Source organism: Dendrobates tinctorius, unplaced genomic scaffold (genome assembly GCF_039654945.1).
Source record: "Dendrobates tinctorius isolate UK_male_01 unplaced genomic scaffold, ASM3965494v1 ptg000016l, whole genome shotgun sequence".
Classification (NCBI taxonomy): Eukaryota; Metazoa; Chordata; class Amphibia; order Anura; family Dendrobatidae; genus Dendrobates; species Dendrobates tinctorius.
The window spans coordinates 71,355,682-71,427,770 of record NW_027361684.1 but is presented as its reverse complement, the minus strand read 5'-3'; the positions used below and the strand labels follow the sequence as shown (position 1 = coordinate 71,427,770).

General features: G+C 43.9%; 1 protein-coding gene across 1 annotated transcript; it reads right to left on the bottom strand.

The window, feature by feature from the left end:
* Positions 1-51,566: 51,566 nt before the first annotated feature.
* LOC141080615 (uncharacterized) lies at positions 51,567-57,270 on the bottom strand. Its single transcript, XM_073565960.1, has 3 exons — positions 54,909-57,270; positions 54,212-54,320; positions 51,567-53,497 (listed from the first exon to the last, which is right to left on the bottom strand). Exons 1-3 carry the CDS (start codon positions 56,488-56,490, stop codon positions 52,042-52,044), a joined length of 3,147 nt encoding a protein of 1,048 aa, XP_073422061.1. The 5' UTR covers positions 56,491-57,270; the 3' UTR covers positions 51,567-52,041.
* Between the last annotated feature and the right edge of the window lie 14,819 nt (positions 57,271-72,089).

Sequence of the window (72,089 nt, the reverse complement as noted above, 5' to 3'; positions counted from 1 at the left end):
TCCACTGCAACCCCAGCTGTGGTTGGTTTGAGATTGAATTGCTGAAAGAGTCTCCAGTTTCTTTACTTTGCGTTCCACCGGGTCCCTTCTTTATCATGGCCCCAATTCAAACAAACAGGAAAAAAGAAATTCCACTGTTCCTAACTGAAGTCTTTGGGCATAGTTGCCTGCTTTGAACACTCATTTTTTCAAAGGAAACACTTTAGGACCCTATGGCAACAGCATTGGTGAGGCATCTCAAGATAAAGCGGCTTGGACTGCCGGTAGCAAGCCTCACGGCGAACCACCAGCTGCATCAAGAATCAAACTACGAGCTTTTATCTGTGACTGCTCTATTGTACTGAAGATAAAAGTTTAGCGCTGTGGGTAAAACTAATATGCTGCTTCTGTAGGGCTTGTCTGCCTCATGCTCTGTTTGTTAAATTTTTAACTGGACTGTCGATAATGATATAGAAGGCTTAATGTTTTCTCTCACTTATAGATTTTGTTTTTGTTTTACCCATCCTTATAATTTCATATTCAAGGATTTTATACTTTTTATCTCATGTAAAATGTTTTTAAGGTTCAGCAAAAACATGTGGGCTATTTAAGGGCCTTATTTCTTAATTCAGGCTTCCTGGTGATCCGTCCTTTCTGACTTTGGGTCTGAACAAAAACAGCTACAACAATATCAAGCTTCGTTGTGGACAGTCAGCTTGATCCAAGGTCAAACAGTTTTTCATTGTTGCCATTTGTAACATATGGAGTATGTGCCCCATTGTCTGGGTGTGAAATTTTTAATCAGCTTTGTCAGAAAAATGTTGAAACATGCTCTGTGTGCGAAATTTCTTATCAGCCTTTGTGCGGAAAATGTGGAAATATGATCTGTGGGTGAAATTTTTAATTTGATTTCTCAGGGAAATGTGGAAAAGATGTTCTATGGGTGACATTTTTTATAAAATTTTGTAGGGGTACTCTGCTCCATGTTCTGTGGCTGACATTGATAACTGGACTGATAGTAGCAAGCCTAAGTCTCTTCGAGGGAATTGTTAAAATGTTTATGTTTTTCATTTGTTTCCAATTGTACCATAATTGCTATCGTGACAAAACCCCTTTAAGTCATTTCCATATCCACATTTGTTTGAAGGGCTACTGTCTTGCTCTTACCCCTATTCACCTTCATTTTCATAGAATCATACAATGGTAGAATTTGAAGGGACCTCCTGAGTCATCTGGTCCAGGCCCCTGTCCAATGCAGGATTCACTAAATCATCCCAGACAGATGTCTGTCTAGCCTGTGTTTGAAGACTTCCTTTGAAGGAGAACTCACACCTCTCGTGGCAGACTGTTCCACTCATTGATCACCATAATTGTCAAAAAGTTTTTTCTATTACATAATCTGTCTCCTCCCATTCTGTTTCCTCCCATTGTTTCTAGTCTTTCCTTGTGCAAATGAGAATAAAAGATGATCCTTCTGTAATGTGACAGCCCTTGAAATATTTGTAGACAGCTATTAAGTCTCCTCTCAGTCTTCTTTTTTGCAAGCTAAACATTCCCAAATCCTGTAACTGTTCCTTATAGGACATAGTTTGCAGACCAGGCACCATTCTGGTCGTTCTGAACTTGCTCCAGTTTGTTGATGTCTTTTTTAAAATGTGGTGTCCAAAACTGGACACAGAATTCCAGATGAGGTCTGACCAAGGAGGAGTAGAGGGCAATAATGACTTCACGTGATCTAGACTGTATGTTTCTGTTAATACATCCCAGAATTGTATTTGCCTTTTTGTTCAGTCTGTGATCTATTAGTATACCCAAGTCTTTTTCACATTTGCTGTTGCTTAGCCCTATTCCTCCCATTCTGTATATGCTTTTTTCACTTTTATTGCCCAGATGTAGTACTTTGCATTTTTCCCCGTTAAAAAACATTCTGTTAGTTGCTGCCCACTGCTCTAGTTTATTTATATCGTTTTGAATCCTCTCTCTCTCTTCTCTAGTATTAGCTATCCCTCCTAGCTTTTGTAGCCCCCTAGCCTTGATTAAGACCATTTTACAGCCATTTTAAAGCCCTGAAGTTCGAGTCCCCAATGACATCTATTGGGTTTGGGTCCTGGTCCAAACTGAAACTCTTACAATATGTACAGTGAACACATTAGCATCCACTGGTTCGCTCATCACTAAATAATTATGTGTTTCCGCTACCATAATTATTACATTTTTTTCTAGTACCAAATAACTATTTAGATATACAGGAGTATGAGCTAATGGCTCATGCACACAACCATATTACTGCTCTGGGACCACTTCTAAATGTTCAGTTTGTCTGATTTTTCTCTTTATAGGTATATTTTTGAGTAAAATGTAAATTGTTCTTTTAGTCTACAAACTTCTGACAACATGTCTCCGAATTTTCAAGCAATAAAGTTTGTTTCTTTTTCTGAAAAGGAGAAATGTTAAAATAAAAAAACAGTGCTTTCAGACATCAAATAATGCAAAGAAAACAATTTTATAATCATTTAGAAACAACAATACTAATGTTTTAACTCAAGAAGGGTTTAGAAATCAATATTTTGTGGAATAACCATGATTTTTAATCACAGCTTTCATGCATCTTGGCATACTTGCAACCAAGCTTTCACACTGCTTCTGTCACAAAAATTTAAACACTTCTTCTTTGATGTTTTGTGACTATCCATCATCCTCTTGTTACCTTCCAGAGGTTTTCAATGGGGTTCAGGTCAGGAGAATGGGCTGCCCATGACAGGGTTGTTAAGCAAAATAGGGCGCACTAACTGTGCCAATCATAAACAATTATATGAGGAAAGGTGCCGCAACAGTGGAATAAACTGTAGAAAAAGGAAGAAAAGGCACCACTGCAAGGAGCGCACACTAAACTCAATAAAATAGAATGTTTATTGATGCAAAAAAGATATTATAAACATACTAAAACATGATAGGCAACCCACAATGATACAATACAATGGTTGAACATGTATGACATATACAACTAATATGATAATCCATATACCGTCCAACCCATGAAAAAATATCTCAGCAACCACCCTAAGGCAAGGCTCATGGGGACCACCAGGCCCTAATATGATGGAGTAACTACCAATAATACACTCCACATAATCATAGGTATTCTCTATTCAAGGCAAATGGGCCACAATAGGCCTCAGACCAGGAAGGCCAGAATCCACCACCCAGTATTCCAAATGCCACACCAAGCACAATTAGCGGTAAAGCTGTAATGAAATAACAAGAAGTGGGTGCCCAACCCAGGACCATACCCCACGCGTATCGCCACAACCCATGCGGCTTTGTCAGGGGAAATGAGATGGTTAAGGTCCAGATTGCTTAAGTACCCTACTGAGGCCAGGTGAATGTGCTTATGCACCGTGACGGAGCCCCCTCCATCCGGAAGATGCTTCTCAGAGACCGGCGTCCCGGTCTCATGAAAAAACATGGCTGCCGCGCATGCGCTGTGAAATCCACATGTGACTGATGATGAATCAGAACTCCACTGCGCCTGCGTCCAGTGGGATGCATGAAGTTCTCCCATGGAACGCAGGATAGACATGCATGCAGTTAGTGTGCTGCAAGTTGGTCAATACACCGCGCTTTGAAAACATGTGCCCGTAGATAGAACTAGGGAACAAGAAACCGCGCAGAGCTCTCAGGCGCGCAATACACAAGGACAAACATAGGACAATACAACATATAGTGATACATAAGGATGGGGCACACAAAATAGATTAAGAGAGATAGAATGGATCATGGTATGCAGGAGTAGTCATGACAAGACCCACAAATGAAAAAATAATATATATATTTAATATTTAAATGGAAAAACAAAAAAATATGTAATCAAAAAACACAAGCAAAAAGAGGGGGGAAAAAGGGAATGAAAGATTTAAAATTCCATCCGGATCCAAAAATGTATAAACAATTCCAATGTAGGGAGTAGGGGCAAAAGGGGAAACCCATATGTATAGAGTGGACCACACTCCATTCCATAGAAATGGAATATTGTTGTATATGTCCCAGTTGACAATTATAACACGATTATTATAATATTCAATGGTTCTCAGATGACATAATATCCCAAAAAAGGGAGAAGAGAGATTAATTCAATAAAATTGGGAAAATAGTCAACTAGAATTAATGCGCCAACCAGAAATAGTAGAACTCCATCTTTGCTATGACCACTATAAGTGGCCCATCCACAATCGGCAAATCAATCCAATACCTCACATAATGGTCCCCATGAGCCCAATAACATGGACACTATTATCAAATCACACTGTGTCGGAGAATAAAAATATATAAATACTGAATGATCCGTAAATAAGGCTCAATCCTATATCACCAGCCTAGTGAGGAAACCAATCACATCTACTAGGGGAACCCCTAGTGATCAAAACATTGACCCAATAGAGGAATCCCCCAACGACGATACAAGGTTCTATATATCCATATATAATAAGGCATGATGAATCCAATGAATAATCCCAAGTTTAATACAATAACTAATTACATATATAGATAAGGCCCCACACAATATATCTTTGATACGACTTCAACACGATGACAAGTGACCGTCTTCCCACTAATGGACATATCCAAGAAGGGCACAGTCTAGAGGGAAAGGAAAGGGGGACATCATCAGTAATCAACCTAGGAACCCTGTGAACAGAAGCTCTTCATTTAAGCCATTTGGGCTCAATGAATCCAAGTTGAAAATCCACCTGGATTCCACTTGTAGTAATAATTTCCTAGTCAGAGCCTTGCCTTTAGCTTGATCGGTATATGCCAGATTGATCATCGAGAAATGTTTCTGTATCCTACGGCTTAACTCCTGAGAAGTTTGACCGATGTATACCTGATGACATGGACAAATTAAGGCATAGACCACACAATTAGTTTTACAATTAATGTACGACATCAACTTATGTCTGGTTCCATCTCTTGGGTTCACAAAATAGTCCCTAGTGGAATGCATGTGGGGACATATGGTACAATTACCACATGCAAATGAACCCCTGAGTATTATGCCCCTATCTAACCCAATTGTTGGTCTCATATAGTGACTTTTAGTTAAAATATCTCTAAGATTCGGAGCCCTTCTGTAGTGAAACCTCCACCAGGGGGAGCTGGTGAGGGAAGAGAGGTTACACACTAAGAGCAGCAACCCTGAGCAACAGCACAGGTGCCACAGGTAACGAGAGAGAATAGTCAGACGAACTGAATCAGAAACTAGCAGGAGCAGACGTACCAGAAGGAGCAGCAATACACGTAGTCAAAATACCAAAGCCGAGAGTCAGAAAGCCAGAACATGAGCACGGGGTCCAAAACGTGAGACGAAATACGTGGTCGGGGTACAAGCCAGGGAGTCAGATGCCAGAGAGGGAACGTAACAGCAGAGACGAATACCAAGAGACGGGGTCAGAAATCAGTCCGGGTCATACACGTGAATATCAGTCAAAGGCAGGAGGATCACCAGGGTACAAGGGTCAGCGACTCTAAACTGCAAGCTTGAGCTATCACTAACACTGGTCAGCAGGCTGTGAGGTATTGAAATAGCCCAGCTAGCTCCAGAAGGAGGCTGAGGAGATTAACCCCCACATGACCAGTCCGGAGTGAAGACAGCAGAAGCTAAACTCCGGACTGGACCATGACAGTACCCCCCTCTCAATGGGGGGCCACTGGACCCCCAGGCTTCCCTGGATGACGAGCGTGAAAGGCCCGGACCAACCGATCCGCATGGACCGAACGTGCCGGCACCCATGACCGATCCTCAGGACCGTATCCTTTCCAATGGACCAAGTACTGAAGTGAACGACGGAGCATACGAGAATCCACCACCTGTTAAACCTTGTACTCGGTCTGCCCATCTACCATAACAGGCGGCGGGTGCGAGGGAGACTCGTCAGAGGAAGGCACCGACGGCTTCAGAAGCGCTTTATGGAACACATTAGGAATCCGTAATGACGGAGGCAACCGCAGGCGAAAGACCACAGGATTAATCACCTCTAAAATCTCATACGGACCAATAAACTTGGGACCCAACTTAGCAGAGGGAATTCTCAGCCTTATGTTTTTGGTGGATAACCATGCCTTATCCCCCACCTGATAAGTCAGCCCCACCGAGCGTCGTTTATCCGCAAAAAACTTATATTTGCCCTGAGCCTCCCCAATGTTTCTCTGAACTTCCCTCCAAACCTCCTCCAACCGCAAAAAGGCTGAATCAGCCCCTGGACACTCCGAATCTAGTCTGGAGAATTCACCAAAATGAGGGTGAAACCCATAGTTGCAGAAGAAAGGAGAAGTACCAGTAGACTGACACGATTATTGAAGGCGAATTCCGCCATAGGTATCACAGAGCACCAATCATCCTGTCTGGATGTGACAAGACACCGCAGGATCTGCTCTAAAGACTGATTGGTCCTTTCAGTCTGACCATTGGTCTCTGGATGGTAGGCCGATGAAAAGGTCAGACTGATGCCCAGCCTTTTACAAAAAGCTCTCCAGAATTTTGACACGAATTGCACCCCTCTATCAGACACCACACTGACAGGCACACCATGCAACCGAATCACATGCTCAATGAACAGCTTAGATAGAGTCTCAGCATTAGGAAGGCCCGTTAAGGGTACAAAATGTGCTTGTTTACTGAACCTATCCACAACTACCCAGATCACGGTTTTGCCATTAGAGGGTGGGAGATCGGTGATAAAATCCATGGACAGGTGAGTCCACGGTCTATCCGGAATTGGCAGTGGCACCAATTCCCCGGCCGGCCGGTTGTGGGAGGCTTTAGCGCAGGCACAAGTTTCACAGGAGGACACAAAACCAGTGACGTCAGAAGTCAACTAGGGCCACCAGAACAGCCTAGTGATGGCTTTACGAGTGGCCGAGATTCCTGGATGCCCACTCAGAGCTGAGTCGTGGAACTCCCGAAGCACCCTTAACCGATACTGGACAGGCACAAAGAGCTTATTTTCAGGTATGGACGGGGGAGCAAGAGATTGGGCCTCACGAATCTCCTGCTCCAATCTCTGGGACACCAAAGCCACCACCACCCCGCGCTGAAGAATGGAGGAAGGAGGCTCCGGAGGCGATACCGGATCTAGGCTGCGAGACAAGGCATCCGCCTTCACATTCTTGGAACCTGGTCTGAAAGTGATGGAAAACTGAAATCGGGAAAAAAAAAGTGACCACCTTGCCTGTCTCGGAGTCAGACGTTTGGCGGATTCGATGTAAGACAGGTTCTTGTGATCTGTAATGACAGTGATATGATGGACAGCCCCCTCCAAAAAATGCCTCCATTCTTCAAAAGACAATTTAATGGCCAACAACTCTCGGTTACCCACATCATAATTCCTTTCAGCAGAGGAAAATTTTTTAGAAAAGAAGGCACAGGGTCTTAAGTTAGTTAATGTGTTGGGCCCCTGGGACAACACAGCCCCCACTCCCACCTCAGAGGCATCCACTTCTACGATGAATGGTTTAGACAAGTCAGGTTGCACCAGTACCAGAGCAGTCATGAAACATTCTTTTAACAAAGAAAACGCCGCCACAGCTGGAGCTGACCAGTTTTTAAGATCCGCTCCCTTTTGGGTGAGATCAGTGAGGGGTTTGACCACTTGAGAGAACCCCTTGATGAATTTTCTGTAATAATTGGTGAAACCCAGAAATCGCTGAAGACCCTTGAGATCTCTGGGTTGCACCCAATCCACAATGGCCTGTACCTTCCTAGGGTCCATACGAAACCCCTCAGCGGACAGGATGACCCCTAGAAAGGACAATTCTTGAGTAAAAAATGAACACTTCTCCAATTTGGCAAAGAGTGAGTTCTCCCTGAGCCTCTGGAGAACCACATGAAGATAACCCATATGACTTTGTCTATCAGAAGAATATATAAGTATATCGTCAAGATAAACAACTACAAAATGTCCAATAAAATCAGAAAAAACATGGTTAATGAAATTCTGGAATACCGCTGGTGCGGTAGTCAAACCGAAGGGCATAACCAAATTTTCAAACAGACCCTCAGAGGTGAGAAACGCAGTTTTCCATTCATCTCCCTCCCGCATACGGATGAGATTGTATGCTCCCCTGAGGTCCAACTTAGAGAACCACCTGGCCCCCGACAATTGATAGTACAAATCAGGTATCAGTGGGAGAGGGTAAGCGTTTCTTATGGTTATTTTATTCAGTTCTCGAAAATCGAGGCATGGGCGTAAACCACCATCCTTCTTTTTTACAAAAAAGAACCCCGCTGCCACGGGAGAGACAGAATGCCGTATATGCCCTTTACGGAGGCTCTCAGAGATATACTCCTTCATAGCAGCCCGCTCAGGGCCGGAGAGATTGTACAGCCGGGCTTTGGGCAATTTGGCACCGGGAACAAGATCCACGGCACAATCGAATGGGCGGTGTGGTGGTAGAACCTCAGCCTCCTTTTCGGAGAACACATCCTTAAAACCCTTTAGGTACTCCGGAATACCCTCCAGGTTGACGGATGACATAGACACAGTTACAAGACAATTTTCAGAACACCCAGGTCCCCATTTAACAATATCCCGGGACCCCCAGTCAATAACTGGGTTATGCCGTTGCAACCAGGGAAACCCTAACACCAGGCCAGCAGGGAGGTTATCCAAAACAAAGCATGACATGTGCTCCTGGTGTAGGGCCCCCACCCTGAGGGTAAATTCTTTAGAAATTAAATGGAGACCATCCTTAGTGAGAGGTGTAGAATCAATAGCCACAATTTTTAAGGGAGTCCCCAACCTAACTGTCCCTAATCTACAGCGAGCCACCAGCTTAGAGTCAATCAGGTTCAGGGATGACCCACAGTCTACAAAAGCCGAAGTATGGAAAAAGCCGTTCTCAACACCAAGTTCCACCTTTAGCAGTACTCTTGAAAAGGAAGAAAAAGGTACCTGAGAGTCTGGGTGACCTCCACGATTATCACCCAGACTCAGCCGCTTGTTAGTCGGAGGACAGGAGGGGCAATCTTTTTTCCAATGTCCGGGATCTCCGCAGTAAAAACACAATTTTCCATCACGTCGCCGTCTCCTCTCTTTCTCCTGGGGGTTGGTGGCTCCCACCTCCATAGGTTCAGATGGAAGCAAAACATCAGGGTTAGCAGGGAAAAACGGAAACCCTCGCTGAGTAACACCTCTCTATTGGTCGACCGGGAGGTCTCACCAGATCTTTATGGATCTTGCTTACCTATACCGTGTCCTCTGTTTCAGTGACCTTTCTGGATCTTACAGTTTCCAATTTGAATGGGGGCATTTCCACAAGATTATTTAGGAAGCTTACTGCTACGAATAGTCTGTTAGACTACACCAGTTTTCATCCGGCTCATACCAGAAATGGAGTTCCCGTAGGGCAATTTTTGAGAATACGGAGAAATTGCACATCGGATGAAGTATTTTGTGAGGAAGCCTCAAATCTAACCAAGCGTTTTAAGAAGAGGAATTATCCTCGGGGCAGCATCTCACGAGCTTATCAACGAGCGAATGGATGCACACAGGATTTTCTCCTAGCCACACGTGACAAGATTCGAGATTCAAGGCCCCGGTTTATTACACAGTATAATAGTCAATGGTCACAGGTGAGAAAAGTTCTTGGGAAGCATTGGGGTATACTGACCACGGACCTGCAGACTTCTGCTCTTGTGTCGGAGCAGCCCTGTATTACAGCAAGAAGGGCTCCGAATCTTAGAGATATTTTAACTAAAAGTCACTATATGAGACCAACAATTTGGTTAGATAGGGGCATAATACTCAGGGGTTCATTTGCATGTGGTAATTGTACCATATGTCCCCACATGCATTCCACTAGGGACTATTTTGTGAACCCAAGAGATGGAACCAGACATAAGTTGATGTCGTACATTAATTGTAAAACTAATTGTGTGGTCTATGCCTTAATTTGTCCATGTCATCAGGTATACATCGGTCAAACTTCTCAGGAGTTAAGCCGTAGGATACAGAAATATTTCTCGACGATCAATCTGGCATATACCGATCAAGCTAAAGGCAAGGCTCTGACATCTGTGGCAGCTCATTTCCTGACCCACCATGCTGGTAAGGTTGACGATACTAGAGTGGTTGGATTGGAGAAAATATCACTGTCTAATAGGGGAGGCTCACCTAGGAAATTATTACTACAAGTGGAATCCAGGTGGATTTTCAACTTGGATTCATTGAGCCCAAATGGCTTAAATGAAGAGCTTCTGTTCACAGGGTTCCTAGGTTGATTACTGATGATGTCCCCCTTTCCTTTCCCTCTAGGCTGTGCCCTTCTTGGATATGTCCATTAGTGGGAAGACGGTCACTTGTCATCGTGTTGAAGTCGTATCAAAGATATATTGTGTGGGCCCTTATCTATATATGTAATTAGTTATTGTATTAAACTTGGGATTATTCATTGGATTCATCATGCCTTATTATATATGGATATATAGAACCTTGTATCGTCGTTGGGGGATTCCTCTTTTGGGTCAATGTTTTGATCACTAGGGGTTCCCCTAGTAGATGTGATTGGTTTCCTCACTAGGCTGGTGATATAGGATTGAGCCTTATTTACGGATCATTCAGTATTTATATATTTCTATTCTCCGACACAGTGTGATTTGATAATAGTGTCCGTGTTATTGGGCTCATGGGGACCATTATGTGAGGTATTGGATTGATTTGCCGATTGTGGATGGGCCACTTATAGTGGTCATAGCAAAGATGGAGTTCTACTATTTCTGGTTGGCGCATTAATTCTAGTTGACTATTTTCCCAATTTTATTGAATTAATCTCTCTTCTTCTCCCTTTTTTGGGATATTATGTCATCTGAGAACCATTGAATATTATAATAATGGTGTTATAATTGTCAACTGGGACATATACAACAATACTCCATTTCTATGGAATGGAGTGTGGTCCACTCTATACATATGGGTTTCCCCTTTTGCCCTTACTCCCTACATTGGAATTGTTTATATATTTTTGGGTCCGGATGGAATTTTAGATCTTTCATTCCCTTTTTCCCCCCTCTTTTTGCTTGCGTTTTTTGATTATATATTTTTTTGTTTTTCCATTTAAATATTAAATATATATATTATTTTTTCATTTGTGGGTCTTGTCATGACTACTCCTGCATACCATGACCCATTCTATCTCTCTTAATCTATTTTGTGTGCCCCATCTTTATGTATCTGTATATGTTGTATTGTCCTATGTTTGTCCTTGTGTATTGCGCGCCTGAGAGCTCTGCGCGGTTTCTTGTTCCCTAGTTCTATCTACGGGCACATGTTTTCAAAGCGCAGCGTATTGACTGACTTGCAGCACACTAACTGCATGCATGTCTATCCTGCGTTCCATGGGAGAACTTCATGCGTCCCACTGGACACAGGCACAGTGGAGTTCTGATTCATCATCAGTCACATGTGGATTTCAAAGCGCATGCGCGGCGGCCATGTTTTTTCATGAGACCGGGATGCCGGTGTCTGAGAAGGAACTTCCGGATGGAGGGGGCTCCGTCACGGCGCATAAGCACATTCACCTGGCCTCAGTAAGGTACTTAAGCAATCTGGACTTTAACCAGCTCATTTCCCCTGACGAAGCCGCACGGGTTGTGGCGATACACGTGGGGTATGGTCCTGGGTTGGGCACCCACTTCTTGTTATTTCATTACAGCTTTACCGCTAATTGTGCTTGGTGTGGCATCTGGAATACTGGGTGGTGGATTCTGGCCTTCCTGGTCTGAGGCCTATTGTGGCCCATTTGCCTTGAATAGAGAATACCTATGATTATGTGGAGTGTATTATTGGTAGTTACTCCATCATATTAGGGCCTGGTGGTCCCCATGAGCCTAGCCTTAGGGTGGTTGCTGAGATATTTTTTCATGGGTTGGACGGTATATGGATTATCATATTAGTTGTATATGTCATACATGTTCAACCATTGTATTGTATCATTGTGGGTTGCCTATCATGTTTTAGTATGTTTTTAATATCTTTTTTGTATCAATAAACATTCTATTTTATTGAGTTTAGTGTGCGCTCCTTGCAGTGGTGCCTTTTCTTCCTTTGCCCATGACAGGGTTTTGATGCGGTGGTCTCTTAATTTTTGCCAGAGCTGTACTTTGCAATGTACAGAAGCCACAATGTGATAATCATAAAGGTGTATGGGTAGTTTTAAAACTAGATAAAGTGGGGAAAAAAAGTATTTAGTCAGCCACCAATTGTGCAAGTTCTCATACTTAAAAAGATGAAAGAGGCCTGTAATTGACATCATAGGTAGACCACAGCTATGAGTCAAAATGAGAATACAAATCCAGAAAATCACCTTGTCTGATTTGGCAAGATTTATTTTTCATAATTATGGTGGAAAATAAGTATTGAGTCATCTAAAAACATGCAAGATTTTTGGCTTTCACAGACCTGTATCTTCTTCTTTAAGAGGCTCCTCTGTCCTCAACTCATTACCTGTAGTAATGGCATCTGTTTGAACTTGTTATCAGTATAAAAGACACCTGTCCACAACCTCAAACAGTTACACTCCAAACTCCACTATGGTGAAGGCTAAAGAGCTGTCGAAGGACACAAGAAACAAAATTGTAGTCCTGCACCTGGCTGGGAAGTCTGAATCTGCAATAGGCAAGCAGCTTCGTGTGATGAAATCAACTCTGGGAGCAATAATAAGAAAATGCAAGACATACAAGACCACTGATAATCTCCCTCGATCTGGGGCTCCACACAAGATCTCACACCGTGGGGTCAAAATGATCACAAGAACGGTGAGCAAAAATCCCAGAACCAACTTTTTAAGTGGGCGAACTTGCACAATTGGTGGTGACTAAGTACTTTTTTCCCCACTGTATATTGCTAATTTCATACAAAATGATTAGAAGGACCCTTGTCTAGCAGCCATGTCAATAATCCATGGCTACCTGACCAGAGCCCTATGATCTTCTCCTTTGGCCAGCATATCCACCATCTCTTTTGATGTAGCATGCCCTGGATAACATCATCATTGTGGCATGAAACATGTATGACATTGCATTTGTCTTATTAAGTTTTAGTGGGAAGCTAATTATCTGTGAGAACTATACCTGATGGAACATCTGTCCTTACTACAGTTACCAATTAGATGTCAGTCCTGAACAGCAAGTATTCCCCCTCTGCTAAACTTGTGTGAGTTGTATCAGGGAAGGAATAAATGAACGTGGCACACAGTAGGATATTGGGAAAGAGAGGAGAGATCATGAGATCAGTAGAGTGGCAGAAAGTGGAAAGATTAAATTGACAGCTATATATTGAAACAGAGAGGGGATAACATAGTGAGAGGGAGATAGTAGCAAAAAAGGCAAATGTTTGTGTATCCTGTTGATGACAGCACAGCAAAGCTGACTTGCAGAAGTGAAGGACAGGGAGATTAAGAGTATACACACACATTTAGCCTTAACATTCCTTTCTGCTGCAAAATCCAGAGTGTTGGTAGGAAAATTTCTGCATAAAATGTGTTCATTTTTGGTGTTTTAGTGCATGCTTTTTTATGCTTTTTTTACTTGTGCTTTTCTCACTTTCATTTGAGTCAAAACCTTTCAAAAATGCTGAAAGAATTGACATAGTGCAGATTTGAAAAATGCTTTGAATGCTCAAATCTTCAAAACAAAAATGCAGCTTTTGCATGAGATTTCAGAAATCTCATTTACTTTGCTGGTACTGTGAATGCTGTGTTTTTTCTGCAGCAAAACTGCATTGTGTGAGCACGCCCTTACTGTGGGAGAATTGAGGAGAGGAGGACAGGTCCCCTTTGTGTACAGTAGATCACAGCTAGCAGACGCTGAGTCCTGCTACCACTTCCTCTGATCTGCCTCTGCTCTTCTGTTACTAAGGATGGATTTCGCCTGACAACTAGTCATCAACAGCAAATTAGAGAGGAAGGACACAACTGGTTGACATATGTTAGAGAATTTTTGCAGGGGTAAGACAAGGCCAATTTTTACAATTCTGACCACTGTCACTTTATGAGGTAATAGCTCTGGAATGCTTCAACAGACCACGGTGATTCTGAGGCTGACGTAATGTACTTTATGATAGTGGTAAAATTTCTTTGATAAGACTTGCGTTTATTTGTGAAAAAAATGGAAATTTGGTGAAAATTTTGCAATTTTTTATTTTCAATTTTTATGTTCTTAAATTAGAGAGTCATGTCGCACAGAATAGTTAATAAATAGCATTTTCCATATGTCTACTTTACATCAGCACAATTTTGGAAACTTTTTTTGTCAGGAAGTTATAAGGGTTAAAAGTTGACCAGCAATTTCTCATTTTTACAATAAAATTTACAAAACCATTTTTTTAGAGACCATCTCACACTTGAAGTGACTTTGAGGGGCCTATATGACAGAAAATACCCCAAAATGACATCATTCTAGTTACTCAAAACCACATTCAAGAAGTTTATTAACCCTTCAGGTGTTTTACAGGAATTTTTGGAATGTGGAAGGAAAAAATAAGCATTTACTTTTCTTTCACAAAAATTTTCCTTTAGACCTATTTTTTTTACTTTTGCAAGGGTAACAAGAGAAAACTGAACCATATATTTTGTTTTGCAATTTCTCTTGAGCATGCCAATATCCCATATAATGGGGAAATCTACTGTTTGGGCACACAGCTGAGCTCGGAAGGGATGGAGCACCATTTGACTTTCTGTATGTAAAATATGCTGGAATAATTAGTGGTTGCCTTGTCACGTTTGGAGAGCCCCTGATGTGAGTAAAAATTGTAAACCCCCAACAAGTGACACCATTTTGGAATCTAGACCCCTTAAGGAACTTATCTAGATGTATGTTGAGCACCTTGAACCCACAGATGCTTCACAGAAATTTATAACGTTAAGCCGTGAAAATAAAAAAATCAAATTTTTCCTACAAAAATCTATTTTAGCTACAAATTATGTATTTTCGCAAGGACAAATGGAGAAAATGGACCCCAATGTTTGTTGTGCAATTTCTCCTGAGTTTAATGATACCTCATATGTGGTCTAGAACTACTTTTGAGGCACAGTGCAAACCTCAGAAGGGATGTAGCGCCATATTACAGTGCAGATTTTGCTGCACTTGATTGAGGGTGCCATGTTACATTGACAGATCCCTTGAGGTGCCAGAACATCAGAACCCACATAAATGACCCCTTTTTACCAAACAAACTTCTCACTAAATTCATCTAGGGGTGCAGTGATTATATTTACACCACAGGTGTGTCACAAACTTTTATACCATTGGGCAATGAAGAAAAAATAATTTACACCTTTAACACCAAGATTGTTTATTAGCTGAAAGCTTTACATTTTCACACTGGGAAATGGGTAAAATGGCACTAGAATTTGTCCCACAATTTCTACTGAATGTAGAAATACCCCATATGTGGCTGTACAGTACTATTTTGCCATGCTGATTGACTCGGTAGGGACAAAGTGCTATTTGCCTCCTAGAGTACAGATTTTCCTAAACTAGTTTGTGGATTCCATATAAAGAGCCTCTAGGTGCTAATAAAGCATAATCCCCCCTCAAATGACCCTATTTTGGAAATTATTACCCTTTTGGAATTTTTCTACAGATGTAGTGACAATTTTGACTCCATGGGTGTTTTCCAGGAACAGGCAGCAGTAGATGTTGCTGAGTGAAAGTTGCAAACTGCTGTTGTAGTAACCATTAGGCTGTAGTGACCAGTACATTATGCCCAGCTCATGCTTCTGGAGACACACACTTGTAAGTTAGGCAGGCTCTCATCACTACAGAAATGCCAAACATGTGGGCGCTATGTATGGTTTAGGCACACTGGGGCTCAGAAGGGAGAGGAGCATTTGGATTTGGGAGCAGAGACTTTGCTGAATTTCTTTTGCCGGGTGAGGAGCCATTTTGCTTTTCCAGAGCCTTTATGCTACCAGTAACGTGGAAGCCCCCTATATTTCCGCTAACAGGTGACAGATTTGACTGGGCACTTGCTTTTTTTGTGGATTGAGTGGAAGCTTTTATTGCAAACATTTTACATAATGTTTGGGATCACTGTTATCTGGCACTCTACGCTGATCACTTACTTTGGGGTTTCCATGTAAATCTCTGAGTGACGTGATTCAGATGAAACCCCCGATGGATACGTTCACTATAGTGAGGCAGCAGAGTTACTCTGGACTCTGTCCTTCTTGCCTCTGTTCAGCGGTGTCCTTTTCAGAAGTCCATAAAACTGTGGCCGACAGCACTTTTATGCAATCCTAAAAAGACGAACACTGTCGGATCACAGGTCAGATGGCATCCACACTGCCTCCACCTGCACCACTATGAGAGAACCTTCAGACAGAGGTTCTGTCTGAATAACGTATTTCAGAGGTTTACACAGAATCCCCAGTGTAAGCGCTAAGCGCAGAGAGCAGGATTAAATGTGCACTGAGCATTACTGTGATCTTTGGGAAGCAGAATGAAAAAATCAACAGCATGTGAAGAATTGGTTTTATTTATGTTTTTGCCATTCTTCGTGCAACTTTATTCTTCAGGTCGGTGCAATTACATCAATACCAGATTTATATCGGGTTTTTCTGTTTGGCTGCTGACACACACTAAAAGATTATTTTTATTGCGAAAACTAGTTTTTGCATCACCACATTTTGAGAGTTATACTTTTTTCATATTTTGGCCGACAGAGTCATGTGAGGCCTTGTTTTTTGTGGGAAGAGCTGAAGTTTTTATTGGTACCATTTTTGGGCACATGACATTTTTTGATCGCTTTCTATTCTGATTTTTGGGAGACAGCATGAATGAAAACCAGCAATTCAGGAATTGCTTTTTCTTGTACTGATCCGCATGTGGTAAAATTGGCATGAAAGCTTTATTCTTCTGGTCAGTATGATTACAGCAATACCACATTTAGATTTTCTATGTTTTGGTGCTTTTACACAATAAAAACTATTTTAGAGAAAAAATTATTATATTTACATTGCTTTATTCTGAGATCTGTAACTTTTTTATTTTTCTGCTGATGTAGTTATATGGTGGCTTGTTTTTTGTGGGACAAGATGACATTTTCAACTGTACCATTTTCTTTTACATCCGTCTTTTTGATCACATTTTACTGCACTTTTTGTTTGTCGGTATGAAGATAAAGCATTGTTTTTTTGCCTCGTTTTATTTATTTTTTTACGGTGTTTACTGAAGGTGTTAACTAGTGAAACAGTTTTATAGAGCGGGTTATTATGGATGCGGGGATACCAAATATGTGTACTTTTATTATTTTTATATTTACATAAATAAATGTATTTATTGGTAAAAAAAATGTTTTTCTTTATTTGGGGATTTAAAAAATATATTTTTACACATTATAATTTTTTTTAACTTTATTACATTGTCCCAGTATGGGACATTACTATTTTACATCAGATCGCTGATCTGACACTCTGCAGAGTTTCAGATTAGGATCTGACAGGAAGGGAAGGAGGCTTCTGGCGCCTACTCCAAGCAGGCGCTCACAAGCTACCTTCCCTGCAGGACATGGAAGGACCCCACTGCCATCTTGGTGCTGGAGGTTTCCATGGAGACCATCAAACCAATGCGATCGCATCACGTTGTTCTGGTGGGAGTCCGCAGGGAAACCCGTTCCTGCGTGATGCTTCTCTATGTTGCTGTCACTACTGAAAGTGGCATCAGAGGGGTTAAATGACCATGATCGCTAGCATTGATCATGGGCATTGCTGCTTGGTGTCAGCTGTCACATACAGCTGACACCCACATGCAATCGCAGTGGCACTCAGCGTGAGGCCGTGCGATCGCGGCACCGTACTAATACTGCTCTCGTCAAAAATGCACCTCCCGCAGAGCAGTACTAGTACGTTGCATGTCGAGAAGGGATTAAAAGTTTTGTCCCTCAAACAGTGCACATTTTAACCCCTTCACCCCCAAGGGTGGTTTGCACGTTCATGACCGGGCCAATTTTTACAATTCTGACCACTGTACCTTTATGAGGTCATAACTCTGGAACGCTTCTATGGATCCCGGTGATTCTGACATTGTTTTCTCGTAACATATTGTACTTCATGTTAGTGGTAAAATTTCATTCAAATAACTTGCGTTTAGTTGTGAAAAAAATGGAAATTTGGCAAAAATTTTGAAAATTTCGCAATTTTCCAACGTTGAATTTTTATACCCTTAAATCACAGAGATACGGCACACAAAAAACTTGATAACTAACATTTCCACATGTTTACTTTACATCAGCACAATTTTGGAACCAAAATTTTTTTTGTTAGGAAGTTATAAGGGTTAAAAGTTGACCAGCGATTTCTCATTTTTACAACACCATTTTATTTTTAGAACCACATCACATTTGAAGCCACTTTGAGGAGTCTATATGATAGAAAATACCCAAAAGTGACACCATTCTAAAAACTGCATCCCTTAAGGTGCTCAAAACCACATTCAAGAAGTTTATTAACCCTTTAGGTGCGTCACAGGAATTTTTTTGAATATTTAAAAAAAAATGAACATCTAACTTTTTTTCACAAAAAAAATACTTCAGGTTCAATTTTTTTATTTTACCAAGGGTAACAGGAGAAATTGGACTGCAAAAGTTATTGTGCAATTTGTCCTGAGTATGATGATACCTGATTTGTGGGGGGGAACGACTGTTTCGGCGCATGGCAGAGCTCAGAATGGAAGGAGCGCCGTTTGACTTTTTCAATGCAAAATTGGCTGGAATTCAGATCGGACGCCATGTCACGTTTGGAGAGTCCCTGATGTACCTAAACAGTGGAAACCCCCTACAAGTGACCCCATTTTGGAAACTAGACCCCCCAAGGAACTTATCTAGATATGTGGTGAGAACTTTGAACCCACAAGGGCTTTACAGAAGTTTATAACGTACAGCGGTACAATTAAAAAATCATATTTTTTCCACAAAAATGATCTTTTCACCCCAATTTTTATTGTCCCAAGGGTAACAGGACCCTAAAAGTTATTGTGAAATTTGTCCTGAGTATGCTGATACCCCACATGTGGGGGTAAACCACTATTTGGGCGCATGGCAGAGCTCGGAAGGGAAGCAGCGCCATTTGACGTTTTTGGCTGGAATTGAGATCGGACATCATGTCGCGATTGGAAAACCCCTGATGTACCAAAACAGTGGAAACCCCCCACAAATGACACCATTTTGGAAACTAGACCCCCTAAGGAACTTATCTAGATGTGTGGTGAGAACTTTGAACCCCCAAGGGCTTCACAGAAGTTTATAACATAAAGCCGTACAATTAAAAAATCATATTTTTTCCACAAAAATGATCTTTTCACCCTCAATTCTTATTTTTCCAAGGGTAACAGCACCCTAAAAGTTATTGTGCAATTTGTCCTGAGTATGCTGATACCCCACATGTGGGGGTAAACCACTATTTGGGCGCATGGCAGAGCTCGGAAGGGAAGCAGCGCCATTTGACGTTTTTGGCTGGAATTGAGATCGGACACCATGTCGCGATTGGAAAACCCCCGATGTACCTAAACAGTGGAAACCCCCCACAAATACACCATTTTGGAAACTAGACCCCCTAAGGAACTTATCTAGATGTGTGGTGAGAACTTTGAACCCCCAAGGGCTTCACAGAAGTTTATAACATAAAGCCGTACAATTAAAAAATCATATTTTTTCCACAAAAATGATCTTTTCACCCTCAATTCTTATTTTTCCAAGGGTAACAGCACCCTAAAAGTTATTGTGCAATTTGTCCTGAGTATGCTGATACCCCACATGTGGGGGTAAACCACTATTTGGGCGCATGGCAGAGCTCGGAAGGGAAGCAGCGCCATTTGACGTTTTTGGCTGGAATTGAGATAGGACACCATGTCGCGACTGGAAAACCCCTGATGTACCTAAACAGTGGAAACCCCCCACAAATGACACCATTTTGTAAACTAGACCCCCCAAGGAACTTATCTAGATGTGTGGTGAGCACTTTAAACCCCCCAGTGCTTCACAGAAGTTTATAACGCCCGGGCATGAAAATAAAAAATTCATATTTTTTCCACAAACATGATCTTTTAGTCACCATTTTTTTATTTTCCCAAGGGTAACAGGAGAAATTGGACCCCAAAAGTTGTTGTCCAATTTGTCCTGAGTATGCTGATACCCCATATGTGGGAGAAAACAACTGTATGGGCACACGTCGGGGATCGGAAGGGAAGTAGTGACGTTTTGGAATGCAGACATTGATGGAATGGTCTGCGGGTGTCATGTTGCCTTCGGAGAGCCCCTAATGTACCTAAACAGTGGAAACCCCCCACAAATGACCCCATTTTGAAAACTAGATCCCCTAAGGAACTTATCTAGATGTGAGGTGAGCACTTTGAACCCCCAAGGGCTTCACAGAAGTTTATAATGCCAGGGCATGAAAATAAAAAAATCGTATTTTTTCCACAAACATGATCAATTATTCCCCAATTTTTTTATTTTCCCAAGGGTAACAGGAGAAATTGAACCCCAAAAGTTGTTGTCAATTTGTCCTGAGTAAGCTGACACCCCATATGTGGGAGAAAACTACTGTATGGACACACGTCAGGGCTCGGAAGGGAAGTAGTGACGTTTTGGAATGCAGACATTGATGGAATGGTCTGCAGGTGTCATGTTGCCTTTGGAGAGCCCCTAATGTACCTAAACAGTGGAAACCCCCAAAAAATGACCCCATTTTGAAAACTAGACCCCCTAAGGAACTTATCTAGATGTGAGGTGAGCACTTTGAACCCCCAAGGGCTTCACAGAAGCTTATAATGCCAGGGCATGAAAATAAAAAAATCGTATTTTTTGCACAAACATGATCAATTATTCCCCAATTTTTTATTTTCCCAAGGGTAACAGGAGAAATTGAACCCCAAAAGTTGTTGTCCAATTTGTCCTGAGTAAGCTGACACCCCATATGTGGGAGAAAACTACTGTATGGACACACGTCAGGGCTCGGAAGGGAAGTAGTGACGTTTTGGAATGCAGACTTTGCAGGAATGGTCTGCGGGTGTCATGTTGCCTTTGGAGAGCCCCTAATGTACCTAAACAGTGGAAACACCCACAAATGACCCCATTTTGGAAACGAGAACCCCTAAGGAACTTATCTAGATGTGTGGTGAGCACTTTGAACCCCCAAGGGCTTCACAGAAGTTTATAATGCCCGGGCATGAAAATAAAAAAATCGTATTTTTTCCACAAACATGATCAATTAGTCCCCAATTTTTTCATTTTCCCAAGGGTAACAGGAGAAATTGGACCACAAAAGTTGTTGTCCAATTTGTCATGAGTACGCTGACACCCCATATGTGGGAGAAAACTACTGTATGGACACACGTCGGGGCTCAGAAGGGAAGCAGTGCCATTTTGGAATGCAGACTTTGATGGAATGGTCTGCGGGTGTCATGTGCGTTTGGAGAGCCCCTGATGTACCTAAACTATTGAAACTCCCCACAAGTGACCCCATTTTGGATACTAGACCCCCCCACGGAACTTATCTAGATGTGTGGTGAGCACTTTGAACCCCCAAGTGCTTCACAGAAGTTTATAACGCTCGGACGAGAAAATAAAAAAATCATTTTTTTCCACAAAAATGATATTTTTGCCCCCAATTTTTTATTTTCCTAAGGGTAACAGGAGAAAATGGACCCCAAAAATTGTTTTGCAATTTGTCCTGAGTAGGCTGATACCCTACATGTGGGGGTAAAACACTGTTTGGGCGCATGGCAGAGCTTGGAAGGGAAGGAGCACCATATGACTTTTTCAACTCAGAATTGGCTGGAATTGAGATCAGACGCAATGTTGCATTTGGAGAGCCCCTGATGTGCCCAAACAGTGGAAACCCCCAATACTAACTCCAACCCGAACCCCAACACACCCCTAACCCTAATCTCAGCCCTAACCCTAGCCCTAACCCAAGCCCTAACCCTAGCCCTAACCCTAACCCTAGCCCTAACCCTAACCCTAGCCCTAACCCTAGCCCTAACCCTAACCCTAATGGAAAAATGGAAATAAATACATTTTTTTAATTTTATTATTTTTCCCTAACTAAGGGGGTGATAACGGGGGGTTTGATTTACTATTTATGGCGGTTGTTATGTTTGACGGCTGTCTCACGCTAAAAGACGCTTTTTATTGTAAAAATAGTTTTTGCATCACCACATATTGAGAGCTATAATTTTTCCGTATTTTGACCTACTAAGTCATGTCAGGTCTTATTTTTTGCGGGACGAGTTGACATTTTTATTGGTACCATTTTCGGGCACGTGACATTTTTTGATCGCTTTTTATTCCGATTTTTGGGACGCAGAATGAACAAAAACCAGCGTTTTATGAATTTCTTTTGGGGGAGTGCGTTTACACCGTTCCGCATACGGTAAAATTGATAAAGCGGTTTTATTCTTCGGGTCAGTACGGTTACAGCGATACCTCATTTAGGTCGTTTTTTTATGTTTTGTCGGTTTTATGCAATGAAAACTATTTTATATAAAAAATAATTATTTTTGCATCGCTTTATTCTGCGAGCTATAACTTTTTTATTTTTTCGCTGATGATGCTGTGTGGTAGCTCCTTTTTGCGAGACAAGATGACGTTTTCAGCGGTACCATGGATATTTATATGCATCTTTTTGATCGTGCGTTATTACACTTTTTGTTTGGCCATATGATAATAAATCATTATTTTTTGCTTCGTTTTTTATTTTTATTTTTTAAGGGGTTCGCTAAAGGGGTTAACTAATGGGACAGTTTTATAGGGCGGGACGTTACAGACGCGGCGATACCTAATATGTGTACTTTTATTGTTTTGGGGTTTTTTTATTTTCAAAAAATGAATTTATTGGGGAATATTTTTTTTTTTTTTAATAATTTATTTGGCGATTTTTTTAAAATTATTTTTACACTTTTTTTTATTTTTTTTTAACTTTATTACATAGTCCCAGGTGGGACATCACTGTCCTGTGACAGATCGCTGATCTGTCACAGGCATTGAAGAAGACTTCCTCTTGCCTGCGCTATGCAGGCACTGAGGAAGCCAGCTTCCTCCAGGCCCCCGAAGGCCCCCGTCGCCATCTTGGATTCGGGGGCCTGGAGGAAAGGAGCCCCCCGCAGCAGCGCTGCACATTGCGCTGCCGTGGGGGGCTCAGGGAAGCACGGAGGGAGCCCCCTCCCTGCCGATGCTTCCCTTTAACTCCCGGTACACCGCGATCATGTTTGATCGCGGTGTGCAAGGGGTTATCGTGTCGGGGGCAGTCCGTGACCGCCCCTGACACATTGTGCCGGGTGTCAGCTGTGATAATCAGCTGACACCCGGCCGCGATCAGCGGCGCTCACCACGTGGGCGCCGCTGATCGCGGTAGACGTACTATCCCGTCCATGGGCATAGGGGCCCGGGTCCCATGGACGGGATAGTACGTCAGATGTCAGGAAGGGGTTAATCAATAGATCTTGGAATAATAATAAGTTCCACTAGTGGATGTGATAAAAAATATTTCTGTGCTGAGAAAATCTTATAAATGTGCCCCTGCTGTGTACTGTATAATGGCTGGTCTGACCATACAGGGACATGGTCTGATCATACCACAGCTCCTGGGTAGGGATACAAAACAAATGATTATACAGAAGATGTAAAAAAAACCTTTCAGGTTGCATCACCACATATTGAGAGCTATAATTTTTCCGTATTTTGACCTACTAAGTCATGTGAGGTCTTATTTTTTGCGGGACGAGTTGACATTTTTATTGGTACCATTTTCGGGCACGTGACATTTTTTGATCGCTTTTTATTCCGATTTTTGGGACGCAGAATGAACAAAAACCAGCGTTTTATGAATTTCTTTTGGGGGAGTGCGTTTACACCGTTCCGCATACGGTAAAATTGATAAAGCGGTTTTATTCTTCGGGTCAGTACGGTTACAGCGATACCTCATTTAGGTCGTTTTTTTATGTTTTGTCGGTTTTATGCAATGAAAACTATTTTATATAAAAAATAATTATTTTTGCATCGCTTTATTCTGCGAGCTATAACTTTTTTATTTTTTCGCTGATGATGCTGTGTGGTAGCTCCTTTTTGCGAGACAAGATGACGTTTTCAGCGGTACCATGGATATTTATATGCATCTTTTTGATCGTGCGTTATTACACTTTTTGTTTGGCCATATGATAATAAATCATTATTTTTTGCTTCGTTTTTTATTTTTATTTTTTAAGGGGTTCGCTAAAGGGGTTAACTAATGGGACAGTTTTATAGGGCGGGACGTTACAGACGCGGCGATACCTAATATGTGTACTTTTATTGTTTTGAGGTTTTTTTATTTTCAAAAAATGAATTTATTGGGGAATATTTTTTTTTTTTTTAATAATTTATTTGGCGATTTTTTTAAAATTATTTTTACACTTTTTTTTATTTTTTTTTAACTTTATTACATAGTCCCAGGTGGGACATCACTGTCCTGTGACAGATCGCTGATCTGTCACAGGCATTGAAGAAGACTTCCTCTTGCCTGCGCTATGCAGGCACTGAGGAAGCCAGCTTCCTCCAGGCCCCCGAAGGCCCCCGTCGCCATCTTGGATTCGGGGGCCTGGAGGAAAGGAGCCCCCCGCAGCAGCGCTGCACATTGCGCTGCCGTGGGGGGCTCAGGGAAGCACGGAGGGAGCCCCCTCCCTGCCGATGCTTCCCTTTAACTCCCGGTACACCGCGATCATGTTTGATCGCGGTGTGCAAGGGGTTATCGTGTCGGGGGCAGTCCGTGACCGCCCCTGACACATTGTGCCGGGTGTCAGCTGTGATAATCAGCTGACACCCGGCCGCGATCAGCGGCGCTCACCACGTGGGCGCCGCTGATCGCGGTAGACGTACTATCCCGTCCATGGGCATAGGGGCCCGGGTCCCATGGACGGGATAGTACGTCGGATGTCAGGAAGGGGTTAATCAATAGATCTTGGAATAATAATAAGTTCCACTAGTGGATGTGATAAAAAATATTTCTGTGCTGAGAAAATCTTATAAATGTGCCCCTGCTGTGTACTGTATAATGGCTGGTCTGACCATACAGGGACATGGTCTGATCATACCACAGCTCCTGGGTAGGGATACAAAACAAATGATTATACAGAAGATGTAAAAAAAACCTTTCAGGTACTGATTTCTGTGAGATAAAACATTTTTCAGCTTTTTTTACATGAATGAGTGTTATTGCAGTGACTCCAGTTCACTGAGCGCATCATAATTCAAGTCAGTGAGGCAGAGTCTCCAGCTACATGGGAGGTCATATATCACTGTCTTGATTTACGATGAACTCAGCATGCTGTATATGCAGCAGAGACAGTCATGTAATATAACCGGCAGGGAAATGTTTTACCTCACAGTAAGGCCACGTTCACATGTTCAGTATTTATTGAGTATTTTACAACAGTATTTGAAAGCCAAAACCTGGAGTGGAACAATCAGAGGAAAAATATAATAGAAACGTCACCATTCCGGTATGTTTCACCCACTCCTGGTTTTGGCTTACAAATACTGATGTAAAATAGTGAAAGAATACAGGGTGTATGAATGTGGCCAAAGAATTAACTGTGTATGTTTCCTCCCCTGGCCAGGAGCTGTGGTATTGTGCCGACCATGGTTAAACACATTATCCAATACATAGCAGGTGCACATTTATAAGATAATCTCAGCACAGGAAAATAAAAATTAGCACATTAAATTGTGAAACTTAAGATTATTCCAATAACTATTGATAAATAAAATAAAAACATTACAATTTGAAAACTCTTACTAAGTTTTATAATATTTTGATTAAAACAAAATTTATCAGTTCCTTCAGAAACAACATCCATGTCACATTTCATGGCTATGGACAAACTCCTAATGATAGGTGAACCCCAGGATGTTCAGGTCTGACAGGTTCAGATGAACATTTAAAAACAGTTTGGTTTGGATACCAGAACAGTATCCTAACCCGAACCCAAACCTGGATCCCATTCAGATGACTGGTAGGCTGAAGATCCATTGTTTTTCCCGACGATTAGGATAACTTGGAGTGTGGTCACTGCTCTCTCCGTCATCAGGCTTACACTGACAGGAGCATAATTGCTCCTTCAGTGTAAAGTGCTGAGCTCCTGAGAGAGAGTTCACAAGTGTTCATAGCTTAACCCCAATGAACTCACTTAATGCATTGCCTCGTGAGAACTTTATCACTCAATGAGGGGTGCTGCAAGTAAGTTCACCATGGTTCAGCTATGGGCAGCATGGTGGCTCAGTGGTTAGCACTACAGCCTTGCAGAGCTGGGGTCCTGGGTTCAAGGACAACATCTGCAAGGAGTTTGTATGTTCTCCCCATGTTTGCATTAGTTTCCTCCCACACTTCAAAGACATACTAATAGGGAATCTAGATTGTGAGCCACATTGAGGACAGTTCCGGTAATATATGTGAAGAGCTGTGGTATTGATGGTGCTATATAAGTGAATAAAATAAATAAAAACTCCAGAGAGCTTTCTCACAGGAGCTCAGTGTGAGACACTGTCAGGAGTTTATCAGTGTAACCCAAATGACAGTTACTAATGTGACTGCTCTCCAAATCATCCCAATTGCCATGGGACATTATGGATTGGCAGCACTTCGGCAATATTATTTTCTGTTTTTTACAGGTGACAGTGACTTCTGGAATAGGCATAAGGGGAGTATAACTTTTGCTATTCTTAAATGCATTTGTTAAACAGGCTGTGGATTTTTATTTCAAATAAAGGACTTTATTCTTGCTGTTATTTACAATATGACTATGGGTTTAGTAATGCATAGGCGTCTTGTCGACACCTATCCATTAATATCATGTGGGCTTGATGTTGGCTGACAAAACAAAGGTGACATCAACCCCACAAACATTACCAAACTTGCCACCGCTACAGGGCAAGGGGGAAGAACAGAGCAAAGAGCCAGAATTGGGCATTTAATAGATGCACCTTTACTGGAGAAGCTAGGTGCTGCTATTTTTAGACTGGGGCAATATCCATTTGCACTTACCAGTCTGAGAATACCAGTCTCCAGCTGTTTGCTTTAGTTTGGCTGGTTGTCAAAAATGGTCAGCACTCATTAAGTTTTTTTACATTTTTTATTTAAGTAGTTTAATGAAAATGGCGCGGGGACCACTCTATTCTTGATAACCGACCATGATAAAGCTGACAGCTTAGGGTTTCAGCCCGCATCTGTCAGTTTTGCCATGCTGGTTATCAAAAATAGAACAAACCCATAACATATAATTTTTTTAATAAAAGTATTTATTTGTTGAGCAGGTGCCAGCTTTTGAATACTCCCATCAGCAGCACCTGGTCTTGCTGTTATCATTGACAGCAGGCGTAGGCTGATGGGAGTAGTATTCACATCAGCCAATGCCTTTGTGACCGAATCACCGCACTGCTCGGAGTTGCGGTAATAATCTTATTGCGAACCAGAGCCCCTGGTATTTCTCACACTGTCATGCAGATGACAGAGTGGGAAACACACAATGTTCGGGGTACCAAGCCCAAACATTAAAGGGGTTGTCCGGGCTTTTCACATAATCTCAGTCTATATCTGGGCTGCAGAATTATGACAATAAGTAATTTACTTTCTGTCACTAGTTTGCACGATTTTCTAGATATTCTGAACAGAACGTCCAAGGGGTGTGTGTTATGGCACTGAAATGAGAACTAGTCGTAACCTCTTACTCTACTCCAAACATGCCCTCTATAGCAACAACCCCACCCTCCATAGCTACAGGCCCTCTCCGTCCACATGAAGAAGCAGCCCTCATCACACAGTAACAAATTCTTCCCCTCCAGCAGCCTCAGTGCAGAGAGCAGAGAGCTGCTCCTCCCCCAGACACACACTGAACAGTTATCTATGGAAAGTGAATCTAGTGAGGAGTGAAAATCGTCCTGTATTCTGGGCCACTCCATGATTGCAATACATAACTCATTATCAGTAATTCCTTCCCTCACTGACCCAGGCTGCTGGCAGCAGTGAGAACAGACTGTGTGATGGCCAGTGATGGGGGTCTGCAGCTTCTAATCTGCACAGGGGATGGCAGTCACTGATGTAATCTGTTGTGTGACAAAGCCTCTGCTGTGTGAATGAGACAGCTCTGTGTCACTGATGTCTTCACACAGCAGCAGATTTGGTGCAGTGTATGTGCGAAGCTCCACCAAACTCCCAGCAAGCACCAGTGACCAGCACCAACCACTGCCCACTCATTGGCTGGCAGTAAACTGCACCAGCACTTATCTTTATCATTATTCCAGCAATGGAAAGAACACAGCAGTGATCCTGTATTTGTGAAAGCAGCACAATACATACATACACCCCCCAACACTTCACACTGTTACAGCTGCTGATTGGACAGGCTGCTCCCATCAGTATTGGTGTCATTAGAGACACAGTGCTCACACATAAACTGCACCAAATCTGCTGTTGTGTGAAGATATCAGTGACACAGAGCTGTCTCATTCACACAGCAGAGGCTTTGTCACACAACAGATTACATCAGTGACGACCATTCCCTGTGCAGATTAGAAGCTGCAGACCCCCATCACTGGCCATCACACAGTCTGTTCTCACTGCTGCCAGCAGCCTGGGACAGTGAGGGAAGGAATTACTGATAATGAGTTATGTATTGTAATCATGGAGTGGCCCAGAATACAGGACAATTTTCACTCCTCACTAGATTCACTTTCCATAGATAACTTTTCAGTGTGTGTCTGGGGGAGGAGCAGCTCTCTTCTCTCTGCACTGAGGCTGCTGGAGGGGAAGAATTTGTTACTGTGTGATGAGGGCTTCTTCATGTGGACGGGGAGGACCTGTAGCTATAGAGGGTGGTTGTTGCTATAGAGGGCATGTTTGGAGTAGAGTAGGAGGTTATGACTAGTTCTCATTTCAATGCCATAACACACACCCCTTGGACGTTCTGTTCAGAATATCTAGAAAACCATGCAAACTAGTGACAGAAAATAAATTACTTATTGTCATAATTCTGCAGCCCAGATATGTACTGAGATTATGTGAAAAGCCCAGACAACCCCTTTAATATGGACTTCCTGGAGAAGTCTGTGTTCGGGGTCTGTACCCGAACAGGAGGTGTTCAGTACAGACCCCGATCTTTACCGTCCGGGTTTGCCCATCACAACAAAAATTATGATTGTTATCATATAGTTTTGATTATGTGACATTTCATCAGTAAGATTTATAAATGTTCCAAGCTATATGTTTAGCATAGAAGTTACGAACAAAACAAAAAAAATCACAAAATATATGTTTGCGGTTTTTGCTAGATTTCAATGTGAAATATGAAAGTTTGGATTAATATGTCTTGCTTTTCAGAGAACTGCAACTGATTTGTATTAGGCCAAACACACATGAATTTATGTCTTATCCGTTCTGATGGATTTTTACATTTCAAAGAAAACAGTACATTAGTTTCTTTATTGAAAAATAGGAGTCAGATGAAAGACTCAAGACTTTGGCTGAAATTGGAAAACATTTTCTGAATACTAACATATAATACAAAACCTCTTCAATGTTTCTTCTCATACAGGCAACATGATTTGCAATTAATTTTAATAATAAATAAGTTTGTTACTATGCATGAATGGAAAATAAAATTTTGCCAAAGTAAAGATTACAGATTTATCTCTTTTATATGCCATAATTAGTATTTATCAAGAAATTAATGATCAGAAGATTGACAGAAAAGCTTTGATTATATCCAAAATATGAAAATGTTCAAGCATTGAGTTTAAATGAGAATATAAATTATACAGTGGATCTCATATATAAAGCCTTGTGTACAGAAATGTTTAAAGGTCATTGGTATACGATATATAAAATTAATAAATGAATACATATAAAAGTCTAATTACTGTTAAATTGAATATAAAACAGTAGACAAAAAAGCATGTGCTATGAATTACATAATACAGAGGCCAGCCACATTTAATGTCGTAAATGGAAGCAAACATCTTCAGATTTGGACTGCTCTGGTCTGAAGTGTTATTCCAATCTTTAACTTTCAAGACTGAGATGAGAGTTCTAGGTCCCAGGCACTAAAGGCAGGCTTATGAAAATAGCCTCTCACACCTGTTCTATGCTGTTTTTGTAACTCCCATACAAATTAATGGAAGCTACATTAACAGAATAGTAGAGATAGCTCTTGGTGTAATTCCTGAGATGCAGCAACAGCACAGTTGTTAACTGTGCTCTACTCATTTATTTCTATGAGAGTTGCGATGTGAATACTTTTATTCCCAATAATGACAAAAGTATTCTCAGACTGATACCTTTATTGGATAAACAGAAAATAATACATGTTTTCAAGCTTTCAGAGCACAGAGGCTCCTTCTTCAGGCAATTTACAAATTTGGATTTGTAAACTGCCTGAAGAAGGAGCCTCTGTGCTCTGAAAGCTGGCAAACAAATTATTTTCTGGTTAGACAATAAAGGTATCACTCAGAGAATACTTTTGTCATTCTTAGGCGTAAAAGTATTCACATTGATTTTTCTGGCTAACACGGTACCACAATATAATTTGTTATTGTACATTATGAGAGTTACACTAACATCATAAAGCACCTGCGCTTATATGTTTCCGTAATCACACCTTAGGTGGCCAGGACCTAAAACCAGTTATGCCTGTATAATTATGTTACGTCTTATTGCTTTTTAATTTAGGTCTTCAGATAGCACACTTTATTATGTTACTTTTTAATGCTTTCTGATTTTCAATTTAGGTCCCCATACAGTACAGTACACTAATTTTATAGCTGTGATTAATTATTACTCTCCTTACGTTTGACTGAGATGTAGAAAATAATTTGTTGATCATATATCTGGGTCTTTCTTTTCACACATTGGGGTTGTGCAAAAATAAAATATCTGTGAAATAAATGAATGAGTTTGTTGAAACACTGGCTAATATCTAACATATGATAAGCAAAATAATATACAGCTATGGCAAAAATTAAGAGACCACTGCAAAATTTTCAGTTTGTCTGATTTTTCTCTTTATATGTATATTTTTGAGTAAAATGTAAATTACTTTTTAATTCTATAAACTACTGACAACATGTCTTCGTATTTCCAAGTACTAAATATTGTATTTATTTTCAGAAAATGAGAAATGGTCAAAATAACAAAAAAATGCAGTGCTTGCAGACCTCAAATAATGCTAGGAAAACAAGTTCATAATCATTTAGAAACAACAATACTAATGTTTTAACTCAGGAAGAGTCCAGAAATTAATATTTTGTGGAAAAACCACGATTTGTAATAACAGCTTTCATGCGTCTTGGCATGCTTTCCACGAGTCTTTCACACTGCTTTTAAGTGACCTTATGCCACTACTGGTACAAAAATTTAAGCAGTTCTTCTTTGTTTGATGGCTTGTGACTATCCATCTTCCTCTTGATTACATTCCAGAGGTTTTCAATGGGGTTCAGGACTGGAGATTGGGCTGGCCATGACAGGAATTTGATATGGTGGTCCTTCATCCACACATTGATTGACCTAGCTGTGTAGCATGGTGCATTGTCCTGCTGGAAAAACCAGTCCTCAGAGTTGGGGAACATTGCCTGAGCAGAAGGATTCAACTGTTTTTCCAGGATAACCTTGTATGCGCTTGATTCATACGTCCTCTGCAAAGATTAAGCTGCTAAATTCCAGCCTTGCTGAAGCATCCCCAGATCATCACCGATCCTCCACCAAATTTTACAGTGGGTGCAAGACACTGTGGCTTGTATGCCTCTCCAGGTCTCCGTCTAACCATTAGATGACCAGGTGTTGGGCAAAGCTGAAAACTAGACTCATCAGAAAAGATTACCTTGCTCCAGTCCTCTATTTTCCAATCCTTATGGTCTTTGGCAAACTTCAGCCTGGCTCTCCTTTGTGTCTTATTGATGAAAGGCTTTTTTTCTAGCTTTACATGACTTGAGCCCTGCCACTAAGAGCCTTTTACGAACTGTTCTTGCCATGCACTTCACCCCAGCTGCCATGTTATCCTGCAGTTGCTGAGTGACATTCGAATAAGATTATGGTCATCCCAGTCAGTGGAAAGTAGTTTTTGCCCTCTGTCAGTCTGCATCTTTTCGTCCCCAATGTTTGCTGCTTGACCTTGTTGTAATGGACTGCCGTCTTAAAAATTTTAAGGATGGAGGCCACATGACGCTTACTGTAACCCTCTGCCAGTAAAGCCATAATTGAGCCCTTCTTTTCCTCACTCAACACTTTTCTTTTCAACTCCTTTGGCATGGTTAAAACTTACTTTTTCATACCTATTACTTTCGTGATATTACTAGCACTTGTTTTGCCATCCAGCTTGTCCTATTGCAAGAGGATTCTGAACACCACATCAGGGATTTTCATACTTTCCTTTGTTAAAAAAGATTTGGTTCAGGTGAACACCTAATCAGAATCACATTAAGTAGAAAGACGTGTACTCTGGTTGGAATTCAACTGACACTGGAATGGAATGGCTGTCCGACATGTAGAAAAGCTGATTTTTATAAAACTGTGGAGTGGTCTCTTAATTTTTGCCAGAGATGTATATATATATATATATATATATATATACATATATATATTCATATATATGTGTGGATATACACACTATAAGCGATATTGACGTCATATGTCATCCTGATGTGCTTTCTCCCATTTTTAAATGTATGGGTGTTAACCAAACCTATCAGCAGTGTAAGCTACAGACATTGTCAAGTTGGTGCTGTTATTTTGATTAAAATGATACCTTGGTTGTTTAAATCCATCTTGTGATTGTTGTTTAATTTGTATTTTCAGTTTTACAGTTAATGAGATTTTCGTGCTATGGGTGGCCTCTGGTCATGGCTTTATTTAGTGCTCTGCTTACATATGCATCTGTATAGGCTTATGACAGGTCACTGATCCTTCACTGACCTGCCCCCTATTTTTCAGAATGCATATAATATTGTTGGCTTAGGCTGGTTTCACACTTGCATTGAGCAGAGCTCGTTAAGCAACACCCTCTGCTGCACCTCTTCCATTAAGCTCCACCTACATCTGCATGCAGGCCATGGGTACGCAGGCCATGCCAATCGCAACAAAATGCAACATGTATTCGACGCAGTTCGGTGCAGCATCAAAAAGTTGCATGCGGACGCATCCGCATACATCCGCATGGCCTGCTTACCCAATGTTAAAGATAGGTGCACAGGACGCATGCAGACATAGGTGGAGCTGAATGGAAGAGGTATAGCAGTGGGTGGGGCTTAACGGAGGAAGTACGCAGACCTCCACAACTCTGTCCAATGCAAGTGTAAAACCAGCCTTAAAAAAATAAGTAAGCATGTCCCTTTTAATTCAGGTGCCTATGACTCTACCATGCTAATCTTGAAGAATCGGGGCTATGGCGCACACCAGTCTTGATGAATCTGGGCCATGTTTCTAATGCTACTTTTTGTTGCATGTCAGTAAAGATTCCTTGTTAAACTGAATTGATTATTTGTAATACTGATTTTCTATAACTAAAGGTGCACACAGTACCAGAAATGAGTAAGAGTGTTTTTTCTATCACCAACAAGTGAATTTTAATTGTTTTACATATATTGAATAAAATTATAACATTTTATTTATTTGGGATGTGACAATCAACCTTATTTTACTTGGACATATTTTCTGATTAAGAATATATAGTTATTTTGTTGCTCATTATTTTCCCATAATGTAGCTCAGTGTATACAATTTCCTAGCAAAGAATCCAAAGTAAAAATAGAATTGTAAGGTAAGCCAGGTTTAGAGTCTCAGTCTCTGGGCTTGTATAAGATTCTTGTATTTATCTATTTATTTTATTTGCTTACATAGAGCCACCACACTCCACAGCATTAAACAGGCATCATTATGACAGTCACTATTGGGAATCACAATATATATCCCCTATCAATATGTCTTTAGAGTGAGACAATGCTATAATTTGTATACAAGGTAGAGTTGGTACAAATGAATTCACAAGACTCAGTCCAGTGGCCAGGTCAGTAATCTCTGGCCACTAGATGGAAGCCCTATGAACTGCCTGCTAACTCCTGAATATTGAGGATCTTCTTTTGATTAGCTGACTTGACGCAATGTCATGTGTGTCACGATGCAACAATGACATCACCAGGCCAACCAATCAAAAGAATTATTAAAGATGCCTTGAGTCTGATGGCAGCACTGTGATTCAATTGGCACCAATTCTAATATACAGTTCTAAGTTAAATTCTTTTTTAGAAAAATCCTCCATTCTTTTTATAGGTTGTGCTTTGTTCTGGTTCTGCTGCTGCAGAACCTCTTGCTGCTCTTCAGCTCTTCTCCGCAGCCTTGCGGTTCTCCTCCTATATGAACAGGTCCAAACCTGTTCCTTCATACTCCTTTTCTTCCTGTCTTTACCAGTACCTGCACCCGCTGTGTGAACAGGACCCTAACACTCCTTCCTGCCTGTGTCTGTGTGCCTTTCCAGTTAATCCCTGCCCCATGTCTCAGCCGTGCCTGCCTGCCCTGTGTCTCAGCCATGCCTGCCTGCCAGTGTCTCAGCTGTGCCCACCTGCCAGTGCCTCAGCCATGCCCATCTGCCTGTGTCTCCACTGTGCCCGCTTGCCTGTGTCTCTGCTATGCCTGACTGCCAGTGTCTCAGTTGTGCTCACCGTGCTCATCTGTCCATCTGCTACTCATTTCTGTCACCCATACTGTCTCCCCAAGTGGGATCAGCAGCCACAGCCAGACAACACCCTGGAGTGGCACCTGGCAGCTGCCTGCTGCAGATGCCTGACCTCACCATCAGAGGCTCCAGTGAAGACCAAGGCAGCTGTCTTAGTCACGCCCCTTCCAGGGTAGTCTGGTTTGTGGCACAGTGGGGCCACAACACCCTGGCTCATGCCCACCAGTCAGGGTGCGAGCGTGACACCTATCCTGTGTGATAATGTCAGCTGAGCGGTGTATCTAATCCTCTCCTGTGTGATACTGTCTGCTGGGCCTGTACCTAATCGTATCCTGTGTGATACAGTCTGCTGAGCTGTGTATTTAATCCTATTCTGTGTGATACTGTCTGCTGAGCTGTGAATCTAATCCTGTCCTGTGTGATACTATGCTCCCCCTACTGTCTGTGTCAGAGGGTGGTCTGTGTCGGCAAGGTAATAAATTGTGTTATTTCCAGCTTTACAGAAGGACGATAACACCATAGAAATGATAAGAATAATGGGCCACAGTTACCACAATTGTCTACAAGGAAAACTGTTGCTCATAGCAACCAATCACAGATCAGCTTCTTTTAAACAGCTCTGGTGAAATGAAAGATGCTTTGTGATTGATTTCTATGTGGTATGGCTGACGCACACACACACACATACATATATATATATACACATATATATACTGTATATACAGTATATATATATATATATATATATATATATATATATATGGAACATTTTTGATTCTAATCCGGCAATTCATCTGCCATGTGGTAAAAACTCATAGCCCAATTTTAAAACTGTGTAAAAAATGTGCAAAACATTGAAACACAGTAGAATCCCAAAATGTGATATCGATATGATGAGAGCATAAAGACTAGCTGTACTTAGAAAAAAAAAGCAAAAGATTTGCCAGACGTGTCAAATTATGGAGGAAACTTTAGTGTTGCATTTAGAAATTTGTAGATAGGGACATTCTGTAATTCAGCATCACTCTCATTTTGTTTCTCATTGTATATTTCATGATCTGAAGGTGTCAAACATTTGGGCCTATTTCTGCAAGTCTCCAACTAGTATTTCAACAAATCTGATAATGTTCGTTTTTATTAAAGCGTTGCCAAGTGTTTTAAGTAGGCATATACAGAATGACCTTTTAAAAATGCCACGCCGTGTGGGGAAAAGTTGTTTTAAATTGAAAGGTTATGATACCATTATCTAGAAAAAAGTCATGAGTGGGTGTTAAGGAAACTCTTATATTGTTGATCACTGAGCTGTTTACGTGGTGAATAAAGCCATGAGTTTTAAACAAGGAGGGCCGCATAAGTCATTCTGAAATAGCTAATAAATGAAAACAATATGTTCCTTACAAACTGTCATGAATGAAATACTCTTTTGTTAAACCTTTTCAAAGTTTCATGCTACTATTTTGTTTTAAATGAACTAAATCAATATATACATGGGAAAACATCAATATTTTTGATCTGCGTGAATATAAAGGCCAAAGAAATTTGGACACACAGTTATAATTCAACTGAATTTGCTATTTGCTGCAATATACATGTACAGTGGGTATGGAAAGTATTCAGACCCCTTTAAATTTTTCACTCTTTGTTTCATTGCAGCCATTTGGTAAATTCAAAAAAGTTCATTTTTTCTCATTAATGTACACTCTGCACCCCATCTTGACTGAAAAAAACAGAGATGTAGAAGTTATTGCAAATTTATTTAAAAATAAAAACTGAAATATCACATGGTGATAAGTATTCAGACACTTTACTCAGACACTCATATTTAAGTCACATGCTGTCCATTTCCTTGTGATCCTCCTTAAAGGGAACCTGTCACCCCCCCCCAGGGTGTTTTTAAGTTAAATATCCACCTTCAGCAGCACTAAGGCTGCATTTTGTGAAGGTGGCTCTTCTGTTTCTGACCCCTAGTAACGCTGAAATATCGACTTTTATAAATAGCTCCTCATACCTGTAATGTGTCGCATAGGTATGATGTGTCCCCCTGTATCAGCCGCCTACCATCCGTCCATCATGCTTTTGTCCTGTGTCTGGGCGATACCCACCATCTGTCCATCATGATGCCCTTGTGCGTCGCTGCCTCCTCCTGTTTTGAATGCCGGCGCCTCCGCTGTGACAAGAGTTCTCGGGCATGTGCAGTGCGCGCTGCCTGAGAACCGACATCAGGCTATAGTGCCTGCGTGTTGTGGAGGCCCCAGATCCCGCCCCACAATGTGTTATGATGTATTCACATCTGGCCACGGTTGCAAAAGAATTTCTGAAGTACTCAAGGTTCCTACGAGCACAGTGGCCTCCATAATCCTGAAATGGAAGAAGTTTGGGACCACCAGAAGTCTTCCTAGTCCTGTCCGTCTAGCCAAACTTAGCAATCATGAGAGAAGAGCCATGGTAAGAGAGGTAAAGAAGATCACTGTGGCTGGGATCCACAGATGCAGTAGGGAGATGGGAGAAAGTTCCGCAAAGTCAACTATCACTGCAGCCTTCCACCTTTTGAGACTTTAAGGCAGAGTGGCCCAATGCAAGCCTCTCCTCAGTTCAAGACATAAGTATGCCCACATAGAGTTTACTAAAAAACACTTGAAGGACTCCCAGACTATGAGAAATAAGATTCTCTGGTCTGATGAGATAAAGATAGAACTTTTTGGTGATAATTCTAAGAGGTATGTGTGAAGAAAAGCACGCACTGCTCATCACCTTCCGAATACAATCCCAACAGTGAAACATGGTGGTAATGGGGGTGTTTTTCAGCTGCAGGGACAGGATGACTGGTTACAATTGATGGAAACATGAATGCAGCCAAGTACACAGATATCCTGGATGAATGCCTCTTCCAGAGTGCTCTTGACCTCAGACTTGGCCAAAGGTTCACCTTCCAACAAAGCAATGACCCTAAGCACACAGCTAAAATAACAAAGGAATGGCTTTAGAACCACTCTGTGACCATTCTTGACTGGTCCAGCCAGAAACCTGACCTAAACTCAATTGAGCATCTCTGGAGAGACCTGAAAATGGCTGTACACCAACATTCACCATCCAATCTGATGGAAATTGTGAGGATCTGCAAGGAAGAATGGCAGGGAGTCCCCAAATCCAGGTGTGAAAACTTGTTGCATCACTCCCAAGAAGACTCATGGCTGTACTAGCTCAAAAGGGTGCTTCTACTCAATACTGAGTAAAGGGTCTGAATACTTATAGCCATGTGATATTTCAGCTTTTCTTTTTTAATAAATTTGAAAAAATTTCTACATTTCTGTTTTTTTCAGTCAAGATGGGGTGCAGAGTGTACATTAATGAGAAAAAAATGAACTTTTTTGAATTTACCTAAAGGCTGCAATGAAGCAAAGAGTGAAAAATTTAAATGGGACTGAATACTTTCCGTATGCATTGTAAGCATACAGATCTGTCTTTCTTTACTTTTTCATTTGGCTCAGCATAAGCCAAAATGTTCAAAACCAGTTAACAGGCTTTTAAAAAACATGATTTTATAATACTCTCTCATGAGATGTCTATGCCATGTTTCTATGTGTCGTCACTCTGTGTTTGAGATTTTATTTGGTGAGTGGTTTTGTGATTATGTCGCTACATTGTATTAAGTTTTTACATCAGAAATTGGAGATAATTTTTTTCTGTTGATTACACTTATATGTAGCCTGTATTCCACGTTCACACTTTCAGTATTTGGTCAGTATTTTTTGTCAGTGTTTTTAAGCGAAAACCAGAAGTGGGTGAAAAATACAGAAGTGTTGACATATTTCTATTATTCTTTTTCTCTAATTGTTCCATTGCTGTTTTTGGCTTACAAATACTGATGTAAAATACTGACCAAATACTGAATGTATCATTATGAGTTAACAGTGACTTGAGGTCCACGCAAAAATGTTGTTGTCAGCCGGCTGGTCACTACTGCAGTTACATGATGGATTAGAGTTGTATAGTAACAGTGCCGGAGGCAATAGAAAGCAGCAACCAGCATTCTAATGCCCTGAGCAAATGTTACTGGTTGCTAACAGATGAGGAAATTAAAAAAACATGCTGAGGTGGTAACTTACGCCCCTCACAACCTTGACTTTGGTGTGGGCTTGATCAGCTGTCATATGCATTTAACAGGCTCAAGAGGATCTGTGATCCACCCATGGCTGTTAATCAGTTAAATGCTGCTGACAGCAGCATTTATCACTCGCCGAACAGAAGTAAGTCACAAGTCCCGCCCATCGGCGCCCATGTCACACAATCGGGGTGCGTCAATGTGTTTTCATGACAGCTGGAAGACTTCAGAAGGTCACCATGCCTGTCATCGATAATCATCTATGTCATTGTGAGTCTTCTCCCCTTAGGAGACAAAATAATATAAATTTCTATTTAATTTTTTATTAGCAAAACAGTAACAATGCAGTGACCATACAAGAATCTGCATAACTAATCATGTTTCAAATAGTTATAAGTCAGTCCAAGTTATGTATGAGATGGCAAAGTTGATTGTCTATAAAGCAGTAGTGGATGATGAGATATGGACCCTGAGCGTCAAACAATCAAAACACTGTTACCCTTTTGCTCGTCAGTATACACAGTGAAGTAAATACCGTATTTTTCGCTTTGTAGGATACACTTTTTTCCCCAAAATTTGAGGGGAAAATCGGGGTGCGTCTTACAATGAGGATATACTTTTATGTGCTGCCGCTGAGGGTGTCTAGTGCTTGCCGTGGCACTCTGTTCCCCGGTGCTTCACGCCACTGCCGCGCTCTGTCCTCCGGTGGTTCCCACCACCGCCGAGCTCTGTCCTGTGCAGCGTGGAGGGGTTCTGCCGTTCCATGCATGCTTTCCTGTGGATTTCTTCATGAAAATGGCCTCCGCATATGCGCAGATGGAGATCTAGGCACTGAAATCTCAGGAGATGAGATTTCAATGCTGAAATCTCATATCCCGAGATTTCAGTGCCGAGATCTCCATCTGCACATGCGCAGCGGCCATTTACCAGGAAAAAATCCACAGGAAAGCATGCATGGAATGGCAGAGCCCCCCATGCTGCACAGGACAGAGCATGGCAATGGCGGCAAGCACCGGCGGACAGAGTGTGGCGGTGGTGGTAAGAAACGGGGGACAGAGCACGGCAGTGGTGGCAAGCACCAGGGACAGAGCAGGGCAGTGGTGGCAAGCACTGGGGGACAGAGCGCTGCGGTGGTGGCAGCACCAGGGACAGAGCACCGCAGCGGCAGGCACCGGGGCTCAGAGCGCAGCGGTGGTGGTAGCACCATGGACAGAGCACCGCAGCGGCAGACACCTGGGGACAGAGTGTGGCGGTGGTGGCAAGCACCGAGGGACAGCGTCTGGGCAGCAAGCATCGGGGGACAGAGGGCGGCGGCAGTATCAGACACCTGCAGTGGCACGCTGCACATCAAAACACCCCCTCATCCCAGCAGCAATGTTGCACTCCTGCCTCCTCCATCACCACCCCCGGTAAGCAATAAGACACCTGGATTATAAGATGCACCACCATTTTATTAAAAAAAAAAGTTTTTTTCCCTATTTTTTTCCTCAAAATTTGGGGTGCGTCTTATGATCCGGAGCATCTGATAAAGTGAAAAATACGGTAATTATTTGATCTCTTGCTGATTTTGTAAGTTGTCAAACTGACAAAGACATCAACAGTCTATAATTTTAAGGGTAGGTTAATTTTAACATTGACAGATAGAATATCAAAAGTAAAATCCAGAAAATAACATAGGAAATTTTTTTTTATAAATTTATCTGCACTTTGCAGTGAGAAAAAAAAGTATTTGATCCCTCTGACAAACAAGACTTAATTCTTGCTGGCAATACCATTGTTGGCAATCACAGCAGTCAGTCATTTTTTGTAGTTGTTGATGAGGTTTGTGAACATGTCAGGAGTAGTGTTGAGCATTCCGATACCGCAAGTATCGGGTATCGGCCGATATTCACTCTATCGGAATTCCGATACTGAGTTCCGATACTTTTAGCATATCGAATACCGGAATCGGAAGTTCCCATAATGCTATGAGCCAGTTTGATTTGATTCAGCCAATGACAATCCTCAGAAGTGTGGGCACATCCTTTTAGACATGTAGGCATGTTAACTAATGGCATGGCTGTGATTGGCTGCTGAAATGATGTCATGATACACTATAAAAGCTGCCACCGCCATTTCTGGTTCACTCTGCTCTGAATTCAGTTAGCGACAGGCTGCTGTTCAAGACTGTGAGGGACAGTTAGAGATAGCGATTTTCACAAACATAGTGTGCTTTACCTAGGCTACATAAAAAACCACTGTAGCTTTCTTTTGCCTTGCAGCAGTGTTCACAGCTGTCTGCAAGGTCTGTGTGAGTGCAGCTCACGCTGAGTAGTGTGTCCTGCAGCCACGTCTGGTTGTAGGCCGCTCAGTGTGTGTCACTGCCTCATACATATTTTTCTTTTTTTGCTGCTCATTTTTCATTCTCCTATTAGTGTGCACTGTGCATCCATCAGTGTCCATCTACGTTGGTTGCAAACACTATAGGAGTAGACAGCGGAGCCTCTCTGCAGCCTTTCAGTGCTAGTGCCGAGTTTGCTGCACTGTTCACGGCTGTCTGAGAGGTCTCTGTGTGTGAGTGCAGCTCACGCTGAGTAGTGTGTCCTGCAGCTACGTCTGGTTGTAGGCCGCTCAGCGTGCGTCACTGCCTCACACATATTTTTCCTTTATTGAAGCTCATTTTTTATTCTCCTATTAGTGTGCATCCATCCGTATCCATATACGATGGTTGCAAACACTATAGGTGTAGACAGCGGAGCCTCTCTGCAGCCTTTCAGTGCTAGTGCCCACTTATCTGCACTGGTCACGGCTGTCTGAGAGGTCTCTGTGTGTGAGAGCAGCTCACGCTGAGTAGTGTGTCCTGCTGCTACATCTGGTTGTAGGCCGCTCAGCGTGCGTCACTGCCTCACACATATTTTTCTTTTATTGCAGCTCATTTTTTATTCTCCTATTAGTGTGCATCCATCCGTATCGATCTACATTGGTTGGTTGCAAACACTATATAGGAGTAGATAGAGGAACCTTTATTCTGGCTTGTGCCCTTCAGCTGCAGCCAGATTAGTATTACCCTATTTTTTGGAGCCTCATCTTTTGCATTGTAGGTTACCTTCCTGCATTGTAATAGCTCCAAAATGTTTGTGATACTATCACTTTCAAATCTTTGGTCAAATCCTTTTAGTTTTTTAAAAAAAACAAAAAACAAAATAAAGTTCACCAAACACTCCATTTGACAGTTGTGTAGGCCACATTAGCTCCTATTAAAGTGTAGTCCACACACACACTTCATAAAATTAGTGTTTCTTATACCTGTTATCAGCTGTTCGGGAATAAGCACACTAAGCCCCCCCTTTGTACTTTTCTGCCTATCTTTATCAGTCTACCAAGGTGAAGAAGGCAGGGAGTAAGGCACGTGGGCGTGGGCGTGGAGTTTCAGCAGGGAGAGGACGTGGGGATTCTGCAGGGAGAGGACGTGGGGATTCTGCAGGGAGAGGACATGGGGATTCTGTGCCTGCTGCGGGCACCAGTGAGTCAGCATCCCCCAGTTTTAGCAGGCAACAGTCCTTTATGTCCAGCTTTGTAGGACCTCGCCGAACCCCACTGCTGCGGGAGGAACAAATTGAAGCCGTTGTCAGATGGATGGCAGCTAACGCATCGACATCAATGACTTCCACGTCCTCTCAGGGCCAGAGCACTGAAGAGCAACCATCTGTCTCTTCACCACCTGCCAAAGTGCCCAGGCAGTCAGAGAGCCCTGGACAAAAGCCATCACAGTCTCTACTTCTGTTCTCTGTGAATCTGTTGGCTTCGAAAGAGGGGGCCAGCCAAGTAGCATTCGAGAATGTGAAGAAGAGGGAGTATGCAGTGATGCGCAACTTCTTTGTCCCTCTGAATCTGAAGAGGCGGGTGGGCCAGTGCCTATGGTCAGCACACCTCAGTACGCATCAGATGATGACGAGACTCAGGTGCCACTTTCTGGTGCGTACGGTGCTGGCGAGACAACCCAGGAGAAGCAGGTGTTTGAAGAGGGGAGTGTAGATGATGAGGTCCTTGACCCATGATGGCGTGAGGAACAGGAAGGTGGTGGGAGCAGCTCTGAGGAAGAGATTCCCCGAGCAGCCAAAACAGGAGGGAGAGGGAGGGGGCAGACTTGGTTGCTTGTAGCCTCCACTTCGGCACCCGTTAGGAGCATTCCTCTTCCAAAAGCCAAAACGGGCGCTCCCAAGACTTGCAGTGCGTGGTCCTTTTTTGACACAGTTGCAGATGACATTTGCTTTGTCAAATGCAAGCTGTGCCATCAGAAAGTCAAAAGAGGGAAAAATGTCAGCAACCTCAATACCACAAATATGTGGAAACATGTGCGGACCAAGCACGAGTTGGAGTTACACAGACACAATGAAGACGTAGGCCAACGTACAGCACCACCTACCACCTCTTCAGCTCGTGTTGGGGCCTCTTCCTCCAGCTCACACACAGCTGGTTCGGCTTCCTCATAGGATTGCCAAGGAAGAACCTCTGGCACTGTTGTCCGGAGACCCAGTGACATTCCACCCACAGCACCACGTTCCCAGTCATCCTCACACTCCCAGGCCACTCTACAGCCATCGGTAGCACAGGCATGGGATAAAAGGCGGCCTTACTCGGCAAACCATCCCGGAGCACAGGCTCTGAATGCTGGCATTGCAAAACTACTGACCCTTGAAATGCTCTCATTCAGGCTGGTGGAGGCTGACACCTTCCGTAACTTCATGGCATTGGCAGTTCCACAATACACCGTGCCCAGTCGCTTTTATTTCAGCAGGCAAGCCATCCCTGCACTGCAAAAGCATGTGGAGGGAAAAATAAAACATGCGCTACTAAACGCCATCAGTAGCAAGGTCCACCTGACCACCGATGCGTGGACCAGTAACCATGGACAGGGACGATACCTTTCCCTCACTGCCCATTGGGTCAATGTTGTGGAGCCGGGTACAGATCTGGAGAGTGGTGCTCTACGTGTTCTGCCAACTCCACGGATTGCAGGACTCCAGTCTGTACACATTGACTCCTCCTCCTACTGAATTTCCTCAGAAACAGCACTGCAGGAGCCTGTTACGACCAATATGAGCACAGCCGTGGCCAAACGTCAAATTAACGTACTCAAATTAATTTCTTTGAGGAATCGAAGCCACACAGCGCAGGAGCTCTGGAATGCCATCAAGCAGGAGAGCGACGTGTGGTTTGTGCCAGCGAATCTCCAGCCAGGCTTGGGAGTGTGTGACAATGGCCGAAATCTGGTGGCAGCTCTGGGCCTAGGCAACCTCACTCACATCCCATGTCTGGCACATGTGCTGAACTTGGTCGTGCAGAGCTTTCTGAGGGACTATCCGGATCTTGATGCACTGCTGCACAAGGTCCGCATAGAGTGCGCTCACTTGCGGCGTTCCAGCACGGCAAGATCGCGCCTTGCTGCTCTGCAGCGCCGATAGCGCCTTCCGGAACATCGCATCATATGTGACCTACCCACCAGGTGGAATTCAACGTTACATACAGTGGGGAAAAAAAGTATTTAGTCAGTCAGCAATAGTGCAAGTTCCACCACTTAAAAAGATGAGAGGCGTCTGTAATTTACATCATAGGTAGACCTCAACTATGGGAGACAAACTGAGAAAAAAAAATCCAGAAAATCACATTGTCTGTTTTTTTTTCATTTTATTTGCATATTATGGTGGAAAATAAGTATTTGCTCAGAAACAAAATTTCATCTCAATACTTTGTGATATATCCTTTGTTGGCAATGACAGAGGTCAAACATTTTCTGTAAGTCTTCACAAGGTTGCCACACACTGTTGTTGGTATGTTGGCCCATTCCTCCATGCAGATCTCCTCTAGAGCAGTGATGTTTTTGGCTTTTCGCTTGGCAACACGGACTTTCAACTCCCTCCAAAGGTTTTCTATAGGGTTGAGATCTGGAGACTGGCTAGGCCACTCCAGGACCTTGAAATGCTTCTTACGAAGCCACTCCTTCGTTGCCCTGGCGGTGTGCTTTGGATCATTGTCATGTTGAAAGACCCAGCCACGTTTCATCTTCAATGCCCTTGCTGATGGAAGGAGGTTTGCACTCAAAATCTCACGATACATGGCCCCATTCATTCTTTCATGTACCCGGATCAGTCGTCCTGGCCCCTTTGCAGAGAAACAGCCCCAAAGCATGATGTTTCCACCACCATGCTTTACAGTAGGTATGGTGTTTGATGGATGCAACTCAGTATTCTTTTTCCTCCAAACACGACAAGTTGTGTTTCTACCAAACAGTTCCAGTTTGGTTTCATCAGACCTTAGGACATTCTCCCAAAACTCCTCTGGATCATCCAAATGCTCTCTAGCAAACTTCAGACGGGCCCGGACATGTACAGGCTTAAGCAGTGGGACACGTCTGGCACTGCAGGATCTGAGTCCATGGTGGCGTAGTGTGTTACTTATGGTAGGCCTTGTTACATTGGTCCCAGCTCTCTGCAGTTCATTCACTAGGTCCCCCCGCGTGGTTCTGGGATTTTTGCTCACCGTTCTTGTGATCATTCTGACCCCACGGGGTGGGATTTTGCGTGGAGCACCAGATCGAGGGAGATTATCAGTGGTCTTGTATGTCTTCCATTTTCTAATTATTGCTCCCACAGTTGATTTCTTCACTCCAAGCTGGTTGGCTATTGCAGATTCAGTCTTCCCAGCCTGGTGCAGGGCTACAATTTTGTTTCTGGTGTCCTTTGACAGCTCTTTGGTCTTCACCATAGTGGAGTTTGGAGTCAGACTGTTTGAGGGTGTGCACAGGTGTCTTTTTATACTGATAACAAGTTTAAACAGGTGCCATTACTACAGGTAATGAGTGGAGGAAAGAGGAGACTCTTAAAGAAGAAGTTACAGGTCTGTGAGAGCCAGAAATCTTGATTGCTTGTTTCTGAGCAAATACTTATTTTCCACCATAATATGCAAATAAAATGAAAAAAAAACAGACAATGTGATTTTCTGGATTTTTTTTTCTCAGTTTGTCTCCCATAGTTGAGGTCTACCTATGATGTAAATTACAGACGCCTCTCATCTTTTTAAGTGGTGGAACTTGCACTATTGCTGACTGACTAAATACTTTTTTTCCCCACTGTATGTTGGAGCGGTTGTGTGAGCAGCAGGCAGCAGTCATGGAGTACCAGCTGCATCAGGCGCAAACAAGTCTCACTGTGTGCCGGTCACACTTCAGCACCACTGAGTGGGCCTCTATGAAGGACATCTGCCTCATTTTGCGTGCCTTCGATGATTCCACGCGGATGGCGAGTGCAGATGATGAACTAGTCAGCATGACTGTCCCCCTTATCTGCCTGCTTCAAAAAACACTGCAAGCACTAAGGGAGGAGGTTTTGGAAGAGGTGGAGGATGAGGAGTCACAAATGCCATCTGCTTCTGTACAGTCTGCGCTACATGGTTCCTCACAAAGGCCTAGGCAGGGGACACTTTGTGAGGAGGATGAGGAGGAGTCAATGGAGGAAGACATCTCTCCAGAGGAGGGAGGTACCCAATGCTCTAGTCAGTATGTACAGCGAGGGTGGGGTGATGCAGAGCAGGCAGAGATGACGATTCAAGCAGGGGACAGCGTTTCTTTGGCAGTTTGGAGTCTGCAGCACATGGTTGATTTCATGCTGCAGTGCCTGAGAAACGACCGCCACATCACCCACATTCTCCACACGGCTGATTATTGGGTGTACACCCTCCTAGATCCTCGCTACCGGGACAACTTACAAAGCCTCATACCACTGTTGAACCGGGAGCGTAAAATGCAGGAGTACCAAGACACACTGGTGCAGTCCATTATGTTCTCCATTCCACCCGACAGCATTGCTGCTATTGCTTTACAAAGCAGCTCTGTGCGTTGAGGCAGTGGAGGGAGCTCTGCACAAAAAGGGAGCAGAGGCAGCGCCTCAGCACAAGGCAAGACCACTATGGCCCAAATGTGGCAAAGTTTTGTGCGTCTGCCACAAATGTCTACACCATCACAGACGGCTCCAGTCAGCAGGAGGCAACATTTCCGTCAGATGGTGACAGACTACATGTCTTGCCCTGTCAGTGTACTCCCAGATGGCTCTTCCCCCTTCAAGTTTTGGGTCTGTAAGCTGGATACATGGCCAGAGCTTAGCCAGTATGCATTGGAGGTGCTGGCTTGCCCTACTGCCAGTGTATTATCGGAACGCGTCTTTAGTGCTGCAGGTGGTGTAATAACAGACCGTCGCACGCGACTTTCTTCCGATAGCGTCGACCGGCTTACTTTTCTGAAAATGAACAAGGCCTGGATCTCTCCAGAATTTGCCAGTCCTCTTCCCGACTAAATAATTGGTTGGCAACTGTATCCAGGTCTCCTGTTGTGTTCATGTTTCTACCACCTGAACTGTAATTCCTGGGCTTCAACACAGCCAGTTGTCGCTCAGAAGTGCTGTCTGCACAGAGAAAAACACTAGCTCCTGTGTTAATGGGGTTCAGTAACGCCAGCTGCTCCCCTGCTGTGTGGACGGCAATGTCTGCTGCTGCCTCTACATTCAAAAACCATCATGCCTCTGCCTGCTCCATGCTTGATCCTGGGCTCCAACAATGCCATTTGGTGCTCAGAAGTGCCGTCTTCACAGAGAAAAACACACTAGCTCCTGTGTTAGTGGGGTTCAGTAACGTCAGCTGTTCCCCTGCTGTGTGGACGGCAATGTCTCCCGCTGCCTCCACATGCAAAAACATTCAGGCCTCAGCCTGCTCCATGCTTGATCCTGGGCTCAAACAACGCCAGTTGGTGATCAGAAGTGCCGTCTTCACAGAGAAAAACACACTAGCTCCTGTGTTAGTGGGGTTCAGTAACGTCAGCTGTTCCCCTGCTGTGTGGATCGCAATGTCTCCTGCTGCCTACACAGTCACACTACTACTGATTTTTTACCGTGCTCCACTTAGGCCTCTGGCTCCACTGTCTCTAGTATTTCCCCTGGCCTCCAACCCCGCCAGTTACTGCTCTGAAGTGGCGTCTGCACAATCCACACTTGTTCCTGTGTTACTGGGGCCCATTCACGTCAGTTGATCCCCTGATGTGTGTCCAGCAATGTCTCCTGCTCTGTCCACATTCCCACTAATAGTAGTGGGAATGTGGACAGAGCAGGAAACCTTGCCAGGGGATCAACTGACGTGACTGAGCCCCAGTAACACAGGAACAAGTGTGGATTGTGCAGATGCCATTTCAGAGCAGTAACTGGCGGGGTTGGAGGCCCGGGGAAATACTAGAGACAGTGGAGCCAGAGGCCATAGTGGAGCACGGTTACAATCAGTAGTAGTGTAAAACCGATATAAAACTTGCTTCAAGTAGGCCTCAGCCTGCTCCATGATTGATCCTGGGCTTCAACACAGCCAGTTGTTGCTCGGAAGTGCCGTCTGCACAGAGAAAAACACATGCTCCAGTGTCAGTGGGGTTCAGTAACGCCAGCTGCTCCCCTGCTGTGTGGATGACAAAGTCTCCTGCTGCCTCCAAAATCACACTACATCTTATTTTATATTTGCTCCAAGTAGGTCTCAGCCTGCTGCATGATTGACCCTGGGCTCCAACATCGCCAGTTGCTGCTCAGAAGTGTCTTTGGCACGGGTACTCCCTCCTGCCCATCCTGGTTCCAGCACGCCTGCTGTTTCCGGGTAGTGTCAACGTCACTTTGCCACCGACTCATTGTCCGGTCGTGCTGCGGTCGGGTTAGCCGAGTCTCTGGTGCCTGCAGTTTAGGTGCTTCCTATGTGGGCTGCGGGTTCTGGTAATAAAGGCTGGTTCCGTAGTGCCAATAGGACTAGCACCCCTGTTGGACTGTGGGTTTCAGTAACTGCGGCCTGCTCGCAACTTTGTTTATTATGGGTACCTTCTGCTACCCATCCGGTTTCCAGCACCGTCAGCTGGTTCCCAGCAGTGCCTTTGGCCGAGGTGCCTCCTTCTCGGTATCCGAGTTCCAGCAACGTTTGCTGGTTCTTGGTGGTGCTTTTTAGCACAGGTACCTGTTGTGAGCTCATCTTCGGGTTTGCCTCTGGCTTCTGGTGAGGGTTATGGAGCTGGCTGTGCTGACAGAGGAGTAGTGAGTTCTCTATCTGGACTCCCTCTGTTGGTGAAGGGAGGTAATGAAGCTGATCTAAATGGCAGAGACCAGCCACCTGAGGAAGAGGACTGTGATTGGACATCAGGAATTTCTGATTGGATTTAAGGCAGCCGACTCCCTAGTTTCTTGCTGGTGATTTCTCCTGACTGTGGCTTCTGGTTTCCAGTTTGGTTCCTGCCTCCTTAAAGCTAAGTTTTCTCTGCTTTTGTTCATATGAGTTTTGTCTGGTTTACTTAGTTTTTGTGTTCAGCCAGCCTTGGCTAGGACTGGGCTGAATCCCCATTTTGTCTCTGATCAGTTGATTTCTTTTGCTCTATCTTCAGAATATACCTGAGTGCTGATATAGGGAATTGAAGTCTAGCGACTTTAGGGCCTTTTTCTATCAGAAGAGTTGGACATTTTTTGGCAGGGTTTTTTGCGTGATTGCAGACAGCAGCTTTTCTTTCCTGTCCTTTCTAGTTAGTGAGGGTCCCATCGTTTGCTCTGCCTATCTTTCTATCTGTGTTTGTGTTTTCATCTTGCTTCACCGACAAAACATATTGGGGGCTGTCTATTGCTTTGGGGTCTGCTCTGGGGCAGTTTATATTTTCCCTTTCTTTCTTTAGGCTTATTTAGTTCTCCGGCTGTGACGAGGCGTCTAGGACCACCGTAGGCACGCTCCACGGCTACTGCTAGTTGTGTGGATAGGATCAGGTGTCTGCAATCCGCTAGTTACCAACCTCTCCAGTTTTCTGGGCTTAGCTTGCTTTTTGTTTTTTCCTCCTCGCTGACTCATTCATAACAGGTCCCTTCTGCTTTGAAACCGTGTTCCAGCACCGTCAGCTGGTCCACGGTTGTACCTTTGGCTCTTGTTCCTTCTGCTTCCACTCTGGGTTCCAGCACCGTCAGCTGGTTCTCGGTAGTTCCATTGACTCTTGTAGTTTCTGCTACCCATCCGGGTTCCAGCACTGTCAACTGGTTCTCGGCAGTGTCTTTGGCACGGGTACTCCCTCCTGCCCAGCCTGGTTCCAGCACGCCTGCTGTTTCCGGGGAGCGTCAGCGTCACTTTGCCACCGACTCGTCCGGTCGTGCTGCGGTCGGGTAGCCGAGTCTATGGTGCCTGCAGTTTAGGTGCTTCCTATGTGGGCTGCGGGTTCTGGTAATAAAGGCTGGTTCCGTAGTGCCAATAGGACTAGCACCCCCTGTGGGACTGTGGGTTTCGGTAACTGCGGCCTGCTCGCGGCTTTGCAACTTTGTTTATTATGGGTACCTTCTGCTACCCATCCGGGTTCCAGTACTGTCAGCTGGTTCTCAGCAGTGCCTTTGGCCGAGGTGCCTCCTTCTCGGTATCCGAGTTGCAGCAACGTCTGCTGTTTCTTGGTAGTGCTTTTTAGCACAGGTACCTCCTCCTTTGAAACCGTGTTCCAGCACCATCAGCTGGTCCACGGTTGTGCCATTGGCTTTTGTTCCTTCTGCTGCCGCTCTGGGTTCCAGCACCATCAGCTGGTTCTCGGTAGTTCCATTGACTCTTGTAGCTTCTGCTACCCATCCAGGTTCCAGCACCATCAGCTGGTTCTCGGCAGTGCCTTGGGCCTAGGTGCCTCCTTCTCTGTATCTGAGTTCCAGCAGCGTCTGCTGATCCTTGGTAGTGCTTTGTAGCACAGGTACCTCCTGCTTAGTAACCGTGTTCCAGCACCGTCAGCTGGTCCACGGTTGTGCCATTGGCTCTTGTTCCTTCTGCTGCCCCTCTGGGTTCCAGCACCGTCAGCTGGTCCTCGCTAGTTCCATTTGCTCTTGCAGCTTCTGCTACCCATCCGTGTTCCAGCACCGTCAGCTGGTTCTCGGCAGTGCCTTTGGCCTAGGTGCCTCCTTCTCGGTATCCGAGTTCCAGCAATGTCTGCTGGTCCTTGGTAGTGCTTTGTAGCACAGGTACCTCCTGCTTAGTAACCATGTTCCAGCACCGTCAGCTGGTCCACGGTTGTGCCATTGGCTCTTGTTCCTTCTGCTGCCCCTCCGGGTTCCAGCACCGTTAGCTGGTCCTCGCTAGTTCCATTTGCTCTTGCAGCTCTGCTACCCATCCGGGTTCCAGCACCGTCAGCTGGTTCTCGGCAGTGCCTTTGGCCTAGGTGCCTCCTTCTCGGTATCCAAGTTCTAGCAACGTCTGCTGGTCCTTGGTAGTACTTTGTAGCACAGGTACCTCCTGCTTAGTAACCGTGTTCCAGCACCATCAGCTGGTCCACAGTTTTTCCATAGGCTCTTGTTCCTTATGCTGCCCCTCCGGGTTACAGCACCGTCAGCTGGTCCTCGCTAGTTCCATTTGCTCTGGTTCCTTCTGCTAACCATCCAGGTTCCAGTACCTTCTGCTACTTTTCCAAGTTCGAGCTTGTGGAAATGGTTTTTGGTTCTCACTCTGGATCTCCCTGACGACGAGTCTGAAGACGACGACCCTGAAGACCACACCGAAGAAGACCAAAAAGATGACCCTGAAGAAGATGACCAAGAGGACAAAGAACTTGAAGACAACCACCAAGATGCAGAACAACAAGAGACAGAAGACCAAGAAGCTGAAAAACCAAAAGCAGAAGAACATTAAGCATATGTCATGTGGTATACAGTCTATCTAGAGTCTAACGCATGGGTATAATAAGACACATGAGACATAAGCTTCTTAAGCATTTCTTGTATTACTCCATACAAGTAGTGCAGTAGCAGGATAGTTGCAGAGTTAGGCAAACAACCAACGATATTCAGAGTCTATTACTTTCCTGTCAGAAGTAGCTGGCAAGCAGAAGGGTTCTGTGTCCACAAATGGTTCCAAGCAGAGGAGATCCAGGCTTCACAGACCAAGTCACAAACTGGGAATAGAGCTGATTCAGGAGCACAGGTGAATCAGCTGGAGCTGATTAAAAGGACAATTGGCAGGAAACAGGGCAGGGACATCATAGCTGAGTACTCCATGTTATTTGAGGGCAAAGTCACTGCACATGCCAGGAAACAAGATGGCCAACGACAAGCTGAGGACTCCATATTGGTTGAGGGCAAAAGTCAATGCACAGTCCAGGAAACAAGATGGCCGACACACTAAATGCGAAGATAACGGATCTAGCATAAAAGTCCGAAAACATTACATTACTCCCCCCTTAAGGACAGCCTCCGGATGGCCCCAGTCCAGGCTTTCCCGGGTACCTCTGATGGAACTGGCGGAGTAAACGAGGCGCATGGAGATTGGAGGCTGGTTCCCACGAGTTGTCCTCAGAAGAATAGCCTTGCCACTGTACCAGGTATTGCACCCCGTCTCTACGCAACCTGGAGTCCAGGATCCTTTCCACGACAAACTCCTCCTGGCCATCGATGAGGACCGGAGCAGGAGGGGAAGAAGAACGACCAGGGAAAGAATTGGGAGTTGCAGCCTTCAGTAGAGAAACATGAAACACAGGGTGAATCCTCATAGATCTCGGCAGTTGAAGGCGACAGGCAACGTTACTGACAAGCTTAGTAATCTTATAAGGCCCGATGTACTTATGACCCAATTTGGATGATGGTACTCTCATCTTAAGGTTCTTAGTTGACAGCCAAACCAAATCTCCTACCTTGAAGGTTGGTGCAGGTTTACGAAACCTATCTGCCGATTTTTTATACCTGTCCTGAGCGGATTCCAGATTCCTCTTAAGTAGATCAAGGTTCTGTTGTAGAGATGTGATTCTGTCGGCTACAGCTGGGAGAGGTGTGTCTATGGGAAATCGAGGAAGGATGTTAGGGTGATAACCCAAATTGGCATAAAAGGGTGACAGCTTAGTGGAAGCGCTCTGCGAATTGTTGTAAGAGAATTCAGCCAGTGGGAGCAAATCCACCCAGTCATCTTGTAGGTGGCAGATAAAACAGCGGAGATATTGTTCTAAGGTCTGGTTAGTCCGCTCAGTCTGTCCATTTGTCTGCGGATGAAAGGCAGAAGATAGATTAACTTTGATGTTTAACGCAGCACAGAAGTGCTGCCAAAACTTTGAAGTGAATTGCACCCCTCGATCAGATACAACCTCATCCGGTACGCCATGCAGACGAAACACATTTTGGATGATCAAGTCCGATGTGTGTTTCGCAGTGGGTAAACCCACACACGGAATAAAATGGGCTGCCTTTGTTAACCGATCCACCACCACTAGAACTGTGTTCTTCCCTTGAGAGGTTGGCAGCTCCACAATGAAGTCCATTGATATGGATCCCCATGGACGGGTGGGAATGGGTAGGGGTTGTAAAAGACCTGTAGGCGACGAACGTGGAGTCTTGCATCTAGCACAGACTTCACAAGAAGTGACATAATCCAGAACGTCTCTTCTGTACGTGGGCCACCAAAAGAAGCGAGACAGGAATTCTTGAGTCTTCAGAACTCCTCTATGCCCCGCTATTTTAGAATTGTGGACGAGTTGCAGTACTTTCCCTCTGGCCGCTTCAGGAATATACAGGCGTTGCCCCTGAATCCACACACCATTCTTATATACAAGACTTACTTCACAAGATGGTTGTGCCAACCAGGGATCCGTATGGTATGCTTCCTTGATATCGTTAAGCAAGTCTTGATTATGGATCACCCCCAGGAACCTGGAATCAGAGATAACAGTCTTATGAAACGTGAGTGGGATAGTTTCATCTGAGTAGAGTCTAGACAACGCATCGGCCTTTCCATTACGCGATCCTGGTCTATAAGAGATAACAAAACTGAATTGGTTTAAGAAAAGACTCCAACGAGCCTGGCGAGGAGTCAAACACTTAGCCGATCTGATAAACTCGAGATTGCGGTGGTCAGTAAAGACGATTATCTGCTGTGCAGCTCCCTGAAGGTGGTGTCTCCATTCTTTGAAGGCTGCGATGATGGCCAACAATTCTCTATTACCCACGTCATAGTTTCGTTCTGCAGGAGACAACCGCCGAGAAAAGAAAGCACAGGGATGTAAGACTTCTTTCTCGCCTGTCCTCTGGGAGAGGATAGCTCCAATGGCACTGTCTGAGGCATCCACCTCTATTATGAAGGCACGTTCAGGGTTAGGATGCACCAGAATAGGTGCCGTGGTGAATTTCTGTTTCAGGCGGGAAAATGCTTCTTGAGCCTGGGGGATCCAGGTAAAAGCAGAGTTCTTGCGGGTAAGCCGTGTGATGGGAGACACTACCTCAGAAAAGTTCCTGATAAAACGCCTATAAAAATTAGCAAACCCTATAAAGCGCTGGACCTCCTTTACATTCTTGGGGACCGGCCAGTCCTTAATGGCTTGGATCTTACTCTCATCCATACTAATTCCTCGTGACGTCATTACATACCCCAGAAATTGGATCTTCGTCCGATGGAATTCGCACTTTTCTAGTTTGATATACAGATGGTTTTGTCGAAGGCGTTCTAAGACCATCTTCACATGTCTGTGATGTTCCTCTGTGGAGTTAGAAAAAATCAAGATATCATCCAAATAAATTACAATGAATGTATCCAGGAGATCTCTAAAAATGTCATTCACCAAATGTTGGAAAGTTGCTGGGGCATTACATAAACCGAATGGCATTACCAGGTATTCAAAGTGTCCGTAGCGTGACCTGAAAGCAGTCTTCCATTCATCCCCAGGTCTAATGCGGACCAAGTTATAGGCCCCACGGAGATCCAACTTAGTAAAGAGCTTTGCATGCCGTACTCTCTCCAATAATTCCGGAATCAAAGGTAGTGGGTAACGGTTTCTGATCGTGATCTTATTGAGCTCCCGATAATCTATGCAGGGCCTAAGAGATCCGTCTTTCTTCTTCACAAAGAAGATTGGTGCACCAGCGGGAGATGAAGAATGGCGTATGAAGCCCTTGGCTAGCTGTTCATCTATATAGTCCTTTAGCGCCTTTAGCTCTGGCCCTGCCAAAGGGTAAATCTTGCCAAACGGTATCCCTGCACCTGGTAATAGGTCTATTGGACAGTCATATGGACGGTGAGGGGGTAGTAGGTCTGCGTTCTTTTTGTCGCACACATCAGCATACTCACGGTATATTGCTGGTAGCTCTGAGACTGATGGTGGTCCCTTAGGGATGGAGCAGACTGAAGCTTCTGGACTTATCTGTGTCTTCGGAAAGTGCAGTTCTTTAGTCTCCCAATTAATCGTAGGATTCTGAGCCTGCAGCCAAGGCAGTCCTAGAATAATAGGGAAATGAGGAGAAGAGATGAGCATAAAGGACAGACTCTCTTGATGGTCAATACCCATGAGGACCTTCAGGGGTTCCGTCTCCTGGTCCACTGGTCCCGAGTTTAACAGTGAGCCATCCACGGTCTCCATCTGTACAGGAGTAGCCTTCTTTACTGAATGTACGTTATGTCTCTGGGCAAAGGAGATGTCCATAAAATTGCCGCTTGCCCCTGAATCAATCATAGCGGAGGTAGATACCCAAACGGAGTGAACCCTGAGTTTGAGGGGAATGAAGCAATGAGAATTGTTGTTCTTGCAGCTCAGCTGGGAAACCGCTGAGAGGACCGGAAAAACTGCTGCAGTAACACCTGCATCGGGCTCAGAGATAACGGAGTTCAAGTCCGAGTAATCAATGTCTGTATCTTCTACTCCCTCTGGGGTCTGTAGTGCGGACCTGACAGAACCCCTCTCACAGCACTCGCAGTGTATGATGGCTGCAGTTGTCTTACGAGAACGACTGGGGCAGTTGATGATGAAATGTCCTGACTTACCGCAATAGAAACACAGATTTTCCTTTAGTCGCTGTTCCTTACGTGCATCACTGACCCGTCTCTGTAAAGAGTCCACCTGCATAGGCTCGGGTTTTGGTTCTCGTATAATCCTGCTCAAGGACTCCTTGGCTGGAGAGGGAGAGAATAAATGATTAGAGTGCCTTAGCTCCGACCACCTCTCCTGTCTGCGTTCAGTAAGCCGAGCATCGATCCGAATACAGTAGTTGATAAAATCTCCTAATGCTGTAGGTGGGTCGACACGAGCAAGTTCGTCCTTAATTACAGAGGATAATCCTCTCCGAAAAACCGATCTTTTAGCGGAGCTATCCCAAGTGGTGTCGAGGGCCCATCTCCGGAAATCCAGAGCATATTCTGCTACTGAGCGCTTACCTTGGCTTAAAGTCAACATAGCTGATTCCGCTGTAGCACCGCGGTTCGGATCATCGAATGCCTTCCCCATAGCTGAAATGAAAGCATCAAGGTTATTTAGACAGTCGTCGTCAGTCTCAATTAGAGGGTTTGCCCATGCGAGAGCTTTGTTGGAGAGTAGCATAATTATTGTTAATACTTTAGATCGCTCAGTAAGGAACTGAGGCGCATGAGCCGCAAAGAACAGTTTGCATTGATTAATGAATCCTCTGAATCTTTCCCGTTCACCGCCAAAGCGGAATGGTGGTAGCTTGGGGATTCCCATTGCCGGGGTGGAAGTTTGGGTTTGGACTTGTCGCTCCAGAACCTCAATCCGGGTTCGTAAGTCCTGAGTGGTTTGTCCGAACACCTGTAGATTATGATCACTCCGATCCCGCAGACTTGCAAAGCTGTCCTTTACTGCCTGTAGATCGGCAAGGATTGAATTGGTTACTTCGCACAGATGTTTAACAGAGTCCTCCATATTCCCCAAAGATGTATGGCAGAGAGGCTGGAAAGAAAGAAAAGGAGCACAATAGTGTTTACCTGTGGTAACACTCCTGACTTAAAAGAAGGGAATGTGCTCACCTGGAAAGGTTGTGAGAAGCCACAACCACTATCACATATATCGATATCTTGGATCCACAGCCTGCAGCGGCTCCCCAACGGCAAAGATCCAAAAAAAAAAAAAAAATAAAAAATAAAAAATAAAAAATAAAAAAAAATCTCTATACAGGTTGCAGCGGTGTCTCAGACCCAGCAGACTCTATCATGGCTCCTGAATCTGTCATGTGGTATACAGTCTATCTAGAGTCTAACGCATGGGTATAATAAGACACATGAGACATAAGCTTCTTAAGCATTTCTTGTATTACTCCATACAAGTAGTGCAGTAGCAGGATAGTTGCAGAGTTAGGCAAACAACCAATGATATTCAGAGTCTATTACTTTCCTGTCAGAAGTAGCTGGCAAGCAGAAGGGTTCTGTGTCCACAAATGGTTCCAAGCAGAGGAGATCCAGGCTTCACAGACCAAGTCACAAACTGGGAATAGAGCTGATTCAGGAGCACAGGTGAATCAGCTGGAGCTGATTAAAAGGACAATTGGCAGGAAACAGGGCAGGGACATCATAGCTGAGTACTCCATGTTATTTGAGGGCAAAGTCACTGCACATGCCAGGAAACAAGATGGCCAACGACAAGCTGAGGACTCCATATTGGTTGAGGGCAAAAGTCAATGCACAGTCCAGGAAACAAGATGGCCGACACACTAAATGCGAAGATAACGGATCTAGCATAAAAGTCCAAAAACATTACAGCATAAGACTAAAAATCAGAGCAAATGATATTATCTAAATTATAAGCAGAAGAAGACTAAGCTGTGTATGGGGGTGAGTCTGTTCCTCCTCGTGGTGCCCCTGGAAAATGCCTGCTGCTGCAGGCCAAACTGAACGCGGACAAATCCTGTTGTAAATCTTTTGTGACAGGCAGAACGGAAGGTGTAATCTTCAAACTTTTATAGATAACAACTACAGGAATGCCTGTCACAAATAAAAATATGATGAAGAAGAAGAATAGGAAGAAGATGAAGAAGTAGAATATGAAGAAGAATAATAGTTGAATAAGAAGAATATGAAGAATGTAAAAAAAAAAGAATAATAGGAAGAAGGTGAAGAAGAAGAAGATGAATAAGGTGAAGAAGAAGTTGATGGAAAAGATGCTGCTGCTGAGGATGATGAAGGAGAAAGTGTGGGAGAAGTAAAAAAGAAGGTGAAGAGCATGGAAGTAGTGAAACATACATATCTGACAAAATATAAAAGAGGTTAACATAGTCAATATCTTTGTAACTCCGAACGTCTTTAAAAAATTTTTTTTAATTCCTGCTATTCCATTTGATTGGGCTAAACCTCTATGGCTTTAATGTCTCCTACACCTCCCACAATACATTCTACATTATTATTAGTTGTTTTTCTTCATGTAGAATTAACCTACAAGGAAAGAAAGGGTTTTTTTAATTCCGATATTTCTGTTCCATTGACTTGAATGGGACTTCCGGGATCGGAATCGGCGATACCCAATACTTTTTGGATATCAGACGATCCAATCCAATCCGATATTTTTCAATATCGGGTGGTATCGCTCAACACTAGTCAGGAGTAATTTTGGTCCACTCCTTGGTTTGCAGATCACCTCTAAATCATTAAGATTTTGAGGCTGTCACTTGGCAACTCAGAGCTTCAACTACCTTCACAATTTTTCTATGGGATTAAAGTCTGGAGACTGGCTAGGCCACTCAATGACGTTAATGTGCTTCTTTTTGAGCCACTCCTTTGTTGACTTGGCTGTATATTTTGGGTCATTGTCTTGCTGGAAAACACAGCTACGACCCATTTTTAATGTCCTGGTGGGGGAGGGAGGTTGCCACTCAGAATTTTACGGTACATGGCTCCATTAATCCTCCCATTGATGCGGCGAAGTAGTCCTGTGTCCTTAGCAGAGAAACACCCCCATTAATGCCAAAGAGCTGAACTTTTGTTTCATCTGACCACAGCACCTTCTCCCAATCACTGACAGAATTATCCAGGTATTGGCAGATGGGTCTGCACAAGTGTATTCTTGAGCAGGGGGACCTTTAGGGTACTGCAGGATTTAAACCTTGGTGATTGTGGTCCTAGCTACCTTGAGATCATTAACAAGTTCCTCTATGTTGTTTTAGGCTGATCTCTCGCCTTCCTCATAATCAAGGATAGGCCTCAAGGTGAAACTTTGCATGGTGCCCCAGATTGATGTCGATTGACAGTCATTTTGTATTTCTTCCATTTTCTTTCTACTGCACGAACAGATGTCTCCTTCTCACGCAGCGTCCTTCGTATCGTTTTGTAGCCCATTCCAGCTTTGTGCAGGTCTATGATTTTGTCCCTGACATCCTTAGAGAGCCCTTTGGTCTTGCCCATGCTGTAGAGGTTTGAGTTTGAATAATTGAATCTATGGACAGGAGTCTTTTATAAAGGTGACTATGTAAGACAGCTGTCTTTAATGAAGGTAACGAGTTGATTTGGAGTGTCTAACTGGTCTTTAGGAGCCAGTACTCTTAATGGTTGGTAGGGGATCAAATACTTATTTCTCACTGCAAAATGCAAATAAATTTATATAATTTATACAATGTGATTTTCTGGATTTTATTTTTGATGTTCTATATCTCAATGTCAAAAATTAACCTACCCTTAAAATTATAGACTTACACTGAGACTGCTATAAATTATACCAGATGAAGGCCCGATGTTATTGCATCGAGAGGGCAGTAATGTCACAATGAGGGCAGGCTTTGCAGTGTTGAGAATCTCTCCCCCATGTGCTCACCCACCTATCCACTCTCTCTTTCCCCATGTGCTGACTTCTCCTGTCTGTGCTCTCTTCTTTGACCTGTCTACCCCATGTGCTATGCCCCTTGTCTGCTGTCTCTCTCATTCCTGTGCTGTGTTCTCCCCTCATGTGCTGTGCCATTTGAGCTATCTCCCCCTTTGCTCTCTCTCTCTCACCCCTGTGTGCTTTATCTCTGCCCCATCTGCTGTCTTCTCATCTCATGTCATCTCTTCTTGAACCTGTCTACCCCATGTGCTATTTCCCTCATCTGCTCACTCGCTCTCCACCACTTTACTGTCTTCTATGTCTCACTGTGTACAGAACATACAACAGCTTCTGGGCAGGGGAGGAAGCAAAAGACAATACTGACATCAGAGTAGGAGATCACAGAGGATACAATTAGTGAGGTAAAATATTGTTTCAAATGTCAACCAAATGATTCATTGCACCTCATATTGTACTCTGATATGAGTTTATTTGTATTTATTTGAGCCAATTTTGGCTCATTAATTTTTGATTTATTAATTTCTAAATACTGTTTTTTCTTTTTAAAGGTTGAATCCCTGGATAGAAACTCTAACCAATAATTGTTGTATGTCCTTTTTGTATATTGTATAAAGTATATGAGATAAATTTAATCCTAAGGCCCAAATTTTGTGAGTGATATCTGGCACCTAGTTTATATGATGAATGTTTGTTGGCATGTGCATTTAGGTGATAGTGCATAGAGGTGGCGCAGGGGGTTAATCCACTATATGGCTGCTGTCTGTGTGCTGGTACTCCGCTTCTGTCCTCTAGTGGACATGTGGCGTAGTGCTTGTGGCTTATGCACAGCCATTGGTATAAATGTTTTGGATGTCCAGTTCATCACTTAATACGATCATTACAAGTGCCCTACTCCATTTAAGTATTGAGACTTATCTCTTTTGTGAACAAATGCTGTTTTTTCTTATGAAATACTGTATGGGCATAGTTGCCAGCACTTGTAATGGTGGAGCAGGGCGTGGAAGTGTCTAGTGAGCGTGTGCGTTGACATCATCGCTGACATCACTGCCAAGTGGACAATCGGGAGTATCTGATTACTGACATGCTCAGTTGTGCTCTGAAAATGCTGTTATGGTGGAACTGCAGCATGATGTATGGGTCTGAGTATTCCAGATGATTTATAATTTATGTATTTTAAATATCACATAGGTGTTTCACATCTTTTAATCACTGTTAATCTAGCTGTATCAATGATTGTAGGTACAGTTGGATATAATTTTTTTGCATTCTAACATGTACCTTATATACAGTATGTAAACACCATGATGGTTCTCATATTTACTACAATGTAATTTTTTATACATTTTGATTACGATTTATATTTAATATATGCTAATTTTTGTATATTGGTAAATTGAAGAGATATGTATAAAAAGGGCACTATTCTATGGTAACACTGCGCTTGACAAAGACCGTGCTGTGACGTCTAAACATTGCACCACATGGTGCTGGATTAAAGCCCACAATTTTTCCTTGAACTGGAGTGCTGCCAGATTTTTTTCCATTTATATTTTGCATTGGAAAATGAAGGTTCTTAGTGCACAAATTAGCCAATTCATGTAAGCCCATCAACCACGGCAAGGTGACCTCCCCCTGATGGGTCCCTGCTCTACCGTACATAAGCCACTTCTGGGCCATCAGCCTACAATTTTGGACAAACATGTCACTACAGGGCTAAGCCTACAATTTATGGGCAGGTAGAGCTGATTCTGGCCACCAGCAAGGCCAATGGGAGGGGTGCAAGATCAGACTGGAGGCAGCTAGCATCCAGCAACTAAATAGAGAAAAAAAAAGCCGACCAGCACCTCCTAATGTGAACACGTGCAAGCTGCAAAAACTGCACAATATAGACAAAAAGAATACAGCAGCATATCTTTATATAGATATATATAAATATTCACGTATATTGTTTTTGTGTGTGTAAACATTATATTTGAATATGGTTTGTGATTATATTATAATCTTCAATGGAGTATGTAAAAGAAGAGATTGGACAAGGAAATGACATCACAATTCTTTTTTTTGTTAAGTAATATATCTTTCTTTAACTTACAAAAACGTATACAAATCTGCATGAAAAAAATGGATGGAAATCCGCATCAAAAACGCATCGTGGATTTTCAACTGCGTTTTCTGCCAAGAGAGGAAGAATCCGCACAGAAAATTCCACAGGCAAATCCGCAACGGGTGCACATACCCTCAATATTACATTTTGTTCTTTTTTTTACTCCGAGTCTCTCATAGGATACATACTTTGGTGGAATTTCCATTATATATCCCCCTTGGCCATTTATTGACATATAGTCATGAGATATTTTTATATTACTATATCATGTTTTCAGCTTGGATGATATAGATAGCACATTAGTGACTATAATAGACTTTTCTGTCAACCTGGAGAAGACATAACTTTCTACAAGGAATGGATAACATGTACAGGTATAACTGAGGCACGATTAAATAAAATAAAGAATAGAATATTAATATTAAGCTTTACATGTTTGAAAAAAAGTCAGTTCATTAAGATTTTGAATGTTCGCTCAAGTATGAAAAACAATTTTATGTAGCCTTTTTTAGGGCTTTGACATATTTACACTACATTATTTGTTCAATAAGTACATTTTTTTCTTCGTTTATTTTTTGGGGTCTTACAATTATTGTTGCACTTACTAGAGTTGAGCGAAACGGGTCGAAAAAATTCAAAAGTCGCCGACTTTTGGCAAAGTCGGGTTTCATGAAACGAAACCCGACCCTAGGATGAGGTCGGCAACGAGGTCGGCGACTTACGCGCCAAAGTCGCGTTTCAAAAGTTTGTTTTGCGCTCTTTTTCAGCCAATCAGGATCCACGGACACTGTGGGCAACGTGATGACCTAGGCACGGGTCACCACCATCTTTCAGAAGGGCATGCAAGTGATTGGCTTGCTTTGGTGGGCGTCACAGGGGGTATAAAAGGGCGTGCACGCCGACCGCCATCTTACTTCTGCCGATCTTAGTATAGGGAGAGGTTGCTGCTGATTCTGTAGGGAGAGCGTTAGGCAGGGAAGAAGACAAAAAAACTGCTTCTGCTGCTAGCGATTTGGCCTGCACAACACACAAGTCACTGTGTGTGCAGTGCAAGGGGAGGCTATATTGTGGTGTATCAGTGGTGTTGGTTGTTGGGCTGCCTTTTAAGGCTTCCTGACACGCTGGCATTGCTGTTTACCCACTGCTCCGCAAACTGCTTTTTTAAAAGCAATCCAATCTCCCTTATCCTCTAGTCTCTTTTGTCACAGCTGTGCCATCGAGCCTGTCACATAGCGCTCAGATATCAGTGGGCCTCACACAATCCACAAGTGTCCAGTGTCCAAAAGTGTGCGCAGAGATTCAAAATCTCCATTATCCTCTCGTCACTTTGGTCACAGGCAGCTGTGCCATCGAGCATGTCACATAGCGCTCAGATATCAATGGGCCTCACACAATCCACAAGTGTCCAGTGTCCAAAAGTGTGCGCAGAGATTCAAAATCTCCATTATCCTCTCGTCACTTTGGTCACAGGCAGCTGTGCCATCGAGCGTGTCACATAGCGCTCAGATATCAGTGGGCCTCACACAATCCACAAGTGTCCAGTGTCCAAAAGTGTGCGCAGAGATTCAAAATCTCCATTATCCTCTCGTCACTTTGGTCACAGGCAGCTGTGCCATCGAGCGTGTGACATAGCGCTCAGATATCAGTGGGCCTCACACAATCCACAAGTGTCCAGTGTCCAAAAGTGTGCGCAGAGATTCAAAATCTCCATTATCCTCTCGTCACTTTGGTCACAGGCAGCTGTGCCATCGAGCGTGTCACATAGCGCTCAGATATCAGTGGGCCTCACACAATCCACAAGTGTCCAGTGTCCACAAGTGTGCGCAGAGATTCAAAATCTCCATTATCCTCTCGTCACTTTGGTCACAGCTGTGCCATCGAGCCTGTCACATAGCGCTCAGATATCAGTGGGCCTCACACAATCACAAGTGTCCAGTGTCCAAAAGTGTGCGCAGAGATTCAAAATCTCCATTATCCTCTCGTCACTTTGGTCACAGGCAGCTGTGCCATCGAGCGTGTCACATAGCGCTCAGATATCAGTGGGCCTCACACAATCCACAAGTGTCCAGTGTCCAAAAGTGTGCGCAGAGATTCAAAATCTCCATTATCCTCTCGTCACTTTGGTCACAGGCAGCTGTGCCATCGAGCGTGTCACATAGCGCTCAGATATCAGTGGGCCTCACACAATCCACAAGTGTCCAGTGTCCAAAAGTGTGTGCAGAGATTCAAAATCTCCATTATCCTCTCGTCACTTTGGTCACAGCTGTGCCATCGAGCCTGTCACATAGCGCTCAGATATCAGTGGGCCTCACACAATCCACAAGTGTCCAGTGTCCAAAAGTGTGCGCAGAGATTCAAAATCTCCATTATCCTCTCGTCACTTTGGTCACAGGCAGCTGTGCCATCGAGCGTGTCACATAGCGCTCAGATATCAGTGGGCCTCACACAATCCACAAGTGTCCAGTGTCCAAAAGTGTGCGCAGAGATTCAAAATCTCCATTATCCTCTCGTCACTTTGGTCACAGCTGTGCCATCGAGCCTGTCACATAGCGCTCAGATATCAGTGGGCCTCACACAATCCACAAGTGTCCAGTGTCCAAAAGTATGCGCAGAGATTCAAAATCTCCATTATCCTCTCGTCACTTTGGTCACAGGCAGCTGTGCCATCGAGCGTGTCACATAGCGCTCATATATCAGTGGGCCTCACACAATCCACAAGTGTCCAGTGTCCAAAAGTGTGCGCAGAGATTCAAAATCTCCATTATCCTCTCGTCACTTTGGTCACAGGCAGCTGTGCCATCGAGCGTGTGACATAGCGCTCAGATATCAGTGGGCCTCACACAATCCACAAGTGTCCAGTGTCCAAAAGTGTGCACAGAGATTCAAAATCTCCATTATCCTCTCGTCACTTTGGTCACAGGCAGCTGTGCCATCGAGCCTGTCAAATAGCGCTCAGATATCAGTGGGCCTCACACAATCCACAAGTGTCCAGTGTCCAAAAGTGTGCGCAGAGATTCAAAATCTCCATTATCCTCTCGTCACTTTGGTCACAGGCAGCTGTGCCATCGAGCCTGTCACATAGCACTCAGATATCAGTGGGCCTCACACAATCCAAAAGTGTCCACTGTCCACAAGTGTGTGCAGAAATTCTAAATCTCCCCTGTCCTATAGACACCTTGTACCTTGTTTTACATTACTATATAGTTTGTTGGATTTTGTCTACATTTCTACCAAAAATGAGGAAGGCTGGTGGAAGAGGCCGTGGAATTGGGCGGGGGTTGGCAGCTGGTAATGATGGTGTTGGTGGTGGATCTGATGGTAGTGGCAAGAGCAAAATAGGACCGAATGCAGGAGGTGCTGACCCTGCGTCATCGTCTGGCTACATAAGGCCTCGAACGCTTAGTTTTCTAGGAGTTGGCAAACCGCTTTTAAAGGCAGAGCATCAGGAAAAAGTTTTGTCTTACATTGCTGACTCAGCCTCCAGCTCTATCGCCTCCTCTTCTTCAGTTGTAAAAAGTAAAAGCACTGAGTCGTCATTGGAGGCTCATGTTCATGAACCACACCTTTCCTTGTGTCCTTCACCCCAACCAAGATTGAAGGATGACGCAGGCCATACTACTGATTACTCCATGGAGCTGTTTTCACATACCATGCCTGGATTATCAAGTGAAATGGTGAATTACCCAGGCCAAGATGAATCTGACATGGAGTGCACTGATGCACAGCCGCTGATGGATGATTCTGCTGGTACATTCACTCAGAGCACTACATTGTCCTCGCAGTGTACAGAGCCAGATTTTGACCCTGATGAGACTCAGGTGCCCCTTCCCGCACACTATACCACCATACACGGTGACACAGAGAAAGGTGCACATGACATAGAAGAGGAGGTGATGGATGACCCAGTTGTTGACCCAGATTGGCATCCATTGGGGGAAGAGGGTGCTGCTTCCAATAGCTCAGATGAGGAGCATCCACAGCAGACATCGACATCGCAACAGCTGTTTTCTGGCAGGCCCGGAGCACTCCAAAGACAGGTTCCAAACATCAAAAGAGTTGCTGGACAGCTTGTCCAGAGGGTCAAAAGATCACAGCGTGCTAGGCCGCAAAATGTCTGCCAAAGTAGGAAGAGTGCAGTGTGGCACTTTTTTGACCAAAATCCTCATGATCAGGCCAAGGTTATCTGTAAGAAGTGCGCAAAGACCTTTAGCCGAGGGAAAAATCTGAAAAATTTGAATACCAGTTGCATGCTTAGACATTTAACCAGCATGCACTTGCAAGCGTGGACACAACACCAAACCTCAAGTGCCACATGTGCAACTGATCACAACGAAGGTAGTCAGCAACGCTACATTGTTTCCCCCACTGTAAGCCCACCGGTTAGCACCGCAGCAAATGTTGAGGTGTCGTTGCAAGACCACAGCAGTCAGGGAATCCCACTGTTATATCAACGAAAGACTGATTCTAGGCCATCAGAAAGAACACCAACTCCATCACCATCATCAACCCTCTCTCAGTCCACCCTGTCCACCGCTACTTCCACCATATGCAGCTCTCAAGTCCAGCTCACCCTCCCAGACACTATGAGTAGGTCAAGAAAGTACTCAGTCTCTCATCCGCGTACACTGGGTTTGAACGCCCACATTGCCAAACTAATCTCGTTTGAGATGATGCCCTTTCGGTTGGTGGAAAGCACAGCTTTCCGCGAACTCATGGCCTATGCAGTACCACGCTATGACCTACCCAGTCGCCACTTCTTCTCTCGCAAAGCCATCCCAGCCCTCCACCATCATGTGAAAGACCGCATTGTCCATGCACTCAAGCAGTCAGTGAGCGGAAAGGTGCACCTCACAACTGATGCATGGTCCAGTCGGCATGGCCAGGGCCGTTACGTGTCCATCACTGCGCACTGGGTTAATGTGGTGGATGCAGGGTCCACAGGGGACAGCGGTGGTGGGACAGTGCTGCCTAGCCCAAGGTATAGGAAACAGTTGGCTGTAGGCGTTCGACCCTCCTCCTCCTCCTCCTCCAGAAGCGAAAGCTCGTCCACAGAGCGCAGTCGTACGAGCACTCCATCTGCAGCTGCCACTGTTGCACACTATGTGTCCCCCTATCGAGCAGCTAGTGGAAAGCGTCAGCAGGCTGTGTTGCAGATGATGTGTTTGGGCGACAGACACACCGCCGAGGTGCTGGCCGAGTACTTGAAGCGACAAACTGAGTCATGGCTGGGCAGTGTACATCTTGAGGCAGGCAAGGTAGTTAGTGATAACGGCCGTAATTTTGTGGCAGCCATAGCCCTTTCAAAACTCAGCCACATACCTTGCTTGGCTCACACCTTGAACCTGGTGGTGCAGTGCTTCCTCAAAAATTATCCGGAGTTAACAGCCCTGCTCCAGAAGGTGCGAAGACTGTGCGCGCACATCCGCCGGTCGCCTGTACACTCCGTTCGTATGCAGAAGCTGCAGCGATTGCTCCACCTTCCCAACCACCGCCTCATTATCGACATTGCAACAAGGTGGAACTCCACCCTGCACATGGTGGAGCGGCTGTGCGAGCAGAGGCAGGCCATAATGCATTTGTGGGAGGATACACGGCCAGGCACTTTGAGAGCAGACATGGAGTTGACAGGCGTGCAGTGGTCGAAGCTGAAAGACCTTTGTAAAGTCCTTCATTGTTTTGAGGAATGCACACGGCTGGTAAGCGCAGACGACGCCATCCTAAGCATGAGCATCCCACTTATGCGTCTGCTCATGCAAACTTTGACGCACCTTAAGGAGCAGGCGTCTGCAGCCAATGTTGATGAGGAGGAAGAGGAGGAGGGAATCCTTGATGACATTCAGCCATTGTCTGCTCAGGGACCTCTCCTGGACGAGGTGGAGGAAGAAGAGGAGGAGGAGGAGGATGATGGGGATGATTACTTAGGGGAGGAGGATGCATCTCGTGGGGCAAGTGAAAATGTTGGCGTGGCAAGGTCTGGTACAGGGTTTGTGCGTGACTGGAGGGATGTGGATTTGCCAGAAAGTGCTCCTCCACCCAGCACTCGCAGTGCATCATTGACACCGGGAACATTGGCCCACATGTCAGATTATGCCTTGCGGATCCTAAAAAGGGACCCCCGCATTGCCAAAATGATGAACGATGACGACTACTGGTTGGCCAGCATCCTGGATCCACGCTATAAAGGCAAATTACAAAACATCATGCCACAGGAGAACCTTGACCTAATATTGGCTAATAAACAAGCAACTCTGGTAAATCGGTTGCTTGAGGCATTCCCAGCACACAGCAGCGGTGATGGTTCTCACACGAGCCGTACGGGCCGGGGGCAGCTTGGCAGAGGTGTTCGTGGTGCACACAGCAGAAGTGGCGTTGGAGACAGGGGTTTCATGACAATGTTGTGGACTGATTTTTCAAATACCGCTCACACAACTGGTAATACTGCATCGATGGAGAGTGACAGGAGACAGCAGTTGTCAACTATGGTTACAAACTACTTTTCCTCCCATATCGATGTTCTACCACACAGGTCATTCCCCTTTGACTATTGGGCCGCTAAACTGGACACCTGGCCTGAATTGGCCCAATATGCCTTACAGGAGCTCGCTTGCCCAGCTGCAAGTGTGCTATCGGAAAGAGTCTTCAGTGCAGCTGGATCAATCCTGACAGAAAAAAGGACCCGTCTGTCAACCCAAAATGTGGATGATCTAACCTTCATTAAAATGAACCACGCATGGGTTTCCAAGGATTTTGTCCCACCTTCCCCTGATGACACATAGGGTGACAGAAAAATGGCTTGCTTTGGTCCACCTCTTCCTGGTACTTCACCTATTTCGCCTTTTGCATCAGCTGAATGTCCAACATCAACATATGCCACTTTCTAAAACTCCCTAACTGTGCTGCCTCCCCCCCCATGGCCGGGGTCACCACCTACCGCATGACACCGTGCGAGTGCCGTTGCCCTGGACAGGTGGGTAGGCCGACTCTTGGGCGCGGGCACTGGCACAGGGTCCCTCATAGTGCAATCAAGTGTCTCTGACGGTGGTGGTGCACACCCGCCGTCAGACACACCGCTGTACTATGAGGGGCCCAGTGCCAGTACCGACGCCCACGAGTGGGCCCCCCTTGCTTGGGCAGGGCCCCAGCATTTGCAATCTTTACCTCTCCCTGCTCCTCCGCTGTGTAATCTGGGCCGTCAAATCCATACTGTGCCTGACACCGTCTGAGCCTGCCTCCTGAGACATATATTTTGAATGTGTACGCTATCCATACATGTTATCCGGGGATACGGTACCCTTTCTAACCTTTGTGCAATCACATGCAATCCATACTGGGCCTAACACCGTCTGAGCCTGCCTCCTGAGACATATATTTTGAATGTGTACGCTATCCATACATGTTATCCGGGGATACGGTACCCTTTCTAACCTTTGTGCAATCACGTGCAATCCATACTGGGCCTAACACCGTCTGAGCCTGCCTCCTGAGACATATATTTTGAATGTGTACGCTATCCATACATGTTATCCGGGGATACGGTACCCTTTCTAACCTTTGTGCAATCACGTGCAATCCATACTGGGCCTAACACCGTCTGAGCCTGCCTCCTGAGACATATATTTTGAATGTGTACGCTATCCATACATGTTATCCAGGGATACGGTACCCTTTCTAACCTTTGTGCAATCACGTGCAATCCATACTGGGCCTGACACCGTCTGAGCCTGCCTCCTGAGACATATATTTTGAATGTGTACGCTATCCATACATGTTATCCAGGGATACGGTACCCTTTCTAACCTTTGTGCAATCACGTGCAATCCATACTGGGCCTGACACCGTCTGAGCCTGCCTCCTGAGACATATATTTTGAATGTGTACACTATCCATACATGTTATCCAGGGATACGGTACCCTTTCTAACCTTTGTGCAATCACGTGCAATCCATACTGTGCCTGACACCGTCTGAGCCTGCCTCCTGAGACATATATTTTGAATGTGTACGCTATCCATACATGTTATCCAGGGATACGGTACCCTTTCTAACCTTTGTGCAATCACGTGCAATCCATACTGGGCCTAACACCGTCTGAGCCTGCCTCCTGAGACATATATTTTGAATGTGTACGCTATCCATACATGTTATCCGGGGATACGGTACCCTTTCTAACCTTTGTGCAATCACGTGCAATCCATACTGGGCCTAACACCGTCTGAGCCTGCCTCCTGAGACATATATTTTGAATGTGTACGCTATCCATACATGTTATCCAGGGATACGGTACCCTTTCTAACCTTTGTGCAATCACGTGCAATCCATACTGGGCCTGACACCGTCTGAGCCTGCCTCCTGAGACATATATTTTGAATGTGTACGCTATCCATACATGATATCCAGGGATACGGTACCCTTTCTAACCTTTGTGCAATCACGTGCAATCCATACTGGGCGTGAGAACGGCTGGCGAGCTGTTAAGCAAGCTACAGCACCTGTCCAGACAAGTACAGGGATTCCCTAGCGAGGAGACTTATTTGATTGTTTTCAATGTTGACACAGCAATTTTTGGGGAGCACTATACTCTGGAGAATGATAGATGGGGCCCACCATACACTGGAACATTCCAAAGGTGGACATCAGACACTGGAGCAGCATTTACAGGGCCCATTATACACTAGAGCATTAGAAATGGGGCCTATTATGTTTGGAGCATTATTTGGGCCCATAAGACAGTGGAGCTTCATCCATGGGGACCAACATATACTGTAGCATTATGTGGAGCTCATCATATACTGTTTCAAACATTATATGGGACCAATGATTCTGTATGGAGAAATAGATGGGCCTCGTCATGAGATGTAAAAAGTGAGGTATTTTTCATTGTACTATACCGCTATTTATCTGCCGTATCGGAGCATGATGAGTTGAGGTATGTGTTAAAGGGGCGCTCTTTCGCCCAGGGCACATGAAAACCTGCAGCCAGCCCTCCCCCCCCACAACTTTAGCCAAATAACCCCCATTTTTCAGTGCGTAACTTGTATTATGAAGTTAATTAAGGTTGACAAGCTTAAGTAAGAAGAATTGATGCTTTTGGCATTCAAATGGGCACTGTAGGTGTGTTTCCTGTCCTCCTCTCACTGCCGACTTTTATTCCCCATTGACTTACATTGGGTTTCGTGTTTCGGGACGACCTCGACTTTTCCCTATAATCGGACGATCTTGCTCGACCCGACTTTTGGAAAAGTCGGGTTTCACGAAACGAAACGCGACCCTAAAAAACCAAAAGTCGCTCAACTCTAGCACTTACTAATATGAATGACTATTTTTGCATTTGCACCCTTTGGTAATTCTACAGTGCAATGCTAAGAAAATAGAAAATGTATTTATTTTATAACAAAATTTAAATTTCCATTTTGACAGGTTTACACTTAATGTGGAAAAGCTTTCAGAGGTGAAGGGTTCTGAAATGTAAGAGGGTGCAACAAAATATTCAGGACAGGAATGAAAGGAAAATATGTTGGATTGTTACTGCTGCTAGCGGTTGCTGCTGACAAACAGAGTTTAATGAATATCTTTTGTTTGTCTGAGACCTGAACAGTAAGTTGATGGATTTTACTGCCGGAAATCCATAAGTAATGACCCAAAAGGTTCTATCCACCAGTGACTGGATACAGATATACCGTAGATTATGACAGCCGTCAGAACTGTAAGGAAAGAAAGTGTATGTTCTCTTCTGAGTCATAAGGCAAACCAAGTTCAAGGTCTTTAGCAGCCAGGTATAGTCACTAACAATATTTTCTAGTTACATATGAAACATTTCTTAAACCCACAAGTATAAATTAGTATTTCTTTGACACTACCGTACTTTGCAAATATTACAATGCAGTTTTACAGAAGACTTCAGGCAAGCCTGATGAACATTTAAATTATAAAGCAATAAAGAAGAGTTAAATGATAAAGTATGCCTTTATTTATAATTATATAGTTGCATGTTACCAGCGTACTTTTATGCTGATCATTAGCATATAGATCTGAATAGAAAGTAGAGGTGACCTTGACATTCTAAGTCATGCATATTGTATATGAAATGCAATCCATAGACAGCGTGGAATAGAGAAGCTAAGCAGAATGATATACAAATTTGTTGGAATAGATTAAGCATAATCTGTACTTTATTCATCCCTGGTGTTTGTATGGATATGAGTCCAGTGGGTGACAGGTATGTCTGAATGCACATGAATGCAGGAAAGACTGTCAAGCACTTAATGGCACCACGCATTCTACTCCTATACATGTAAACACCTGGGTTTGAACCCCTTCTCCCTGAAGTCTGTTTTCACCTTTCTGACCAGGCCATTTTTTTCAGTTCTGACCAGTGACACTAATGTGGTAATTACTCTGGAATGCTTCAACAGATCATAGTGATTCTGAGAAGGTTTTCTTGTGACTTATTTTACTTCATGAGAGTTGTAAAATTAGTTTGCTACGACTTGCATTTATTTGTGAAAATTTCGGAAATTTCATCACATTGGAAGCGACTTTGAGGGGCCTATATGACAGAAAATACCCCCAATTTACATCATTCTGAAATTTTACCCCTCAAGGTGCTCAAAACT

What these genes read in the sequence shown, in the direction of transcription:
- LOC141080615 (XM_073565960.1), bottom strand. Translation starts at nt 56,490, where the DNA reads ATGGAGGACTCTGTTAAACATCTGTGCGAAGTAACCAATTCAATCCTT. An exon ending in AGAGCTACCAGCAATATACC is followed by an intron (nt 54,321 to 54,908) that starts GTGAGTATGCTG and finishes CTAACTCCACAG; the next exon opens with AGGAACATCACAGACATGTG. An exon ending in ACGAAGATCCAATTTCTGGG is followed by an intron (nt 53,498 to 54,211) that starts GTATGTAATGAC and finishes CTCTGATTCCAG; the next exon opens with GTTCCTGGGGGTGATCCATA.